General features: G+C 34.4%; 3 protein-coding genes and 1 pseudogene across 6 annotated transcripts; all 4 read left to right on the top strand.

The window, feature by feature from the left end:
* Positions 1–16,708: 16,708 nt before the first annotated feature.
* LOC139877654 (uncharacterized) lies at positions 16,709–31,690 on the top strand. Of its 4 annotated transcripts, XM_071865099.1 has the most exons (8): positions 16,709–16,888; positions 17,502–17,648; positions 18,063–18,142; positions 18,667–18,777; positions 24,979–25,106; positions 30,061–30,204; positions 31,055–31,130; positions 31,248–31,690. In XM_071865099.1, exons 2-5 carry the CDS (start codon positions 17,618–17,620, stop codon positions 24,985–24,987), a joined length of 231 nt encoding a protein of 76 aa, XP_071721200.1. In that variant the 5' UTR covers positions 16,709–16,888; positions 17,502–17,617; the 3' UTR covers positions 24,988–25,106; positions 30,061–30,204; positions 31,055–31,130; positions 31,248–31,690. The 4 variants fall into 4 exon arrangements, 3 of the variants coding, with proteins under 3 accessions (XP_071721200.1, XP_071721193.1, XP_071721186.1); XM_071865092.1 differs by lacking the exon at positions 24,979–25,106 and having other exon boundaries at positions 30,061–30,217; XM_071865085.1 differs by lacking the exon at positions 24,979–25,106.
* Positions 31,691–38,487: 6,797 nt separating this feature from the next.
* Positions 38,488–40,025, top strand: LOC139842418 (receptor-like protein 6). Its single transcript, XM_071832562.1, has 2 exons — positions 38,488–39,883; positions 39,973–40,025. The coding sequence occupies exons 1-2, from the start codon at positions 38,488–38,490 to the stop codon at positions 40,023–40,025; spliced, it is 1,449 nt and encodes a 482-aa protein (XP_071688663.1).
* A 13,598-nt stretch (positions 40,026–53,623) lies between these two features.
* Positions 53,624–54,799, top strand: LOC139842425 (receptor-like protein 7). Its single transcript, XM_071832568.1, has one exon. The coding sequence runs from the start codon at positions 53,624–53,626 to the stop codon at positions 54,797–54,799; it is 1,176 nt and encodes a 391-aa protein (XP_071688669.1).
* Positions 54,800–56,869: 2,070 nt separating this feature from the next.
* LOC139842435 (receptor-like protein 6) lies at positions 56,870–59,466 on the top strand (annotated as a pseudogene).
* The last annotated feature ends 1,482 nt before the right edge of the window (positions 59,467–60,948 follow it).

A 60,948-nucleotide genomic window follows, 5' to 3' on the forward strand; every position in this document is an offset into this window, starting at 1 on the left:
GCTATCTTATTCGAAGGTTTAAACTTGTAATCACTAGAACATAGTTTAGTTAATTCTAAACTTGTTCGCAAACAAAAGTTAATCCTTCTAACTTGACTTTTAAAATCAACTAAACACATGTTCTATATCTATATGATATGCTAACTTAATGATTTAAAACCTGGAAACACGAAAAACACCGTAAAACCGGATTTACGCCGTCGTAGTAACACCGCGGGCTGTTTTGGGTTAGTTAATTAAAAACTATGATAAACTTTGATTTAAAAGTTGTTATTCTGAGAAAATGATTTTTATTATGAACATGAAACTATATCCAAAAATTATGGTTAAACTCAAAGTGGAAGTATGTTTTCTAAAATGGTCATCTAGACGTCGTTCTTTCGACTGAAATGACTACCTTTACAAAAATGACTTGTAACTTATTTTTTCCGACTATAAACCTATACTTTTTCTGTTTAGATTCATAAAATAGAGTTCAATATGAAACCATAGCAATTTGATTCACTCAAAACGGATTTAAAATGAAGAAGTTATGGGTAAAACAAGATTGGATAATTTTTCTCATTTTAGCTACGTGAAAATTGGTAACAAATCTATTCCAACCATAACTTAATCAACTTGTATTGTATATTATGTAATCTTGAGATACCATAGACACGTATACAATGTTTCGACCTATCATGTCGACACATCTATATATATTTCGGAACAACCATAGACACTCTATATGTGAATGTTGGAGTTAGCTATACAGGGTTGAGGTTGATTCCAAAATATATATAGTTTGAGTTGTGATCAATACTGAGATACGTATACACTGGGTCGTGGATTGATTCAAGATAATATTTATCGATTTATTTCTGTACATCTAACTGTGGACAACTAGTTATAGGTTACTAACGAGGACAGCTGACTTAATAAACTTAAAACATCAAAATATATTAAAAGTGTTGTAAATATATTTTGAACATACTTTAATATATATGTATATATTGTTATAGGTTCGTGAATCAACAGTGGCCAAGTCTTACTTCCCGACGAAGTAAAAATCTGTGAAAGTGAGTTATAGTCCCACTTTTAAAATCTAATATTTTTGGGATGAGAATACATGCAGGATTTATAAATGATTTACAAAATAGACACAAGTACGTGAAACTACATTCTATGGTTGAATTATCGAAATCGAATATGCCCCTTTTTATTAAGTCTGGTAATCTAAGAATTAGGGAACAGACACCCTAATTGACGCGAATCCTAAAGATAGATCTATTGGGCCTAACAAACCCATCCAAAGTACCGGATGCTTTAGTACTTCGAAATTTATATCATATCCGAAGGGTGTCCCGGAATGATGGGGATATTCTTATATATGCATCTTGTTATTGTCGGTTACCAGGTGTTCACCATATGAATGATTTTTATCTCTATGTATGGGATGTGTATTGAAATATGAAATCTTGTGGTCTATTGTTACGATTTGATATATATAGGTTAAACCTATAACTCACCAACATTTTTGTTGACGTTTAAAGCATGTTTATTCTCAGGTGAATATTAAGAGCTTCCGCTGTTGCATACTAAAATAAGGACAAGATTTGGAGTCCATGTTTGTATGATATTGTGTAAAAACTGCATTCAAGAAACTGATTTCGATGTAACATATTTGTATTGTAAACCATTATGTAATGGTCGTGTGTAAACAGGATATTTTAGATTATCATTATTTGATAATCTACGTAAAGCTTTTTAAACCTTTATTTATGAAATAAAGGTTATGGTTTGTTTTAAAAATGAATGCAGTCTTTGAAAAACGTCTCATATAGAGGTCAAAACCTCGCAACGAAATCAATTAATATGAAACGTTTTTAATCAATAAGAACGGGACATTTCAACGACACCATTTGGGTGATTGTTGATCGTCTTACCAAATCTGCCCATTTCTTGCCTATAAAGGAAACGGATAGAATGGAGAAACTATTACGATTGTATATAAAGGAAATTGTTTCAAGGCATGGAATACCTATTTCCATTATATCCGATCGTGATAGTAGATTTACCTCAAAGTTCTGGCAATCACTGCAGGAGGCACTAGGAACTCGTTTAGATATGAGTACCGCATATCATCCGCAAACCGACGGGCAGAGTGAAAGAACGATTCAGACTCTTGAAGACATGCTCAGGGCATGTGTGATCGATTTTGGAAACGGATGGGATAAGTATCTACCGTTAGCAGAATTTTCGTATAATAATAGTTATCATGCAAGCATTAAAGCTGCACCATTCGAAGTATTGTATGGAAGGAAGTGTAGATCTCCTATCTGTTGGAATGAAGTAGGAGATCGACAATTAACTGGTCCCGAGATCATACACGAAACGACTGAGAAGATAGTACAAATCAAGGAGAGATTGAAAACAGCCCGAAGTCGCCAAAAGAGCTACGCCGATGTCCGAAGGAAACCATTAGAGTTTCAGATCGGTGACATGGTTATGCTAAAGGTGTCACCTTGGAAAGGTGTAATACGTTTCGGTAAAAGAGGTAAACTGAACCCAAGATATGTAGGCCCGTTCAAGATCATCGAACGCATTGGACCGGTAGCTTATCGACTCGAGTTACCGCAACAACTCGCCGGAGTACACAATACCTTTCACGTCTCAAACCTTAAGAAGTGTCTTGCAAAGGAAGACCTCACCATTCCTCTTGAAGAAATCCATGTCGATGAGAAACTACAATTCATCGAAGAACCAATCGAAATCATGGATCGTGAAGTTAAACAGCTCAAGCAGAGAAACATACCAATCGTTAAGGTTCGTTGGAATGCTCGAAGAGGTCCTGAGTTTACTTGGGAACGAGAGGATCAGATGAAACAAAAGTATCCACACTTGTTTCTCGATGACGCAAAATAGGTACAATTTTAAAATTTCGGGACGAAATTTATTTAACGGGTAGGTACTGTAATGACCCGCACTTTTTCGATCATTCTATATTTATAAGATTAATATTTACATAAATTAAACCTTACCAACATGACAAGCAATCCAAATTGTTGAGACTTATGTCTTCGAAAAGAGTTTTACACAACGTTTGACCGTTCAATTTGACCGATGATATCACGAACTATATAACATACGATAATTATACGTTTATGTATATATATGTATTTATATATATTTAACATGATCTAAGGATGTTTAACATCTCATTGGGTACTAATAACAATGAGTTATAAGTATATTTTGAAACTACTAACTTAAGTTTTCAAAACGATAACTATACGTAACGTTCTTCGACATAAATACTTATAACCTATAATACTTATACATGCATCGTATAGATATGTATTTTATCACTTTTAAAGGGCTTACATACATAAAACAATATAAGTATATTTACAAAAGATAGCTATATTCGAATCCTCGTTCCGTTTTCTCAAAGATTTCTACACGTATATCTAGGGTATATGTACCGTATCATACGCAGCTTCTAGATGTATTTACTATTGGTATATACCAATAAAAATCTGCTCCTTAGCAGCCTTAAATGATTAAGAAACATGTGGAACCAACTATTTGTCAAGTAGCATGAATTATTTAGCAAGAAAACAAAGTTAGGTATCTTTTTTTCCTTTATAACCTAAAAACGTTTTTATGCATGCACACCATTTCTTCACCCCATTTTCTCATACTTACACTTCCATTTCTCTCTCAAAATACTCTTAACTTCATACTTGATCATCTCCAAGCATTTTCCCCATCATTTAGCTTCAAAAACAACACTTAAACCTCATAAGAAAACCTTACAAAAACACTTCAAGAAATCCTTCCAAGAACACCAACTTACTTCCAATCTTTCATCCACTTCCATCACCCTTTTGGTTCTAGGTTCTTACTCCTATTTTACAACAACCTTGTCCAAGGAACTTGAGGTAGAATCTATGTTCATAACCTTATTCGATTCATATATATATAGCTATCTTATTTTGTGGTATAAAATTTTAACAACAAGAACATAGTTTGAATGTTTTCAAACTTGTTTGCAAACTAAATAGATCCTTCTAACTTAACTTTTAAAATACTCCAAGACCTGTAATATAACTTAAATATATGCTAATTTAACAAGGTATAACTTGGTTTTTCAAAGATTATCTTAAAAACTGTTTTTACGACGTCGGAGTGCCACCGGGGGCTGTTTTGGGTTGGATAATTAAAAACCATCTTAAACTTTGAATTGGAGGTTTATTTTCTGGAAAAATGATTTTTACTATGAATATGATAACACATAAAAATTTCATGATTTAACTCAAAGTATAAGTATTTCTAGAAAAATAATCATTTAAGGTTGTTTACATGATGGAAAATGATTAACTTCATAAGTTTCACTAAAGTTTGACCTATGCCGTGTGATTTTGAATACAAACTAAGGTATTTAAAGTTCATAGTCTTAAAGAGGGACTCGATCCAAGGAGATGGCAAGTTGAATCAACGAAAACGGAGTTGTAACGAAGAAACTATGACCGAAACAAAATCGGATATCCAAGACTAGTCTAGCCACGAAAATAATTGGGAAAAATTAAATAAATCACATCTTTTTAAGTTAACATGATATTTTATATATATGTACTTATAATTCAATTTTATATGGTTCAGGATCACCCGTAAACAACACGAGAAGATTAATCATAAGATCCCATGATTGTACGCAACACGTCATTTGACAACACCGGTACTTTATGTACGCAACACGTCATTTGACAACACCGGTACCGTGGGTCAAGATTAATCTCGACCAATACATATACGATGGGGTTTTATTTATTTCGTTGGGGGTTTTATTTATTTCATTGCGGGTATATTAAACATCTAAAAATGAACCATTAAAATTGAATTACTAACAACGAACTGCTAACTACGGACTAAGGAATTATTCAAAGTATTAAAAGTATAACAAGTATATATATGTGACGTTTGTTTAAAAAGAAAAGGTATTGATATATTATATATGGATAGGTTCGTGATATCAACCGGAGACCAAGTCAAATTATATATATATCTTCAAGACGAAAGTGAGTATATAGTCCCACTTTTAAACTCTAAATATTTCGGGATGAGAATACATGTATTTTATGTTTTACGTTATGGACACAAGTAACTGAAAAATATATTCTACGTTGAGTTGTACCACTGGCATACTTCCCTGTAGCTTGGTAACTGTTATTTACAGCGGTATTGTAAACGTGAATCCTGTTGATAGATCTATCGGGCCTGACAACCCCAACCGGACTGGACGACCAGTATTCAACGGTTGCACAGTACTTCGTTTCGTGACTACACTTGGTACGGTGTAGTAAGATTTCATAATAAAGGGAATATGCGACGTGATTAAATGTTAAGTATGGTTACCAAGTGCTCAACCACTTAGAATATTTTTATTAAACTGTTTATATACGAAATCTTGTGGTCTATATATATATATTGCTGCCGGCATTAAACCTATATCTCACCAACTTTATGTTGACCTTTTAAAACATGTCTATTCTCAGGTGATTACTAAAGCTTCCGCTGCATTATGTTGAATTTGAGCAGGATCTTGCGTACGCATATTTGTGTCAAAAATAAAACTGCATACCCAAGGATTTGTGTTGTAAAATATGCTCGAAATCGTGTTGTTATCATTATATGTAAAGTTTGTAAGTCGAAGATTATCACTAAACGATAATCATCTTTTTATTGTCTAAAGCTTGTAACAAAAATAATGGTTATGGTTTGTAATGTATAATATATGCAGTTTCTCTTTTAAAAAAATGTCGCATATAGAGGTCAATACCTCGCAATGAAATCATACGTTATCTAACACGTTCTTATGGTTAAGGACGGGTTATGACATAGAGGTTAAGTACCTCGCAATGAAATCAACTATTGTGAATCGTTTATAATGTATATGAACGGGTCCTTTCAGTTGGTATCAGAGCAGGTCGTCTTAGTGAACCAGGTCTTGCATTAGTGTGTCTAACTGATAGTTGTTATGATACATTAGTAAGTTTGGACTTCGACCGTGTCTGTATGTCAAAAGTTTTGCTTATCATTTCGTGTCAAGAATTACCCGTTTATCATTCTTAAGTCTAGACAAATTCTTATCTTAACGTATCTGTTATTTTAACGCTGCCTGACAGCTTTCGAAAGTTCCGTCGTAATCTACAGGATCTTCTGTACTACATAAAGGTATTCTATGTAATTAGAATATCATCCTATATCCAAAAATCATTTCATATCAAAATCATCTATCTGACCGTGTAAGATGAATTCTGCAACCAGTTCAAGTTCCTCGGATTCCGACAGCTATTCCGATATGGATTTCTGCACGAGCTCCGAAAGTAGCGTAACCGGAATGAATCAAACAATCAGCCATCATCAGTTCTGGATGAATTGAGGATGGGTTCGTAGCCGACTTAATCAATGGAGACAAGAAGAGGGTGATCCTTTTCATCAAACGAATTCACCTCTTGGCAAAGAACCTGAAGCACTTACCGGCGAACCAATCCGAACCATCATTTTCACTCTCATTTCCATGGTATCTCACCACAATCATATAATATTTCACATTCTAAACCTTATTCATTCCCTCATTCCAACCGTCAATCATCCCGGAATAACAGAAGAGGTCAACGAGCTTTGCGCTTGAGTAATCAATCTGAAGAATATGGTGCACAACTTACAAGCACCAGCAGCATCATTGGCACCGACTGTACCACCAGCATCAACATCTGTACCACCAACGACAACATCCGCATCACACGTCTCAACATCACAAACTATACCTCAAGTATAATCTTCGTTCTACCTATCGCTCTATCTATCGTTCTATATCATTTAACTTCATTCTACGTATCTTTCTATATCGATTATCTTCGTGCTACATATTATCCTACATCGTTTATCTTCGTTCTAAATAACGATTATGTAATATTTAATGTTTTAGAGATTATGTATTCTAGTTCTAATCGTAAATCAGATGAGTTAATATCATATTAACTCATTAAATCCATAATTGCATCTGAAGAAAATATATATGTATATATATTTTCATAAAGATTGTAATTGAAAATTCTTTCGTACAAACTGTTAATGATGAAAATATTTTAACGGGTAGGTAATACCCGAGAAATATTTAGATTTTACATTAATAAGTTACACTAGACATTCTTCGAATCTGATTGAACGGTCATTTACTATCCTGTTTACATCCACCGATATACGTATCCGTTCACCGCAGAATAACTATTTTCATTCAATTTCATATTTGGATTTTGATTTACCAGAATCCAACAAGTGGCATAATGAAGAAAACATTGGACAAAATAAAATTTGTTAGAAAACAAACTAATACTGTATAAGAATTTTATTAAGAATTCACGCTAACAATATCCTAGCTAACTATTCCTATATCCTTTATGACTATTTTTTTTTATAATTTACTAGTCTCGGTTAATACCGGGACAATATAATATAATCTTCGAATTAAATAAGTCGAATAAATCTTAAGACACATGTACACAATACGTCGAGATTACTTCAAAGACAACAGTTGTACAATGGATCGAGATTGAACCTTAGATAATACAATACGTCTTAATTAATTCGAAGATTATATATTAAACTATATATGGACTATTGGACTATATTTGGACTACTAATTGTGGACTACTAACATTGGACAATTAAAAGGTATTAAAATATTAATTTTAACATATGAAACTAAACATTTCTTCGAGTTTGCCACTTGACTTCATCGTAAACATCATATGAATCTTGACAAATACAATCAGCATTCAATCATCTAAAAACCAAATCTTCTTGAAACACCTCGAATTGATAACCACTGATTCATATATGGTAACATTAAATGCAGAGGAAACAGCAAAATTTTAGATGGTCTTAATGGCCAAAAGTTTGACGATAAAGAATGGAGTGTTAGGAACGCTCGACAGAAAATTTGGTACTGAAAAACGGATTGAGCAAACCATGAAGGAGATCAAGGACAAATACAAGGACCAAACCCTATATTCAAAGAATCCAGATAATTCTGTATCCGTTGAAATCTTTAGAGAATATCTTGCTCCTTACCCATGTTAAATCTTGCAGAATTTTTTTTTTTTCATCAACCTTCGATCTTAGAAATTCTGAAAATATCATCATAAATATCTTCGATATTTCTGAAGATATTCTCATAAATTTTCTTGTCCGAAATTATCTATCTCTTCGTGCTATCTGTATTACATCATATAGGAAACTGTTTTAGTTTCTGAATTTCTATAAAATTCAAATTTAAATTATGAATGATTTCTGGAGAAGTGTTGGGAATGAAAGCATGAGTTAGTATAATATAATGGCGCCTGGCTAACGTAATTATATTACAGTAAGTCATGCTGAATTCCTAATGAAACGTGATGATTCACAGACTATATCATCATTATGAGTCATGTTACACAACTCTTTCATTCTAATCAACCTCTGAACATATCAAGAAAATACATTCTCGATAGTTCTATCCTCAGTGACTCTGGTAATCTAACAAATCAAATCGTGCTATTACGTTTTCTTTCTGCGTGGTATATTATGATCATTCGAAACTCCATACCTATAAATTCTGGCCCATTACTCGCTTTAATAGAGTTTGAGAAGAGAATTAAAAAGGGAAAGAGCTCTGAAATGTAAGGGAAGATATAAAGCCCGATAACAACACGGAAATTACAAACCGTGTACATTAATACGAATAGCAATATAAAGACACGGGAGTATGATAAACACAATAATCCCTAGAGCATAGTAGAAGTAAACAGATTCCTCGGGTGGTAGTTGAAATAGAAGAATGACAGATACGATAGTTAAGAAAATATCAAGGATTAGAAATGGATTAAGCGTTTTCACAATCTTTTGGATGTATGAACTAAGAAAGAAAGTATAGGAATGGTGAGAAAAATGGAACGAAAGAGCTTAATTTATAATGGAAATATCAGACAGAGTAATCGAAGAAAATCACAGTATTTAATTATAGAGATCTTAATTTCTTTATTCGCCGAAGAATCAAATCTTATATAGATTTCGAAGATTTCCTCTAAATTCCTTGAATTTCGAAAATCCACCCTGACTACGTCAAAAGTTAAATCTCTATCTCAATCTTTTGTGACAGCTTCACTCGTACGCTTCATATAATCAAATCATTTAATCTATATTACTCCATAATGATAAAACTCTATTTATCAACTCATATACGTCATGAAAACATTTTTATGGTTAGCCATGACGACCTTGATCAAATTTTGGGACAAAATTTCTTTAACGGGTAGGTACTGTGACGACCCGGGAATTTCCGATCAAATTTAAACTTAATCTTTATATGTTTCCGACACGATGAGCAAAGTCTGTAATGTTGAGTAACAAAGTTTGTAAATTATATTCATAATATCATTTGACCTTCGACCGCTTCCGACGATTCACGAACTATTGTTTGTAAATAAATATGTATATATAAATGTAAGTATATGTATATTAACTTGAAATTATGAAATGTGATTTAACCATTAGAAATAAATATGTAAAATAAGATACATGATATTATATTTCAAGTAATAATTATTATTATATATAGATATATATATGAAACTACAATCTAATATAAGTTCGTACATAATATCAATTATAACGATAAGATGTATTATTAATATATTAAATTAATACAACCATAATATTACTCTCATTACTATAAGAAGTATTAGTAATAACATATATAGATATGAAGTGTGATAAATTAAATTATCATTATTACTGATATAAAACTTATAGATATTATTATTATCAATAATATAATTATTATTACCATTACATTATTATAAAGTGTTATCATTACTATTTATAATATTAAGAAGTATTATTATAGTTATATTTAATAGTTAATGAGACCAAATATAATAAATATATGTATACAAGTATATATATATAGAACTACAAGTTATACCATAATTGACATATTATTACCTTCACTATTATAAATATGTATATTAATATTAACACTATTATTATTTGTTATTAGAAATTACTATTAAGAATTATTATTATTATAAATTATTATCCTTATCAATATTTTAGTTATTAGAAAGCAATACATTTTATTATTAATTACATCAATAATAGGATTGTTATTTTTATCAAGATTTCATATTGTTATTATTATTATTATTATTATTATTATTATATAAGAGTATTATTATCATAGTTATTTATGATTACTAATTAATAAGATTAATTAATATACAAACAAATAAATATATACATGGTCCATAAAATCAGTTTTAATTATAAAATCAAATGTATATAATCGATATATATACAGTTAGATTCATGCATCTACTAGCAATCCTTTTCAATCTTATTAATTTTTCTGTACGAACGATTCTTTTCTCACAATAAAACAATCGTAATAAATTCTTGTTTGTCTCCTCAATCATTCGAAATCACCTTTAATTCTTTATAACCTTTCAAATTTATTTCACAGATGAAGAACAGAAGTTTTTTTTTTAAACTGACGGTTCCCCTGCAACATTCACTTTTTGGCCAAAATCAATAATCGAAGCAATTAACAAAATCTAAGAATGCAGTCGAGTTAGGAATCTTCTAATGAAACTATCTGCAAAATATCATATGCTAATTCTTTCTAAGGATTTCAAATTCTTGAGTCAAAGTTTGGGAAATAAAAAGTCAAAACTGCCTGTTCTTCGTGAAATTCAAACGCGTTTTAATGATTCAAGTTCAATTGATTACGGCAGAGGTTTATAGGAGGGATTTAAAGTGTATGTTGTGTAGAAAGTATTTTCTAAAACATTCGAACTTGTCCAATTGATGTTTGAGTTTTCACTTCGGTTCACGAACACAATTTTATTCTTTCTGTTATTTTTTTTTTTTTTTACTAATCGTGTCTGTTAAATTAGGTAACCTTTAATAGTCTATTAAGTTTCAATTTATAGGTTAAATCAAATATAATTCGAATTATAGGATTAGTTTTCTACTGTTCTGGTCGACTAGTTTTCATTGAAAAAGAAGAAACTTAGAACATATAGTCATACGGGTTATATTTAAATCGGGGGGTTTAATTCCAGAAAAACGAGAATGGTCCATTGGTTAAGTGTGTTAACGGTTGAGCAAGAGGTCTCGGGTTCGATCTCAACTTGGTGCAGTTTTTTTTTTAAAAGGGTTATAAAGGTAGATTTCATTTCTTTTAAATTGTTATTATTATGATTATTATTATTATATTATTAATTATTGTTGATATTGTAATTATCATAATTACTAGCATAAGTAGTAAGTATCATTATTGTTATTTTGATTTTAGTTACAAATATGGTTATTATTATTATTATTATTATTTTAGAATTATAATTATTAAAATTATTACTAATATCACATTTATATTACAAGTATTAAAGACGTTATTATCATTAAAATTTTTATAAGTAATATTAATCTTATCATTTAAGTATTATTCTTATTAGGATTATGGTTATTAATGTTATTATTATTTGAGTACCAAATTATAAATATTAGTATTGTTAATCTATTTATAATTAATATTATTAATAAACTTTTCATTTAAAAACTGTTATTATCATTATTATAAGATTTATTATTAAAACCATCATTAATATTATTAATAATAGAATAATTAATACTATTATTATTATTATTATTATTATTATTATTATTATTATTATTATTATTATTATTATTAATACTAGTATTATCATTATTGTCACTACTAAAATTATATTAGTATTATTATAATTACTACTTTTAACAAACAAATGATATATATATATATATATATATATATATATATATATATATATATATATTAAAAATATATTTAATACATATAACATAATGAAAATTAATATTTTTATTTAACAAAATGAATATAAGAAACATATATATATATATATATATATATATATATATATATATATATATATATATATATATATATTATTTAATATAAAAAGGATACAACTAATAAATTATATATATATTTGTTCGATTACAACTATGTATTAATGAATATACAAATGATCTAGGTTCGTGAATCCAAGGCCAACCCTGCATTGTTCAATGTCGTCATATGTATTTTTACTACAAAATACAGTATAGTGAGTTTCATTACTCCCTTTTTATATATATTTTGGGCTGAGAATACATGCGTTGTTTTATAAATGTTTTACGAAATAGGCATAAGTACTAAAACTAATTCTATGTGGGTTTAAACCAGAAATATACCCTTAGCTTGGTAACATTAAACTACTTGTCTATGTACGGTATGCGCGAATCCTAAAGATAGATCTATTGGGCCTGACAAACCCCATCCTGACTATGGGATGCTTTAGTACTTCGAGGTTATTTTAAACACGCCTGATCTGGTGTACTTCAGAGGGTAAAACATGAACGTTAAGGCTTGTTACCGGGTGCCTACAATTTATAGAATACTTTTATACACTTGCGAGTGTACATATATTTATAAACAGAAATCTTGTGGTCTATTAATATATTGAAATGATTATTTATGATAAACCTATGAACTCACCAACCTTTTGGTTGACACTTTTAAGCATGTTTATTCTCAGGTATGAAAGAAATCTTCCGTTGTGCATTTGCTCATATTAGAGATATTACTTGGAGTCATTCATGACATATTTCAAAAGACGTTGCATTCAAGTCGTTGAGTTCATCAATATTATTATTAAGTCAATTATAGTTGGATATATTATGAAATGGTATGCATGCCGTCAACTTTCGATGTAAATGAAAGTTTGTCTTTTAAAAACGAATGCAATGTTTGTAAAATGTATCATATAGAGGTCAAGTACCTCGCAATGAAATCAACTATTGTGAATCGTTTATAATGTATATGAACGGGTCCTTTCAATTTTATCTTTGTTCTTTTACTCCAAAAAGCTGTAAAAGTGCTGCCATTATTTTAGTGATGTCCCCTTTTGTACCCTGCTGTCCTTTTCTGGCCACTATGCAATGTCAGGATCGTGCCATCCTGCCACCAGTGTCCTTTCTGCTTTAATGTCGACATAGTACATCTCTTACTTTGTTCAAGACTATTTAGATGGTGCCATGTATAAACTGTACGACTAAATTGCAGGCATATTACTAAGGCGTAATTAGATGGCGCGTGGGCAAGCGTATGGACAAGGTCATGCGCGTTTATATAAGGCGATGTGCGCCATTCTGATGTTGCGCAATAGTTGTGCAGCTATGCGCATCATTACCTAACAAATAAAATAAAATCATTTCTATTATAATAAAAAAGTTTCAAATAATTAGCTTAGGCTATTGGCTATTGATCAAGCATAAAATGGTCCAAGGGGTTCGGTTCATGCAAGATCAACAATAAAGGGGGATTTAAGGGTTCTTTGAGTTTAACTCTCCGGTCCAGCGTACCGTGAATAACCCTTATACGAGATGATGATCTCAGAAAGGGTGGTTGAACATGACCCACCATCATTCGAGTTAGCCGGAATTGATGGCTCAAGGGCGATGTTAGGATTTACGTTGTATAAACATTACCTGAAATCGCAAAGTGTATCAAAGAGCTATTTTGGTCGCGCAGGTTAGCTAAAGTGGTAAATGTGATTGAGAGTAAACCTAGGTGTAATGGATATGATTCCCGATCGTTGTGTATTTTCTAGCTCAAGTTACATCTATTTATACATGTGAGCTTTTGTCCTTTAGTGCCACGTAGGGGGACAAAAGGACATGTTAATGCCACATCATTTTATCTTTGTCCTTTTACTCCAAAAAGCTGTAAAAGTGCTGCCATTATTTTAGTGTTGTCCCCTTTATACCCTGCTGTCATTTTCTAGCCGTTATGCCACCCTAGGATTGTACCGTCCTGCCACAGGTGCCCTTTCTTCTTTATTGTCGTCATAATACATCTCTAGCCTCGTTCATGTCACTTAAGTGGCGCGACGTTTAAACTGCGCGATCAACGTTGCGGGCATGTTATTAAGGCACAATCAGACGGCGCGTGAGCATGCGTCTGGACAGGGTCGTGCACGATTATGTAGGGCGATGCGCGCCATTTTGATGTTTCGTAATGGATGTGCAGCTATGCGCATCATTAGCTATGATACGTAAAAAGTATATGTAAATTAGACGAGAATAATATATATTTTAAATAGGAAGTCGTCACTAGTAACTTACGAATCAAAGACGAAAAATTATTTCCTTTACATTCTAGTAAAACGGACGGATGCAATAAGTAATCAAGTAAAATCAAATGCAGTCGTCTAAACGAACGGATTCAATTATTTTAAATGAACGGATGCAATTGAGTAAAACAGGATGCGACCGAGTAAAATGAACGGATGCAATAATCTAAAACGAAAGAATGAGAATTAGTAAAATTGGGATGCAATCAAGTAAGACGAATGGATACAATCACGTAAAACATATGGATGCAATAGTGTAAAATCAAAATTGCATCTGTCTATTTTAGACGATTACATCCCGATTTTGCTTAATTACTTGATTGCATCCGTCCGGTTTACTAGAAGTAGTGAATTTTTCCCCGTAATACTCGTATACTAGTGACGATTTGGTATTTTAAAATATGAATATTATATTATATATTTTCCCTTAAAAAATATTCATATATACTTTTTACATATGATGGACTAATGTAAAACCGTTAGATCAAAAACCGACGATGGTCTCCTTGTAAGCCACTACGCTCCACCACAGTCCGTGCAAGTTCTACTCCTCCATAACTGTCAACGTCAACGCAGAAAACACATTCAGATCAACATACATTTCGTGCGTGACAAGGTTGCTACAGGCGTTGTTCGTGTGTTTCACGTCCCTTTTTCTTCTCAGTATGAAGATATTTTTATCAAGGGACTTCCTACACGATTATTTACCGAATTCAAATCCAGTTTGAATGTTCGTTTTTAACTCTCGTTTCAACTGCGAGGGTGTATTAGATTGCATATATTTAGCATGTGTATCATATAGATAGCTGTCATATCAATTGTATTATTATGTATAGTTTCCAAATTTATAGGAAGTCAAAGTCTTTATATTGTACATATATGCTTCTCATATAAATGAAATGCTCATTAAAGCGAATATTAATCTTTACATTCCTACTCTTGTATTTATAGAATAAATTTTTTCACTAGATTGTTGTTGATCCCACGGAAACACATATATTTTATTTTATCTTTTCAAAAAGGAAAAAAAAGCTATATTCAATTATATTACAACTATGATAAGTTGATAATTTTTTTTTTTTCTCTTTAAGGAGATATTTACATTTATTTTAATTTGTAAATGAGGTAATAAGACCAATTAAATAAAGAGAAAAAAAAGAGTGACACAACATAATTCAATTTATTAAAAAAAAAAAAATTAAGCATGACATGACACTAGTCTTTAAATTATGGTTTAACGGTAATGTTCTCATTTTTGTAATCACCAAGTAGATATCATGTTAACAAGTTCCAGAGTAATAATTAATTAACTAGTGAAATGACCCGTGGAATAACGAGTTTAGTTAAACGAAACAGTTTAATGATATGTTTTAGGAATTAAGTGAATGTAAATGTTAAAGTCGTTTAGTTTAATGACCCGTAAAACTACGGATTCTGACTAAGAAACTTGTCATTGTTTTTACAAACATATAGAGACATGTATTTTCGCATACGTATGTAACGTAATTAATTCCGTAAAGAGAATCCATATTTGAATATTAATATTACAATAATAATTATACTCCGTAATAATAATAATAATAATAATAATAATAATAATGATAATAATAATAATAATAATAATAATAATAATATAATAATAATAATAATAATAATAATAAAGTTTGCTTAAAAATTAAGTATTTATATTTTTAATAATAATTATTACTAATAACAAATGTCTTTTGAAATCTTTTTAAAAATTGTAAAGATTAAATTATATCTTAATCATAATAATTAAATTATAATTAATTGTAAAGATTAAATTTTAATTATAAATTAAATTGATTTATGATGTCATCGTGGGTTAGATTTTTTTCTATTTTTTTTCTGATTTTTTTAATGAAAAAAAAATGATTATTTATGATGTCCTTATTATAGTATTTTAATTTAATTTAATATTATCTATAGATTAACTATAGATATAGATATGACTGTGTTTGGATGAAAGTAGCTGGAGCTGGAGCTTGTAGCTAGAGCTGGAGCTTATGAGATTGAGATGGAGCTGGAGCTTATTTTTTAAGCTGGTAGCTAGAGCTTATTATTCTTTATAAGTGTTTGGTAAACTAGCTGGAGCTTATTTTCCAGTTCATAAGCTCTACTTTTTTTCATAAGCTACTAAAAGTAGCTTATTTTTTCAGAGCTTATGATTTTCATAAGCTCTACTTTTTTTCTCTACCAAACGAAGCTTATGACTTGGAGCTTATTAAAATCATAAGCTCAAGCTACTATAAGCTCCCATAAGCTCCAACAAGCTCGTCACCCAAACACACCCATAGATATAGATATAGATTAGGGCAAATATTTAGTTAACGGTAATAAATACGCGTTAATAACTCAACTCGCTTTAACAAAACTATAAATAAAAACACCCCAAACTTAACCCCAAAACCCTCCTCCGATTAAATTAAAACTGGCGATGGTCTCCTCACCATACATAGTCCACGCAGCAGCTTCTACTCCGATCAATATAACCAGCGTTGGTCTCCTGTAAACAACTACTCTCCACCATACATAGTCCGCGCAACAGCTTCTACTCCTTCAAAATTGTTCTATTCGATCAAAATTAGGGCAAATATCCACTCTTCACGGTACTAATTTCCAATGTATATGTTTATATTTGTTCCATCTTTATTTAATTTTGATTCTGTCATGTTTCAATTCCGAATTTCTTGAATGTTTGATTATTTCGAATTTGTTGAATGCGTGATTGAATTTCTTTTGAATGTTTGAGTCTGAATTTCTTGAATATTCGATGATGACCTTTTTGGATGTTTGATTTTTACTTTCTTAAATGTTAGATTATGACTGACTTTAGTCAAAGTAGGATTAGTTTAGATGTTGAATTTGTATTAGTTTTTGTATTTAATTAATTGTTACTACTCGATTATTATTATTATGAGTATAAATTTAGGTAGGTATATTGTTGTTGTATTGGAATGGAAAAGAGTAATAATTTGAATGCAACACATATGTATTGTATGGTTAGATTAAAGGGCATTGAATAATCAAACTGGTTATGTTTTGAATTTAATTTCTATTTTTACAAGCAGATGCATACATGAATAGTACTGATGATATTCTTGAATGCTCCATCCATTATCACACAGCTCTAAGTTTCTTCATCTATTATGAAGTTTTTTTTTTATGTTGTTTTGAGTTTGAGCTAACGGTGATAATATATGGTCATGTTCTTTTTTGCAGGTGTATGTTGATGATTATGTACTAGAGAGAGACTGAAAGGGAGCGAATGAATGAATTAGTGTTGTTGTAGCATTGAGTGAGTATATATATGCAAGCAGCTTCTTAAAGTCTCATTTATGTCGTCCGTCATCTTCCTTGCAGCATCAGGTAATTTCTTCTTAAATTCACCTGCAATATTATTAATATTCATGACTCAGATGCAACCAAACTTACTTAGTCCACAACTTGTGATCATTCATTCATACTACAAGGTTTGTATATGTTTTGTGCATAGTGCCTACATTTTTTCTCGTGTCTGTCTGTCCATCCCTTTACGAAAGGAAGCTCAGATCCTAGAAGACCACCACACACACACACACGTACAAATCAAAATTTAGCTCGAATTAGGAACTATCGATGATGCGGTGATTTAATTAAGTGCTTACAACCAAGGAAGCATGATAGAAATAGCACTATATAGTTGCCAATGTTAATAATAATAAGTGTTTATTGTTTTTAGTGCATGGGTAACGATTAATTCATGGCGATTTGTTTGATAAGAGCAGATCTTTTTGGTCACAGGGAGTCGCAAAGAGGCTAGCCAGTACGAAAATTATATGGTGGGATCGTGCTCTCTGAAATATCTCGATACGCTGTCAGAGGTTATTTGATTCCACATTATTGTTACATTACATACGTAGTAGTTAGTATCTTTTATCTCTATCTATTTACATATTTTGCTTAATTTTGTCCGCGATTGATTCTATGAATCTCATTTTTCCTACTTATTGGCCGGAGATCCACTCGGAAACAATCTCTGTATCCGTTGAATAGAGAGAGGGATGACTTTCTCTACTTTTGAGAGTGTTTTCACTCTGGGTGGTGAAATGACTTGTGTTTATTTTCGGATAGGGGAATGATTGTCTACATCTCACCTTCCTTATACACCACTTATGTGATATTGGGTTTTGTTCTTGTTGTTGTTGATATGATATGATATGATTGTGTATGTGGTCCATTTTCTTATCCTTTAATGATGGTCTCTGTGTGTGTGCAGCTGCTTGCTTGTTTATGCTATTAAAGAGTTAAACTTTTTGTGATCATTAGTTCAATATGTATTGCTTGTGTTAAATTTCATATCTGAATGTTATAAATGCATTACTTATATTTGGTGGTAATTACTTAGGTGAGGCCCGTTGGTCAAAGAAACCAAGGAGAAGGCTCAATCGCTCTTAGACAATACAAAATGTCCAGCCCACCTGAATATGCTCCCGATAGTCAAAACGAAGTTTATGAGGTAAGTCTAATTTCCCATTGTGCCTTCTATTGAAGATTCACATGATTAAATTTTGAGTTCATTTATTTTGCTGCATTGCAAGTTACTGTTATTCTTGATTATTCTTCCGCAAATATCAAGCATGAATTTTTCTTTGAATTACCCTTGATTATTCTCATAACCAGAAACAAGTAGTACCAAACCAAATAAAGCAAATCCGAAAAAACTTTCCTGAATTTATTTGCATTACTCATTTTTGATTTAATACTAATCAATTGATTTAATAATAAAAAGAAGTAAGGACAAATTAAAATCTAGCAACAGATATCCAAGCCCATCAATTAAAATACCAAACAATAAAATGGGCCGATAAACTCTGAAGTCCAACAAAGCTATCTCAACAATCCAGAGTAAATCAAAACAGAGACATCACGATATTAGCAATCAGCGAATAAAACCTGATGCACAAAACTGATTCGAAATATCAAAATATCCAAACAGACCAAAACTCACCGGGGTTTTGGTCGGAATAACAAAACGAGTGTACCAGAAATTTAAACGACGGCTGGTGGTAACTCACGCACTCTCACGCGCCGGCGCGTGGGCGGCTGGTGGCGGAACTCGACGGCGCGTGGGGTGGCTGCGGTGGTCGGTATTCCAATTAAATCTCAGGTCATGCAATTCGATGTCTTCGAAGCGCAGAAGTTCACTTTTTCTCATAAGTGTACCAACCAACACCTGCCGCTGCCAATCGAAGTGTTGCCCTAAAAACCTTTACAAGGCAAGGCAACATCTGTCCTTGGAAGAACATGTCAAAGATGATTAACTTTTGGTAACCTTAGGATGTAATTGTGAAAAACCAACTTGATAATGCTTTATAATGGCGTTTTACATGTCGAAGAACAGTACGTACAAAGTACTTAAAAATGTGCACTTTGGCTTTTGTCTTAAGATACGCTGTGACGTGGCGTAACGGTTTATTGCCTGGTCAAGTATAAGATACTCTACCTCGTGTCCAGGAATATCACTCCACGTAGCCATGACTGCCAATCAACGATCACCATTCTTTCACTGAAACATCCCCTTTTTCTTCGGCTTTATAATATTTATGTATATGTGTATATATATATATATTTAGGTAAGAAGATGTATCTTTTTATGTTCTTGCAAATAGGTATGGCTCCATATATGATTTGATTTGGTATCTAATGCAAATCGTGTTGATGTTGAGGTGCTACGTCGATATTATTCTTGGGTTTATTTGCTTTTCTACGATGTTTTTTGGTTTGATGCAAGTAATGGTGGTTGTTTTTTTAGGTATTTCATTTAAAATTTGAAGTTACTGATAAGGCTTTATTCCAATGTGGTTTCTATAGCAAGCGTTTATCTTCTTTGTTAATAGTACTAATCTTCCGTTTATTATTACTTATCGTTATCACTAGTGATTGGGGGCGCGCGTTGCCGCGCCGTTTTGTAGACATTTTTTGGCAATGTGATGGAGTCTTCGTTGACGAAAGTGTAGGAAAAATTGTAGGGGAAAAAAAGGGGAAAAAAGTCTTTTATTGTCTTGTTTTTTTTGAAGAAAATTAGTTATAAAAGAAACGGGCCAACGTCCTTATGCAGTCCTTTAGGAAAAATTTTAGGGGAGAATGAGAGGGACAATAAAAAATATATTTTTTTTTACTATTGATGAATAGTGTAGTACTCCTTGTGGGTACAACTTCCCACTGCGCAACGTACAAGTCATTAAAGCGCGAATTTTGTCGTCGTCGATGAATAGCAACTGAATAGTATCCCATTATGGGAATTGGTATGTGTAGATAATTTATCATTATAATTATATTAGTATTCATTTTTGTTAACATGTCATTTTATGCCAATCTGATTTTTATGTAAGATATAGATATACCTCTTATGTTCATTATAGTAAAGATCACTGACTATTTTTTAGAGTATCCTTAGCATTATAAACAAAAAACAATACAAAATAGACTTTTTTTCAAGTAAAATAAAATTAAGTAATATCTTCCCTATAAAATGAATGTAGTTGACAATGTTCTGAGTTTGTTTATTTGGGTCACGTTTACTCATCTTTAAGTGTAAAGACTAACAAGAGATTAAAATACTTGATATGGATGTTGTTAGTACAACTAAAGAATGTAGATGAATGGAAGTGCTACATTATATAACTTTAAATAATTAATCGTAACAAACTAAATTTATATTATGTTGTAACGCTAATAAACGTTTTATATAATCATTTTTTAATATTTTTTATTTTTTCTTTTAACAAACCCGTGATTTCACGGGTCTTTAAAACTAGTATATTTAATTTGTTTAAAAAGGAAAAAAAACAATTATATTTTTAGTATGGTGACTTATCTATTTAGATTTAGATATTTACATTTATTTTAATTTGTAAAATGAAAATGATGAAATGAGGTAACACACCTATTAAATAAAGAGAAAAAGGACAAAATTGCTGAAATAGTCCCTGTGGTTTGTACTAAAATGCTAGTTTCGTCCCTGTGCTTTTTTTTGATGGATTTGGTCCCGGTGGTTTGTAAAAGTTGCTGATTTAGTCCCTCTAACCGACGGCCGTCAAAAAAGGCCGTTAACTCCAGTCATGTGCCAGACATGTGAGGGTATTTTCGTCAGTTTCTTTCATTTATTAGCAAAATTGCTGAAATGGTCCCTGTAGTTTGTTCCAAAATTGCTGAATTGGTCCCTGTGGTTTGTTCAAAAATGCTGGGTACACACTGTCAATTATTCAAACTCAGATCCAATACACTTATTCATATTTCACAAAACACAAACTCAATTCCTATCATTATCATTTATCATTCAGAATAAATATCACAAATACAACAACAAATCAACTTCAACAGATTCATATTCATGCTATTTGCTATAGTACTCGATTATGAATTTCATCATCATGCTTAAATCTCAGATTTCTCAAGTGATGTTCATTTACATGAATTAGATACATAATCATAATCATTATCAAAACCTGCATCTCGTTGATCACTATAAGCAACAAACAGATTCAAAATCCAGTTAATTCATCTCGAGTTTATCATGACCTTCATCTGAAGATGATTTTGATTTTGGTGTTCATATGATGAAAAATTACTCGATTCATGGTGATTTCTAAGATTTGATGCTGTTTTAGTTATAGACTCTTCACAAATCTTGTTAGACGCTGCTATTGGAATTAAGTTCCATTGATTTTCAGTTTTAATTTGATCAATCAATAAACGAGGATGAATCAGAAGCAGGTTGAAGACGAAGAACACTCGATGAAGATGAAGGCTATTACAAGATGAAATTGCTGGGTACAAATCACAGGGACCACTTCAGCAATTTTGGTACAAACCACAGGGACCATTTCAGCAATTTTGCTAATAAATGAAAGAAACTGACGAAAATACCCTCACATGTCTGGCACATGACTAGAGTTAACGGTCTTTTTTGACGGCCGTCAGTCAGAGGGACTAAATCAGCAACTTTTACAAACTACCGGGACCAAATCCATAAAAAAAAAGCACAGTGACGAAACTAGCATTTTGGTACAAACCACAGGACTATATCAGCAATTTTGTCGAGAAAAAGAGTGCAAACGTAATTCAAAATTTTAATGAAAATTATAAGCATGACATGACATGACACTAGTCTTTAAATTATGCTTTAACGGTAAGATTAAGATATTAGGATTTGCGTAATCACCAAGCAGATGATTATTCCGGAGTGAAAATTAGGGCAAATATTTAATTAACGGTAATAGATAAATAAATACGCGGTGAGGTAATAACACGCTTTAACAAAACTATAAAAACACCCCAAACACCAAAACCCTCCGATCAAAAACCGGCGATGGTCTCCACCATACATAGTCCACGCAGCAGGTTCTACTCCGATCGAATAACCGGTGATGGTCTCCTGTAAACAACTACTCTCCACCATACATACTCCACGCAGGTTCTACACCACCATACTCAAAACCCTCGATCAAAATTAGGGCAAATATCCACTCTTCCCGGAACTAATTTCCAATATATATGTTTTTATATCTTTATTTTTGCAACATTTTGTTCCATATTTATTGAATTTTGATTCTGTCATGTTTCAATTCCGAATTTCTTCAATGTTTGATTATGAATTTGTTGAATGCGTGATTGAATTCCTGAATGTTTGAGTCTGACTTTCTTGAATATTCGATTATAACGTTCTTGAATTTTTGATTTTTTACTTTCTTGTTTGTTCGATTCTGACTGACTTTAGTCAAAGTCGGTATATGTTTTATCTACATTTAGATTTAGTATATTTTGTTCCGTCTTTCTTGAATTTTGATTCTGTCAAGATTCAATTCCGAATTTCTTCAATTTATGATTTCGAATTTGTTGAATGTCTGATTGAATTTCTTGAATGTTTGAGTCTGACTTACTTGAATGTTTGATTATGACCTTCTTGAATGTTTGATTTTTACTTTCTTGAATGTTCGATTTTGACTGACTTTAGTCAAAGTTGGTATATGTTCGATCTACATTTAGATTTAGTATATTTTGTATGTGTATTAACTAACTGACCGCGTTTCAATGAAATACTTGCTTCATTGTACAGTGTGTAAGAAGTGATATAGATGGAAATTAACATATAGATGTTGAATTTGTATTTACTTTTTACTATGAGTATAAATTTAGGTATATTGTTGTATTTACTTAGTCCACAACTTCTGATCATATATACTGGTTTTTGTATATGTTTTGTGCGTAGTGCCTACATTTTTCTCGTGTCTGTCTATCTCTTTACGTGTACAAATCAAAATATTGATCTCGAATTAGGAACTATCGATGATGCGGTGATTTAACAAGTGGTTGGAGGGAGCATCTAAATATGAATCGGTGAGTGATGCGGTTTCACCCATATCTTTATGGTCTTCTTAGTATGTGGTTCTTTGTTGATTTAAATTTGTTGTACTAAACTGGTTAGTTTGAGGTACAACCAAGGAAGCATGATAGAAATAGCACTATATTTATAGTTGCCAATGTTAATAATAATATTAAGTGTTAGTTTATTGTTGTACATGACATGGATAAATTAATTAATGGTTATTGTTGGAGTAATTGGTTTATGCTAAGTTTGAGATTAAATAATAATATATATATTATTCAATATGTTAAATTAATTAATCTGTTTTGTACTCTATTCGTGTGATACACTTTGGGTGTAAAATTACTTGGTTTTTGTGTTGGTAGAATGTGGTGAACATGTACCAATTAATTAGGAAATCGTTTGTTAGTTTTTTTCTTTAGTAGTAGTATACTAGAAGTTGGGTTTTGCACGTGGGGTATAGGTACCATGTAATGCATGCATTTTATTAGGAGATTTAGTTGTGTAAGTGGGATTCACTTTGTAACTTATAAGACTATAAATATAGTCACTATGATATGAATATAATTGTGGCAAGAGTTTACTCTCCTCTTCATTTGTCATCCTGAAGTTATTTATTTTCTTCTGTTTTTATTTGATAATTCATATATATTGGGCCTGTGATTCTAACAGTTATTTGTTTGATAAGAGCAGATCTTTTTGTTTCCACATTATTGTATCTTTAATAGCTATTTATATATTTTGCTTTGTCCGTGATTGATTCTATGAATCTCATATTGACACTGACGAAGATTATATATGTTCTAGGATTAGTAATTCCACAATTCAACATAAATAAATTATGATTTGTTAAATGCTGCTTGCTAGTTTTATTCATATTGCTGTTAACCAAAACCGTTAGTGTCAAACTACTGTTGAAGTTTTTGAGATAAGTTAACAATAACCAATAAGATTGTTGGAGCATTATATTATATTATATTATATTTGGGATGATTACTTAGACTGCTTAAATATTTTGATATTAGGTGTTGTTTTTACAAGTGTATGTAAGTGGTACATTTTCCTGATTTTGGGCCAATTCCACTTGACGCTCAGGATGTTCAAATTGTTAGCTCACATGTTTAAGCTTTTATCTTCAGTTGGCTTTATATTATTTGTCTCATTTCATGATTTTTATTCTAAGATTTCAGTCTGACTTTGTATTATTTCTCATTTCGTGTATACTGATTGTACATTTTTCTTTCTGTCAACTTAACTTGGAGAAAAGTTTATTACCATCTTTTCATTAATATATGATTGTGTATGTGGTCCATTATCTTATCATTGAAGGCTCGATAGCTTTTAGACAATACAAAATGTCCGGCCCACTTGATTATGCTCCGGATGGCAATATGCATCTTCAGCAAGCAGCTGCGAATCAGCCCCTAAATTCTTATTTTGTTAACGGAGTTTATGAGGTAAGTCTAATTTCTCATTTTGCCTTCTATTAAAGATTCACATGATTCAATTTTGAGTTCATTTGTCTTTCTACAGTGCAAGTCACTATTACTCACAAGTTGCCGGTAGCCATTTTCTCCGAAATGAAAAATCTAAGACCGCCCCTCCTACCACACAACACCCTACACGAAAATAACATTTTATGTCCATTCCGAATCTGTTGTTAGGTTGCTAAACATGCGTTTTCCATTCCAAATGTTCTTCAAATAGCTTAGATTAAAATTATGTTTTTTGGAAGACCCTCGCCACTGCTAGTCCCCAATGATGTTGCTTAGGTTAAAATTATGTTTTTTGGAATTTATAATTGGCCGACTCACCAAAGCGCCGCTTTGAAGAAAGCAAGCGGCGCTTTCGTCACAACATGCGCCGCCTTCCCCAGAAGAACATAGCGCATGGCTTCAAACATTTCCAGAAATCACAATAACAATGCGACTCTTTCCTTAGCGCTTTCAGATGTACACGCCGTTTTCTTAGCAAAGCGGCACCCTCTATTCTCCCTTAAAACCTTCGACAACAGTGCGCTTCTGATTAAAGCAGCTCTTTCGAGCTTTAACTAGTTCTTTCTATATAAAGCGGCTCTTTTGACCCAATTGTTGAAACACCAATTGTAATGATTGCGAAGACGAGGTAAACACGATTTGGTTTTTAAGCTGGAGTTATATTGAGATCGGGATGGACATGGTCGCAACCGAGATGGCTTGCGAAATCGAAATCAATAGCTAGAAACATGGCCATCGAGACTGGGATGGATCCTATCGTAACCGAGATGCATGCCATTGCAACCGGATGGATGCCATCGCAACTGAGATGCGTCTGCGGCTAGAATTGGATTTGGACGAGGAGTTCGTGTTTGCTTTGAATTCGTTGTTCTTTTTGCACTATAAATAACCTCATATGTAACCTAAATAAATGTATTCCTACGAAAATTGATAAAAGAATACCCTTTAGTTGGTCGAGGATTAAAGTAATCAAGTTTGATTACATATAACCTCCTTATATTCTCGTGTTTTTACATTCTTGCTAGTTTTCTTTGTATTCATCATATTTTTGTTTATTGTCTTGTGAGTTTGATAACCAAGAGGTTGTCAAGTCTTGTTAGGTATCTCCTAATCGTTCCTAACAAGTGGTATCAGAGCTTAGACTCCCTTGTTTGAGGGAATAATGGCGGATAAGAGTGATGTGAAGATTGATCGTTTTGATGGGACTGATTTTAGCTTTTTGAAAGATGCAAATTGAAGACCTTCTTTATCAAAAGAAGCTTTACCAACCTTAACGGGTGTTAAACCGGAAGAGATGGGGAAGGTGAGTTGCATTTGTTGGATAGGCAAGCCCTAGGGGTTGTTATACTTTCTCTGGCTAAGAACGTTGCTTACAACATTTGGGGTGAAACCACGGCCTCGGGATTGATTGCGACTTTGTTATGAAAACCCATCCGCTTTGAACGAAGTTTTCTTGATTCGGCAATTAGTAAATGCTAGGATGATGGAGAGTTCCTCCGCAACGTATCATGTTAATGAATTTAATTTAATTTTAACTCGGTTGAAATTGGTTGAAATTAAATTTGATGATGAGCTCGAGGCGTGGCGTTGTTTTTGTTATCATCATCCAATTTCCCATTCGAGATCAATCTACTCTTGAGCTTGAGGATGAACTTCACGTTCCTCAAGATCCAAAGCATAATCCAAGTGTCTAACCACGAGATCACCAATACCCGTAACATCAAGAATACTCCCATTCGCAACTCGAACTCTGCCGGAATAACCCTTGAAATTCACCATCTAGTTCATGTACGGGGTAGCATGATACGAGGCCCCCTAATCTAAAACCCAAGATTCGTCAAGAACCTCTTCTTGGCACATCAACGCATTCTCGATCACCGTTGTCACCACGATCCCACCCGACTTAAGACTCGGGCGCTTTGACTTATAGTGACCAACTTGTTGACAATTCCAACACACCACGTTCTTGCTCCTTGATGGATTTTTTGACCTAGCTCTTCCCCGTCTAACACTTAGAACCGACCCCGAACTCCCACTGGAATCTTTCCTACGAATACCTTCGCTAAAAATCAAATCACGGATTCCTTCAATAGTGAGCTTAGTAGTTCCGGATGAACCACTAACCGCCGTAACCGTACCGGCCCAACTATAGGGTAACGAAGATAGCAAAAACGTCTGAAGCTTATCATCAACTCTAATACTAACCGATTTCAACCGAGTTAACATCGAATTAAACTCGTTAACATGATCCGCTGCCGAGGAACCCTCCATCATCCTAGCATTCACCAATATCTGAATCAAGAAAATTGTTCAAAGTGGATGGCTTTTCATCTTTTCATAAATGTTGGATAAAGTCGCAAGCAATCTCGCGGTTGTGGTTTCACTCACAATGTTGTAAGCTAACGTTCTTGGCCAGAGAAAGTCGAACAACCCTTAGGGCTTGCCTATCCAATAAACCCCACTAGCCTTGCCCCATCGCTTCCTGTTTAACTCCCTTTAAGGGTAGATGAACCTTCTTTTGATAGAGAAGGTCTTCCAATTGCATCTTTTAAAAGCTAAAATGGAAACGATCAATCTCTAAATCACTCTTTTCCACCATTGTTTCCATAAACATGCGAGCCTAAGCTCTGATACCACTTGTTAGGAACGATTAGGTGAGTCATCACAAGACTTGAGAACCCCCTAGTTATCAAACCCACAAGACAATAACAAAGAAGATGATGAACAAGAAGAAACTAACAAAAATGTAAAAAAAAGCACGAGAATATAAGGAGGTTATATGTAATCAAACTTGATTACTTTAATCCTCGGCCAACAAAAAGTATTCTTTTATTAAATTATCTAGGTGTACATTATAGGTTACATACGCGGGTATTTATAGTGCATAAAGAACAACGAATTCGATGCAAACACGAATCCCTGGTCTAAATTCAATTCTGGCCGCAAACGCATCTCAGTTGTGATGGCGATGGGATCCATCCCGGTTGCGATGACACGCATCTCGGTTGCGATAGGATCTATCCCAGTCTCGATGGCCATGTTTCCAGGTGCTGATCTCGATTTCGCAAGCCATTTGGTGGCGACCATGTCCATCCCAGTCTCGATAGGACTCCATGTTTCATGGAGTTTAACGCATCCATGATATTGGAGCTAAAATGTCATCCTCTGCTCCATGCATGGTTGCACATACACCCTCCTGGCGAGATTTTCAGTCAGGTCGCTGATCTGCTCATCTAGATTACTAGGAATGCTACCTTTCAGCCAGGCGTATCGAGAGATAGTATTTGAATGGTTGTCGTTCACGACGACCTCCAAGTTGTTGAACGTCGACTTTTTGAGGACAAGCCGAGTGTTAGTGGATTGTCCACATGTTCTGTTCTGTTGCTTTGCCTGAAGCGGAACTGGTGGCAGAACGTTTCCGCTGGTTCTGAAGTGAGGTTGTCTCCTTGAGTCTGGCCGGCCGACCCATTTGCAGGGGGCACTTCGTGAAAGTTTTTGAGATTGCTTTCGGCAATCTTAGGAACCGTCTTCTTCTTTTTCTTCGCCATGTCATCCGAAAGGGCGGAAGAGGCAGGACGCTTCTCTGTCGTTTGAGAGACGGAGATAGTGTTTGCGTCTATTAGAAAGTCTCCTCTCAAGCCCGGGCTTCTTAAATTGGAAACCGCCAATCTTGGGAGACACCTCAATGTGGTAACAAAGTCCATCTCTGCAAAACAACACAACGGATAAATTATTAAAAGTGCAAAGATAGAATATTCGCCAGTTGGACATGTGTATTTCCATAGGAGTACTTGGGCGTATTCGCGAGTTTGGTTAATAAAGAAAAAGTCATTCCTTCAATCATGGAGTGATGACAATTTCTTCGAAGCGCAGAAGTTCACTTTTTCTCATAAGTGTACTGTAATCAGATAAAATACAGATGAAAAATAAACTTACGTGTTTTTGTACCAACCAACAGCTGCCGCTGCCAATCTAAATGTTGCCCTAAAAACCTTTATATACAAGGCAAGGCAACATCGTCCTTAGAAGAACATGTCAAAGATGATTAACTTTTGGTAACCTTAGGATGTAATTGTGAAAAACCAACTTGATAATGCTTTATAATGGCGTTTTACATATCAAAGAACAGTACATAAAAAGTACTTAAAAATGTGCACTTTGGCTTTTGTCTTAAGATACGCTGTGACGTGGTGTAACGGTATATTGCCTGGTCAAGTATAAGATACTCTACCTCGTGTCCAGGAATATCACTCCACATAGCCATGACTGCCAATCAACGATCATCATTCTTTCACCGAAACATCCCCTTTTTCTTCGGCTTTATAATATTTATGTATGTATATATTTAGAAGTCAAAGGGTGAAAGTATTGCTACATGATCATTTCACGAATAACTCCTATAATAGTATAGTATTTGATGCGAGTTCTTTGAAGCAAGAACTTCTTCCTCTGGTTCCACTCTTTTTTAAGATGATGCTGTATAAACAAATTGTATAGTTTTTTTGGGATATGAGTTATGATCGAACATTATGCGACATGTATTGACATAAAGTTACAGGAACTGTGACTATAAAACGGATATTTGGCCCTAATGTTGTAAATTTTTTTAGGTTTCTAACATTAAAGTAGCCTACATTGTTTACTTCTTCAAGGTCATGGTCATGCTACTCCTTGTTCCACCCCATCCCACCTAATGTATGACTGAATTTGTTAGGTTCTAACATTATATACGGTTGCAGCTGTATTCATCGTATTGTTATTTGTACTAATCACATGCATAAAATGGAGAGAATAATGTGGAACTTAGATGATTAAATAATCAAGCAAAGTACATATGCATATGTTATTTTCCTTTTTTTCTTAGCACTCAATCAATCGTATTACGCTTATACTTGTGTCACATATTACTCAACAGTCAATCGTTACTGGATATGGAAGCAAAAGATCTGGACTTTGTGCAGCTAAACAGGCAGGGTCTGACACTCACTCCTGTCAGTCATATTATTGTTCGAGGAAAAGCCATGTTAGAACTCACTGAGGATCTTTGTATTCATATATGGTACGTTAGATAGGTATGGCCCATTATGTACGTTAGATAGGCATGGCCCATTATGGCCTTTGATACATTATATATTTTATGTAATGTCAATCTTCATATTCATGGGAAAATACTATTGCCTTAGTACTTTAAATTCTAGGGGTGAATATAGAAACATTTATGTAACTGAAATCAAAGCTTAAGGCTTGATCATAGGTTCACAATGCGCATTCTTGATTCACTTTCAAACTTTTTCCCCTTATAAGTAAGCCATTGAGTTTTAACTCTCTTCATATTCATGGGAAAATACTATAGCCTTAATACTTTAAATGCTATCCGTTACTTGACTTTTTTCTCTTCAAGCAAAGCTAGAATGGAGGTATTGATACGGTAATTTCTCTATCTAGAATCGGTTTGAAGGGTAGTGGTCATGGCAGTGCAGCTGCAAGGTGGATCTGTGAACAAATGGGTGGGTCAGGCTGGTTAGCGATCGGAAGTTCAGGTCAAAACGGGTTGACGGTTACCAGTTATCACGTCTTTACTCATGTACAATTTTAATAGATTGAAAACGTGCTAAATATGATTGCAAAACAATATATGTATTACAATGGTAATCTATTTGGGATCCGTTTGGAGCTGCTAGACCCGTTTGGCCAGCTCGAGTCATTTGTCTTGTTTTCTATTTTAGATACATCTTGTAGCACAATCCGATATCACCCAGTAGAGATAAAACATAACCCAAATAGATAAAATTTGGTACATAAGTGGGCCTAACCACCTCTACTTCCACTCCAAAAGCTTTTTAACGCCTTATATTTTGTATTCGGATAGCTTGAGGGATCTTTTACTGATAAATACTGATGTTTTGCAGATTATTATGATCGATACTTGTTGGGAATTACCGGGGAAGAAAGACAAGTAATACGCGAAGAGCTACTATCTACAAGGTACAATTTGAATAATAACCTTTGATAGTTTATGCTGTGGGCCATTATTGTGGCAGGCTGTATACTTTTTAAGATTATATATTTATTCAGTCTATTATAATAATGTTTTTCTTTAAGATTATGTGACTTCCAAGACTTTGCAAACGCAATTGACGCTATCAAGGATAAAAGGTGTTGTGGTACGGCAGCATCCCCTGTTAGAATATGAAAAATGAGAAAAATTACATGGAATGGATCATAACAGAACTCTTAGTTTCATCATTTCCTATTCAAGACCAACCAAATACTACTACATCAAGGGTCAACCAACGGGCTAGCAAGGACCAACGGCTACTACCATAAATACCATCATCACATCATTTCCAAAAAAAACAGTGACGGCTTTAGTTAGTTTTAGACCATTTTACCTTTATATTATACTCGGTAAATAGTAGCTCAAGAGCATTGTAAATAATTATCAATTCAAGCCTTGTTAAAGGGTAAGTCGGTTGTCGGGTATCAAGTTTTCCCTCTTTTTGGGATTCGGTTAGTTTGTCCTTGGTCTGTTGTTTTGTGTGTTGTTTTGTGTGCCGTTTTCTTTCGTCTTCGTCTGTTTACATGTACATTGATCTAGGTTAGTTCGTCAGGATGGTTTGGTTTGTATGTTAGGTTTGGTTTGCTTGTTGTTCTAGTGCGACTGGTCAGTTATAATTATTAGCGTGTATATTCCCCCTTCTATAATTAGTCCATATATATATGTATTTTAGTATAGGATTTGATTGCTTGTATTTTAGAATGAAGCGTAAATCCCTCCTTAACATATGGGATGATTGTTGTAATCCTGTACTATTTATTGATTGTTCATGTAATGAGAAAAGGCATCCAAAGATCATTTGATTTTATGGTATCAGATACGCTAGGTAGCTTCTCTTCTTTACGTTCTCTCCTATTCGTATTTTTTTCCTAAACCCTAAATCACCTCCTGCTATTTTTTCTCTTATCTTCTATTCTAATTGACAATCGGCCGTGTATTTTAAACCACCAATTAACCCACCGATTGATGGTTTCTCACCTTCTCGGTTGTTTGCTAGCATTAATACAATCTTGTTGATTGTTTGACTTTGGTCATAAATACTTTGAATACAGCCGTGGCATTCTTTGCATCTCATATCAAATATTATATTGTTTGAATATAATATTTTCTTTTTTTTTCTAGCTTCTAATATATTAATTTAGCTGCTCCTATCCTTTGTTCTATTAAAAAAAAAAAAAGAAGGCCAAACGTCCCTCAATTCTTTTTTTTCTTTTTTCTTTTTCTATCCATCGTGTTCATCCATGAATAATCCGACCAATTTTTACGCTGATGGCAATCCTGCAAACAACCGCTCAAATAATCGATCTTCGAATAATAAGAATCGTTGTCATCAACATAACGGAATTAATAGTAGACACGCTACTGTTAGAGAAATTAGTTACGGAAATTTTGCTGGAGTAAATGGTAAAAACGGTATTGTCGAGCATCATGGAGCAAATTACGGTTTTCATACTGGAGGAAATAATGGTATTGGCGGTGGTGGTCAAGAGATTAATGGAGGAAACAACCAACCTGCTGTTACACAATTATTAATTATTAATCCTATATACTAATTGCCCATATACTAATTGCCACTTAAAATTTGGTCGCCCCATCTCCTAAAAAAATGTCGCTCCCCTCCAAACGATGTCGCTATGCCCATATACTAATTGCCACTTAAAATTTGGTCGCCCCATCTCCTAAAAAAATGTCGCTCCCCTCCAAACGATGTCGCTACCTTTTCGTGATTCCTAACTTCCTTAATTAATCTTTCTTTCTCTTTACTTCCAGACCATTCCACTTCGCCTTCTTTAATATTTCCAAACAGGAGTTTCTATCCTCCTTAAATCAATCGATAAAACCGCTCAAGAAATCTTGACTAGAGATCTGCTACTATGGCCGCAACAGAGGAAGGTAGGTGGCTGACGGTATCTACACAATATGTCGTCTTCACAATCATCAATTTTAACTAGAGCCCTAGCTCACCGTTTTGTAAGTTTTTTTCATGAAATTTAACGCTTGCACTCTTATGCGAAATCTCACTATTTGAAGCCGCCAGGTTTGTTTTCATCTGTTGCAGTTTCTTCGTCTGGATGTTGGGATTGGTAATGTCGCTTTGCAATTTCCATTGTTGCTTGATTAGTTTGTTCGTAATTGATTCTTAATGCGGCTTTCGGTTAATTAAACATGTGTATCTGATTGTAATTTCTATTGTTTTTTTTTTTTACATTTGGGTAAAATCAGTTTTTTCAATATGTTTATTTTCAGGTTCTATTGACAGCTTTAGATTAGATCTTTCTCCATTCTCAAAGGCTTTATAGTTTTCTGTTCTACAGTCTCTAGGAAAAGTATCTTAGAATCATTAAGTTTCTTAATTCTTTTTCAGCGTTGTTAACTTTTTCCGTGAGAACTGCATTCCTCAGTTTAAAATCTGTCCTTTCTATCCGTAGGGGTTTCACACTACTTTCTAGCTCTCTCAATTCAGTTACTTTGTCAGCTAGATCTTGTTTTATTTTTAAATAAGTATGATTTGACACTTTTGTTTTCAATTCTGATTTCAACCTAGAGTTATCATTTTTTAGTTCGCTAATTTGACTAGCAAATGATCTAAATTGATTTCAACCTAGAGTTATCATTTTTTAGTTCGCTAATTTGACTAGCAAATGATCTAAGGTCTCTATTCATCTTGGCAAAGTTGTCTACATACATATCAGGTAGTATAGGAAACACACATTCGTCATTAAAAGGCACAGATTCAGTTTTAATGGGCAATTTCATTTGGACAGGTGGGAGTGGGGAATGACAAGCAGAGCTACATGCAATTGTATCATTTTGATCAAGAGGTGTTTCAGGACAAGTTTGCAATACATCAGATATAGACACAAAATTATTATGCACAGAGTTGTAATATTCATGAGTAATATCGGTGTATAATTGTACCTCTTCCTCAATATTAGAGGACACATGATCATCACGATTTTCCATGTTAACAGGCACGAGTGTTTAACAAAGGGCTTAAGACAGCCAAGGTTTACGAGCAAACCACGAAACAATCAAATAAACTTAAGAAATATCACTTTTCTCCCCTTCAAAATGTGATTCACATGAATCAAATTTTGAAAATGCGGTTTCGGTGGTTTTCGTTAACTTTCTGTTAAGTGTCCGTTAAGTATCAGTTAAGTGCACGTTTTGGTTTTCCCTCCAAAATTTTTCGACAAAAATTTATGTCGTAAAGTTTTGAGATATGAGCTAATATGTGATCGAGGGGTTGAGGAAAATTTTTGACTTTTTCCAAAATTTTCTGGCAAATTTCGTTCAAAATCGTGCGTTTTCGGGTGGTTTTTGAGGCCGAAACATTTCCTGTCGTGAAAATTTAAATCTCGCGTATAAATGATCCTTTGAGTCCAAGAAAAATTTAAATTTTACTCGAGTTTAAAATTTAAATCGTGCGTTTACGGGTGGTTTTTTTTTTTTTTTTTTTTAACTTTATAAAGTTTTGAGGCAGGAGGTTTTCGGGCAGGAGGTTTTCGGGTAAAGTTTTCGAGCAGATGATTTCAAACAAGTTTTCGAGCAGGAAGGTTTTCGAGTAGGATTTTGGTCAGGTTTTCGAGCACAAGGTTGAAAGTTTTCGTGCAGAGTTTAACTAAGTTTTCGAGCACTGTTTAACTAAGTTTTCGAGCACTAATTTTCGAGCACTATGTTTTCGAGCAGTTAAACACAGAAGGTTCAAAGTCAAGATTTTCGAGCAGTAATTTTTCGGGCAGGGGTTTTTGGTCCAATTTTTCGAGCACATGTCTGTCAGCCTTTTTGTACTTTAGTCCTTTTGTCCCTTGTACTTTTTATGACACAACAAGTTCAAAGATGCTTTTCGGTGGGTAATATCCACAAAATAAATGATTTTCGGTGGTATTATTCAAGGGACAAAATTATGGAGCCAACATAAAGTCAAATTTGGAGCCAAAGGTTCAAGGTTTTCGGGCACAAACACAAATTCTCGAGCAGTAATATGGACAGATCCAGGTTTTCGAGCACTTAATTTCGAAAGAAAACTCGCTAAACTGAGTTCAAACAGGTTATTTTGGCACGTTTTATGTCCTAAAACCTTTAATCAGTGGGTTTAGTGGGTTAATGGGTTGAACGAATGTGTTGAATGAATCAGTGGGTTTTATGAAATTAACTTCAAGATTCAAACATAGAGTTCGAGCACATATAAATACACACAAATTTTAACTTCAAACAGTGGGTTATATGCATGTATATAGGTTCGATTATAAGCACAAAATCAAGTAGTTTAAGTGGTTTATCAACAAGTATGTTATGAAACAAGTATTAAACCAACAAAAATAACAAGATGAATTGAGTTATGTACACTTTAAAAACGCGATGGAGACCTTTGAGCAACGGATCTTCTATGCAAAGAGCTTAGACCCGCTCTAATACCAATTGTTGCAAGTGGTGAAATGGGAAATAACTCAACTACTGATAAAATTGGTGGGAGGTTGCTTTATATACTAGCAACCTCCTTTAGTTACAATGGTGGTAATTAAACATAATTACCATGGTAAACTAGCTAGTTAACTATTACATAGTTACTATTACATTAAAGCTAACTAAAACCGCATGCCACATATAATAGTAGACAATATTCATTGTCAACAAACCGGTTCCGAAAGTCCGAAACCGGTTTCTTAAAAAAACTTGTTTGCAAAGTGTACTTTTGAAATCGTTTTTTTTTTGTAAAAACCGGTTCCCCGTTTCCTTCTTTTTTTAAACCGGTTCCAATTCACATTCCAAACCTGTTTTTAGGGGTCTCTCAAAATAAGAGGTTTGCAACGGGGGTTTGCATTCTCATTTGTGTAGTAGTGATGATTTTATTGATTTATTTATCGTAGATTTGATTTATATAAATATCATCATTATAGATGACTACCGACCAGATGATGTTTTGAAGAATTTGAAAATGATCGATTGTTTTCTTGACATAATAATTTGTTATCGAGTATCGTTAACAATTACAATAATTGTGACATCTGTAGAAATAAATTTTTCAGAATTTAAGTTGTTGAAGTTTTATTTACGGTCTATGATGTTACAAGAAACACTTAATGATTTGATGTTGATAGTTATTAGAAACTGATATATTTAAGAGTATTGACTATATTGGACAATTTTATTTAATAACCAATTTTAGGATAATAAGTTGGCGAATCTTTGAGAATAAACAATTTATTATGTTTTTTTCAGAAACTTTCTATTGATAACTTTTGAAGTATTATTATTTTTTAAATGTATTAAAAATTTTGTCGTTGATGACTCTAGAAAACCTTCGAAGCAAGTGGTCACCACTCACCATAACATTAGCCGATTCGCAAAACGGATCAGATACCCAAGTTAACCCAAAAAATAATTAACGCTTACAAGGATCATTTTTGTGTGTCGAACAAAGTCTTCTAAATCAATGAGACGAATTAACCTGCCAAAGTACCATGTTTTTTTGAACGACGGTATTAAGGTCACTGACGGAAGTCATTAGCCACCCACTCAATCATATTCAGGAAGTCACAGGTCCTTACTTTCTACACCCGTTAGAAGAAAACTTCAGGATATTGCACTCAAAGAAAACCCCCCGAGGGGAGGAAATTGCATTATAAAATTCCCAACTGAGGCTCGAACTCGAGACCTCTCGACACCAAAAAAAGAAAAAAAAAGAAAACCCCCCGAGGGGAGGAAATTGCATTATAAAATTCCCAACTGTGGCTCGAACTCGAGACCTCTCGACACCAAAAAAAAAGAAAAGAAAAAGAAAAAAATAATAACTACTTAGCTAATTGGAAACGGTTGCTAAAGTACCATGTTCACTTGGAATATTTCTACATTAGAAGACAATAACATGACTTCAAAGTCTCCCATGGAATTTCTGCAACTTACTACCCTCCTGTTTATTTCCTTTTACATTTGATATTTTCTACGTAACATGACAATTAAGTAGACACAAGCGAGTTGACGTCAAATATCGCTATATATATATATATTTTTTTGAACGGCGATTTTTTGGCATCAGTATATCATTTTTTTCAACGACTCTCATCATTTGCACGTAACACACACGTTCGGGTGGAAACCCGAACCCGATAGACGGTACCCGGGAACACATCCACTCGGGCAGTGGTTCCGGGTAGGGGTCCGTGAACGAATCCGGTAAAACCTCCCTATAGGGTCAATATATACCACCATTATTGGTGTTCAATTGGTTTAAAGAAAATCATGTCATCCTTAGGGATCGAACCCATGACATCTCCCTATCCCATGACACAAAGCACATTTGGAGAACCGTTGGGCTATGCCCGCAAGTTCCAAATATCGCTATATTAAAAAAACAATTAGATGTCACTGAAGTCTCCTAGATTTTCTGCAACTTGTATCGTGTTTTTTCCGCTTTAACGTTTGATATTTCTACGTAACAAGTCAAATAGAATACTCTGTGAAGTCTTCCATATATAGCTCCATGCATCGCAACTTGCCACGTACGCTGTTTTCCTCTAAGGCTCTAAATATTGTATGGTCAACCATTACTTTCCATTTATTTTTTCGTGGCTTCAAATTATGTTATCTATATGACAAAATTACATGGTTGGTCCCTAAAGTTTATATATAATTGCATGTATGGATCTAAAAATTTTTTATGCACATGACTGAAGTTTATATTAAGCGGCTGGGTTTCCGACCCGCTTTGCGAGCCAAATAATTTCAGAAGACTACTCGTTTTTCCGCCAGCCCTGAGTTATTGCAGGTGAACCTCCATGATCACGAAGGGATTATGTTTAAAAACGTATAAACGACCGGGATATAAAAAATATATATATATATATATAAATTGCTGAATATACCCATGTGAATAGTAACTGTGCCTTTCATAAATAGTACATGTATATATAAAACTAGGAAGTGGCCGTTAGCCCACTTCGTTGGGCCGAACAAACAGTGTTTCGTAAAAAAAAAAAAAAAAAAAAACAGAAAAAACTGGAAAAAGCTAAATGACAAAATAGCCGATGTCAGCATGGTGCAATCCAAGTTACTATTCATAGGTGGTGGCTAATATACATATTATAAATATAAATATAAATATAAATAAATATAAATATAAATATATATAGTATATTTTTGTGAATACTTAACTAACAGTTAATATTATCCTCATTTTTTACTTGGTTACAATTGAATGTCAAGTATACGCTTGGGCTCTTATATAAGGAATTGCACCTTTAGAAACAAATCAACAATTAAATTAAAACACATCATCTCTTCATGGCTTTAAACTCAGAGCCTATGATATCCTTTGTATTATTATTACTAGTCCTCATCACATCGAGTTCATCATCATCATTAAGCCATGATCAAGAGTGTCTAGCTTTGTTTGAATTCAAACAAACTATTCTTCATCAAGATTACACTGCTACATCTTTTAATGGCGGGTTTCAAAAGTTAGATTCTTGGAGAAGACCCACAATAAGCAATATGTCAGATAACAAAACAGGTTCTGATTGTTGTTTGTGGGATGGTGTGAGGTGCAGCAAATATGAGGGTCATGTGATTGAACTTGACTTGAGCGAAAGCTCGATCCATGGATTTCTCACGTCTAACAGTACTCTATTCAACCTTGTTCATCTTCTTAAACTCAACCTCTCGATGAATGATTTCACTGGATCTCAAATCCCGTCTGAAATTGCTCGTCTAAAGCAGTTAAGAAGCCTTGACCTTTCTGAATCAGGATTCAGTGGCGAAGTCCCAAATGAAATCTCACATTTAATACATTTGTCTAAGTTGGATTTGTCATTCAATTCCCTAAAGCTTCAAACTCTTAGCTTGTTGCAAAACTTGACTAGACTGGAAGAACTCTATCTTAGAGAGGTGAACATCAATTCTTCCGTACCACGTTTTCTGGCCAATTTTACTTCCTTAAGGTCAATCAGTTTTCTAGAATGTCAGCTTCAAGGCGAATTTCCAGCAGCAATACTTCACTTACCTAAGCTAAAACATCTTAGCTTGGCACAGAACCCCGACCTCACCGGTTCCTTGCCAGAGTTTCATAACAACACCTTGATCGAGGATCTGAGTCTGCATGACACAGGTTTTTATGGGATAATACCTCAAACCATAAGCAACCTAAACCATTTGTTATTATTGGATCTTTCTGTTTCCTTCTTCTCGGGTAGCATTCCACGTTCACTCTCTAACTTGACACAACTCACACTCTTGAGTCTTCGACAAAGCAATTTCACAGGCCCAGTTCCTTCATTGGTAAGTTTGTCGAAACTCACGATTTTGGAACTTGGTGACAACAATTTTGAGACGTCATGGGAGTACGACTGGATTGGCAAACTAACCAACCTTGAAGAGCTGGATCTAGATGGTATGAATATATACCAAGAGATCCTTCCTTCTTTTGCAAACTTAACCAAACTTAGTGTTGTCTCAATGTCAAGAAATTTTATACCCGGTCGTATCCCATCTTCATTTATGAACCTCACCCAACTAATAATTTTAAATCTTCCACATAATCGATTGAACGGTCCCATTCCCAGTTCCTTTTCCAACTTCAAAAAGTTAAACTTTGTTGATCTAAGTGGTAACAAATTTAACGGCAGTGTAGACCTAGACACGTTCATAGGACTCGAAAACCTCGAAGGTTTGAGTTTAGAAGGTATATCAGTTGTCACCACTGACAACTACACCGATGGCACCCGGCTACCTCAACTGAAACTTTTGACACTGACATCATGCGACTTGAAGGAATTCCCTGCCTTCCTCCGTTTCCGAAAGGAAATGACAAAATTAAAGCTTAACATGAACAAAATTGGTGGTCTGATACTGTTAGGAAGAGGGGATCGCCTGGACGTTGGGAGATATAAATTTGAGAGAAAAACAACTCTATTACTCACAAGAATAGATTTACAGAGTATTACAAAACTCTTACAAAAAAAAACTCTCAAAACTCACACACACACTCTAGGTTGTGATTACACTTCTCTGAGTGATTTAGGATGATTTACAACTGAGGTTTGCACCTCTATTTATAGTAAAAATTCTATGGCGGTGGAATGGTGTGAACGGAGAAGGTTGGCGGCCGTCATCGTCATCAACTTTGCTACTTCCATATGAGTTGTCAAGGTTGCCTACTTTGAATATCTAGAAGGTGGGCTTCTAGATTGTAGGCTGGAAATCTTCAATTCTCCCCCTCCAGCCGAATCCACAAACATTCCAGTTATGTCTCTGCATAACTCCAACTTCTCTCGAGTCACCACCTTTGTTAACATATCCGCAGGATTCTCCTTTGTATGGATCTTCACTAGTCTCAACAGTTGTCGATCAATTACCTCGCGTATCCAATGATAGCGAATATCAATATGTTTTGTACGGGAATGGTACATGGAGTTCTTGTTCAAATCTAGAGCACTTTGACTGTCACAATATACCTTGTACTCCTTTTGCTTGATTCCAAATTCTTGAAGATAACGCTTTAACCACAACATTTCTTTTCCAGCTTCTGCGGCAGCAATATACTCTGCTTCAGTTGTGGATAATGCAACACACCTCTGTAGTCTTGACTGCCATGAAACAGCTCCCCCTGCAAAAGTGTAAATGAATCCTGAAGTAGATTTCCTACTATCAGGATCTCCGACCATATCCGCATCTGTATAGCCTTCCAAGATTGGATCAGCTCCCCCGTAACAAAGACATAGATTCTTTGTACCTTTAAGATATCTGAGAATCCATTTTACCGCCTCCCATTGCTCTTTCCAGGGGTTCGAGAGAAAACGACTCACTGTTCCCACTGCATGAGCAATATCGGGCCTTGTACACACCATCGCATACATCAAACTTCCAACTGCTGAAGAATATGGCACTGAAGACATCTCCCCGATCTCTTCCTTGGATGGGGGACAAGAACTCTTGCTTAACTTGAAATGGTTGGCTAATGGAATGCTAACAGGTTTGGCATTGTTCATATTGAAACGTGAAAGCACTCGTTCAATATACTTCTCTTGAGATAGCCATAACCTTTTATTCTTCCTGTCTCGGGTTATTTGCATTCCCAAAATCTGTTGAGCCTGTCCTAAGTCTTTCATGTCAAAAGACTTAGAGAGTTCCTTCTTCAGCTGGTTGATCTTCGTTGCGTCTTTCTCTACGATCAAAATATCGTCTACATAAAGTAGAAGAGCAACGAAATCTCCTTCAGAAAACTTCTGAATGTAGACACACTCATCTGCTGCAGTTTTCTTGTACCCGTGACTCACCATGCACGAGTCAAATTTCTTGTACCACTGCCTAGGTGCCTGCTTCAAACTGTACAAACTTTTCTTCAGCCTGCATACGAGGTTATCTCCTGAAACCTCAAAACCTTCTGGCTGCTCCATGTAAATTTCTTCATGTAAATCTCCATGAAGAAAAGCTGTCTTTACATCCATCTGTTCAAGCTCCAAGTTCATACTTGCGACCAATCCAAGTATGACTCTAATTGAAGTCATCTTGACTACTGGTGAAAATATCTCGTCAAAATCAATCCCTTTCTTCTGTTGGAATCCTTTGACTACAAGTCGTGCTTTGTATTTCACCACTTTTCCACTACCATCCTTTTTCAGTTTGAACACCCATTTATTTTTCAGTGCCTTCTTCCCGCGTGGAAGTTCTACAATCTCATAAGTTCAGAGAATCCATCTCATCCTGCATTGCGAGCAACCATTTTTCTTTATCCTTATGAGTTACTGCTTCATGAAAAACTCTCCGGTTCTCCATCTTCAGTAAGTAGAAGGTACTCGGATTCTGGATATCTACTCGATGGAATCCGACCTCGTTCAGATCTACGAACTTCTGGAACATTTTGAGGAGATCCACCATCATCTTGACCTTGTGATGGTGCTGGAACGTCTGGCATATGGGGTTGTGGCTCCCCCTGCTCAGCACCATCATTTTCCTCATTATCTTCTACTTCTGGCATTTCTTCTTGCACTGAAAATTCATTTCTCATGAATGATTCCGTTGTTGCCTCTGGCACCTGAGCAGCAACATTTGACTTCTGAGATATTGTGGGCTTTTCAATATCTTCTATTGTCTGGCTTTCATGGAACACCACGTCCCTACTTCTGATCACCTTTTTCTCCTTTGGATCCCATAATCTGTATCCAAATTCTTCATCTCCATAGCCTATGAATATGCATGGAGTGGTCCTTGCATCCAGCTTCTGCCTGAGCTCCTTGGATACATGTGCGTACGCCAAACATCCAAATACTCTTAAGTGAGAGTATGATGGATCCTTTCCAGACCAAAGTTTCTCTGGAACTTCAAAATTCAGTGGTACTGATGGAGATCGGTTGATCAAATAACAAGCGGCTCTGACTGCTTCTCCCCAGAATGGCTTTGGCAGATTAGCCATACTGAGCATGCTCCGAACACGTTCCATGATTGTTCGGTTCATTCTTTCTGCTATACCATTATGTTGAGGGGTACGTGGGACCGTCTTCTCATGTCGGATGCCATATGATCTGCAATAGGCATCGAACTGCCTGGAAGAGTATTCACCGCCGTTGTCGGATCGAAGACACTTTAACTTCTTTCCTGTCTCACGTTCTACCATGACATGGAACTGTTTGAAGTAATCGAACACCTGGTCCTTCGTCCGCAAGAAATATACCCACATCTTTCGAGAAGCATCATCGATAAACGTTAGAAAGTATCGGTTGCCGCCAATTGATTCAACTGATAAGGCTAAAAAGGAACATATATTTCATAGCAATATCCCTCCTAAATAATAGGTTTTCATATGTAATTGTATTATATTTTCATTGTAATTGTTTAAATAAATAAGTGCGAAGACAAAAGGCGAAAACGAAGATTTGAAGACACAAACGTCCAAAAAGCTCAAATGTTCAAGATACAATCCAAGTGGTTCAAATTATTGATGAAGAACGTCTAAAAAAGATAAGAGTACAAGTTACAAAACGCAAAGTACAAGATATTAAATTGTACGCAAGGACGTTCGAAAATCCGGAACCAGGACATGAGTCAACTATCAACGCCCGACGCAACGGACTAAAAATTACAAGTCTACTATATACAAGAATATAATATAATATATAAATAATTATATTAATTATTTATATTTTATATTTATATATATAAAACGTCGGCAAAGAAGATCCAAAGGGGTGTGAGCTGTATTCCATTTCCCCGCGACTCGCGGAGTTCACAGGCACAAAGTGCCGCGACTCGCGGAGCACAGAAATTTCAGAATCCCTATAAAAGGTCGCGAATTCTGCCGAGTTAAAAAAATAACATAATAATAATAATACTCCCTAGTATAATATAAATATATATATATATATATATATATATATATATATATATATATATATATATATATATATATATATATATATATATATATATATATAATATAGATTACTGTTATATTAGATTAGTTTGGGTTATGTAAAGGTTATTTTACGGGTTTTTGAAGTCGAAATTCTGTCCGTGTAACACTACGCGATAAATACTCAATGTAAGTTATGTTCTCCTTTTTAAATTAATGTCTCGTAACTAAGTTATTATTATGCTTATTTGAGCCGAAGTAATTATGATGTTGGGCTAAATATTAAAGATGGGGTTATTGGGCTTTGTACCATAATTGGGGTTTGGACAAAAGAACGACACTTGTGAAAATTAGACTATGGGCTATTAATGGGATTTATATTAACTAAATGATACCTCATTAAATTAATATAGAGATTTACAATTTGACGTAGATATAAATAACCATATACGCTCGATCGGACACGATGGGCGGGATATCTATAAATACTAATAATTGTTCATTTGACCGGACACGGGGATGGATTAATAGTCAATGGACTCATTAAAACAGGGGTGTATTACATTCAAGGGTAGTTGGTGTAATTGTTAACAAAGTATTAAAACCTTGGATTACACACAGTCGATAACCTGGTGTATTCATTAAATAAAGTATTAAGACCTTGTTACAGTTCGAATCCCCAGTTAGTTGGAATATTTGACTTCGGGCATAAGGTTAAATTTGCCGAGCATTTTATAATTATGATCGATGAACTATTGTGGACAAAAACCAGATAGGTTTCAAATACATCCAGGACAAAGGGCAATTAACCCAGGACAATAAATTAAAATCAAAACGTCAAACATCATAGTTACGGAAGTTTAAATAAGCATAATATATTTTATTTCATATTTCCTCGTACTTTTATTTATTGTCATTTTAATTATTGTTATTTATTTTATATTGGTTAAATATCGTCATTTACTTTACGCTTCGCTTAAAATATAAAATCGACAAACCGGTCATTAAACGGTAAACCCCCTTTTATATATTATTATATATAATTATATATATTTTGTACAAATATAGTTGTTTAAAAATATAGTGTGCAATAAGCCCGCTCCCTGTGGAACGAACCGGACTTACTAAAAACTATACTACTCTACGATTAGGTACACTGCCTATAGTGTTGTAGCAAGGTTTAGGTATATCCCATTTGTAAATAAATAATTAAATATCTTGTGTAAAATTGTATCGTATTTAATAGTATTTTCGTATAAAATTTAATAGTATTTTATACCCCTTAGCTTTGACATCAAGTTTTTGGCGCCGCTGCCGGGGACTTGGCGAAACGCTATATTTTTAATATATATTTGTATAAATATATTTTTAGAAAAACAATATCAAATAAAAAATAAAAAAAAACCGAAAAAAAAAATAAAAAATAAAAAATATATATATATAAATCTAGTTTTACGATTTTTATTTATAAAATTATAAAGTAGTTCTATTTTTATTTTAGTTTTTAAATATAAGTTTTTATTATATAAATATTTAGATTTTAAAACAGAAAAATATAAAAAAAAAAACACGTCGAATTAAAAACTGTACCAGAGTTGAATTTTGGAACCCCGCGACTCGCGGGGTTTGCTGCTTGAAATACCGCGACTCGCGGAGACACTCTGACACACGTGACAGAACCCTAATTTTACATTAATTACGGATTTTATTATTATTATTATTAATAAACCCTAATTAGTTTAATTATTATAATTAGTTTAAGTTTTTTTTAATTAAATTGTATTTTAAATTTTAATTAGTTTTATTATATGTAAAATTAATAGTTTTAATAAATAAATAATATAAAAATAATATTTTTATAAAAATTGTACGTTTTACAACTTTTTGTATATTTTTATATTTTGTCCCTTTTTAATCGTTTTAGCGTAATATTTGTATTTTTAGCTCATATTTAGTTTTAAACTTAGTTTTTGCCATAGTTATTTTTACTTCTAGATTTTTAGGCTTTACCGTAAAATCCCTTAAGTGCTTTTTCTTTAGACTAAGATTTAGGTGCTTTAGAATTTTGCGACGCCGTTTTTATATTTTAGTACCTTTTTAAGTTATTACCATTTGGGATATAGTTTTTCTTTTAAGCTTTAATATTTTTAGACGCAACTTTTAATTCTTAGTTTTTAATTCCTTTTTAAGTTACGACGCGCTATTTTCTTATTTTTATTTTTCGACGTTTTTCGACGCGCATTCTTTTTCTTTCTTATTTCTCGACGCTTTAGTTTTTAGGACTTAGAAATTTTCTCTATTTCTTATCTAATATCTCAAACAGAAAGAAAAATTATTTAAGTGGTTAAATTAATGGACGTTGACAATTTTCTGCTTCGTAGTAATAGTTGGATTTGTTAGTGGCTGAGTTGTGAGCTTCCGATTTAAAGGGTTCTGGCTCCCTGCTGCATCTTTTGGCTATTCGAAACGTGGGCAAAAGCAGAAAAGTCTATTAATTGGACAACTTATATAAGTTTTTCTATTTTTATAACTAATAGGATAATTAGTAAATGCACCACATTGTAGCTAAAATTTGGCCATCGCAATAAAATGGAAAATTTTGAAAACAAGGCTATGGAAACTCTTTTTGATATCCAAAATCAATTAAATCAATACTCTCAAACGAGTGTTGATGACAATTCGTTCGGTCAATCTTGGATCACGAATGACGAAACAATAACTGGTTGTGAAATCTGTGGAGATTATCACTCAACATGGGAATGTTATTATTACGTTCCTATGGAAAATTACGCACCCACGGAACCTGAATGGAATGATTATGAAGAATACAATTCAAATTGGGATTATTCCCAAGAATATATCCAAACTCAACAACCAGTAGACGAGGAAAATTACGTGTCTGAAAATTTATTAGACAATATGAAAATCAAACTCGAAGAACTCAATGCTCAAAATGAACAAATGAGAGAGTTTGTAAACTGGCAAGCTGAAACTCTATCAGACTACACACCTGTTGATCTAAGGAGTATTGTGCAAGAAAATCTCATATCATCGAATTTTAATGAATTCGAGAGCTCCGAAATCACCAACTATCCCGATGATACTTTTTATTCAGTCTTACCAATTTCACAACATATCGACACATTAGCCTCTACCGACGAAATCATCGATCCATCAATGGATAAAGAAGGAGTAAGGGTAACAAATTTGTACTCTTGGGAAAACGATAACGTTGAAAATTTTACCCCCGAGACCAAAATGGAGGGACTGATAAGTACCGTTAATGAAGAAGAATCTACTCCAATCCCGAAATTCACCATTCCACAACATTCCAACCCAATATTCTCAATAGACGAGTCATCTACCGAAGATGAACTACGAGCTGTAATAGATAATGACACCTCGGATTTCACCCAATTGGGTAATAGAGGAGAAAACTTTGATCTTGAGAATAAAAGGAAGGAAACGTTAGAAATTGTCCACCCTATAATATGTATGTCGGTGTATATCGATCCATTTGACCAAGAACCAGAAAAGAGACATATCCATTTACTAAAAGCTACACTTAAAAAAGAATTAAGTAGTGACGATCGGGTGGGTCTAAACTTTAAACCCATTAATATATTTTATACCACCCGAGATGTGAATAACTGGCTCACTATTTTAATTCGTGGAACTTATTCTACCGACTTCACATGTCGTCAGCTAAGTGTGGGGAAGTTTAACCCCACTTAACGTTAAATTAGGGGTTCGGGTTAGTGCATAACTCGTTAATAAAAATGCATGATAAGTTAGGGTAAAAGACGCATTTTCAAAAATTATCAAACAGTTCAGAAAAGCAACCATTTTTGAAGAAAAACATGTGTGATAAAACAAAAAGGAATGACGATGAGGCGCGCCATCTATCATTCAACGAGCTTTGAAATTACAAACTGGGTATTTTCAATCACTTTTCTACACTAATCACCTCATGAATTTATAATTAGAGTCTGATTTCATGCAAATGAGGGCATTGCATGATCTCAAGTGTGGGGAAGGGTTATAAATTCTCTCGGGTTTATACCTGGTTTATTTGCCAAATTTTATGAAAATTTGAAAAAATTTTCAATTAAATGAAGTCAAAATCATGTTTATACATATTTATGAACGATGAAAACTAGGTGTTAATACCGAAATTATCGTTACCTCGAAAAGGACATAAATTGAGAAACAACTTAAAACGCTTGAATTCATTTAAAATGGAATAAAGGAGAATAAAAAGGCAAAGAAAGAAACTAAGTGTGGGGAGAATGTACCAAGTTATTCAATTAAAAACTATCTATCACATGTTTCTGTAAAGTTATTGCAGGTACTTTTGTTTTGAATAATAGTAATCAGTTTTACCCGATTTATTGTAATACTTTTGAAAGAAGAGATGGATCTACACGATGAATCAATTCCATCATTAAAAGGAAGTAAAGTCTTTCGAAAAAGACACGCGCTTCTTGATTTAGGTCAGGAAGTTGTCGTCCAGACCAGCTGTAGGTTGACGAAAAATCTAGAAAAGTCATCTCTAAAATCAGCAGGAAATCCACGGACCTCAGCATCAAACAGGGTCGCCAAGTGGTCAGACTTATCCTAACCATGAGAGGATCTGTCTCGTAAAATGGGGAGGGCGCCGTGCAAATTAGCTTGATAAGACTAATGAATCAGACCCCCAGAAAGGATAATCTCATTTTAAAGATTAAAAATCAGCTTTTAAGACTGATATTACTCAATCCTTGAGATTGACTTTAAAGATTGAGAATTACAAACTCATGGAATTCGATGATATCTAAACTCGAGCTTGAACGAGAAAATATTTTGATCAAATTAAAACCGATTTGTTTTCTGAAAACCCGTTTTCAATGCGTTCATTACCATTGAACGTAAAATCCTAGGAATTCACCTGGAATTCATTAGGTCACCTGAACCAAATCGGGTGTCAACCGTAAGAACGGTGGTTGCATAGCATGGTCGAAGACAGGACCTTGTGCCAGACTGAAAAACTATAGGGTGATCTTTACTATTGCTCCTACAAAGGATAGTAACTGCATCCGACACGTTTTTGACCATAATTAAAAGCATGTCAGGGGACATTGCCTTAACAGTTGCTTGTTCAACGCTTTCCTTTACAACCGGACGGTAGTTTACTGAAAGGTAATATACGGAGCAAGTATACTGGATGTGTGCTTTCCTAAATACAAGGTTAGCAAGTGGGTGACACAAAACCGCAAGTTTTGAGCTAAAATTTTAAATCTGAAACCCACAAAACCCACAAAAATATTTTGCAAACACCGGTGAAGGGTTATTCCGGAAAACTTGTCTAGGGTAAAATCTAGCTTGAATTTTTAAAAAGATCAAATGTTTTCATAAAGATCCAATTTTCTTAAGGATCTACATTTTCATAGTCATGTGGGACTGTAAACCGCCTTTCAAATATGCACTTTGCTTTGGAAACCGAAAGTAAATCGGCTATTTGATTGCAAGTGTCGTTGCCCTAAACCCGAGGCAACTGTGGATGACACACCCACCTTTAACCATGGTTCTATCGTTACTATCATTGTTTATACCACCATATCAAAATCACTGATGTACAAAGTGTGATGAATAAAAAAGTGATTCATGTATGTTTTTATTTCAAGTTCTGTATTGCTTGAGGACAAGCAACGCTCAAGTGTGGGAATGTTTGATAAGGCTAAAAAGGAACATATATTTCATAGCAATATCCCTCCTAAATAATAGGTTTTCATATGTAATTGTATTATATTTTCATTGTAATTGTTTAAATAAATAAGTGCGATGACAAAAGGCGAAAACGAAGATTTGAAGACACAAACGTCCAAAAAGCTCAAATGTTCAAGATACAATCCAAGTGGTTCAAATTATTGATGAAGAACGTCTAAAAAAGATAAGAGTACAAGTTACAAAACGCAAAGTCAAGATATTAAATTGTACGCAAGGACGTTCGAAAATCCGGAACCAGGACATGAGTCAACTATCAACGCCCGACGCAACGGACTAAAAATTACAAGTCTACTATATACAAGAATATAATATAATATATAAATAATTATATTAATTATTTATATTTTATATTTATATATATAAAACGTCGACAAAGAAGATCCAAAGGGGTGTGAACTGTATTCCATTTCCCCGCGACTCGCGGAGTTCACAGGCACAAAGTGCCGCGACTCGCGGAGCACAGAAATTTCAGAATCCCTATAAAAGGTCGCGAATTCTGCCGAGTTAAAAAAATAACATAATAATAATAATACTCCCTAGTATAATATAAATAAATATATATAATATATATATATATATATATATATATATAATATATATATATATATATATATATATATATATATATATATATATATATATATAATATAGATTAGTGTTATATTAGATTAGTTTGGGTTATGTAAAGGTTATTTTACGGGTTTTTGAAGTCGAAATTCTGTCCGTGTAACACTACGCGATAAATACTCAATGTAAGTTATGTTCTCCTTTTTAAATTAATGTCTCGTAACTAAGTTATTATTATGCTTATTTGAGCCGAAGTAATTATGATGTTGGGCTAAATATTAAAGATGGGGTTATTGGGCTTTGTACCATAATTGGGGTTTGGACAAAAGAACGACACTTGTGGAAATTAGACTATGGGCTATTAATGGGATTTATATTAACTAAATGATACCTCATTAAATTAATATAGAGATTTACAATTTGACGTAGATATAAATAACCATATACGCTCGATCGGACACGATGGGCGGGATATCTATAAATACTAATAATTGTTCATTTGACCGGACACGGGGATGGATTAATAGTCAATGGACTCATTAAAACAGGGGTGGATTACATTCAAGGGTAGTTGGTGTAATTGTTAACAAAGTATTAAAACCTTGGATTACACACAGTCGATAACCTGGTGTATTCATTAAATAAAGTATTAAGACCTTGTTACAGTTCGAATCCCCAGTTAGTTGGAATATTTGACTTCGGGCATAAGGTTAAATTTGCCGAGCATTTTATAATTATGATCGATGAACTATTGTGGACAAAAACCAGATAGGTTTCAAATACATCCAGGACAAAGGGCAATTAACCCAGGACAATAAATTAAAATCAAAACGTCAAACATCATAGTTACGGAAGTTTAAATAAGCATAATATATTTTATTTCATATTTCCTCGTACTTTTATTTATTGTCATTTTAATTATTGTTATTTATTTTATATTGGTTAAATATCGTCATTTACTTTACGCTTCGCTTAAAATATAAAATCGACAAACCGGTCATTAAACGGTAAACCCCCTTTTATATATTATTATATATAATTATATATATTTTGTACAAATATAGTTGTTTAAAAATATAGTGTGCAATAAGCCCGCTCCCTGTGGAACGAACCGGACTTACTAAAAACTATACTACTCTACGATTAGGTATACTGCCTATAGTGTTGTAGCAAGGTTTAGGTATATCCCATTTGTAAATAAATAATTAAATATCTTGTGTAAAATTGTATAGTATTTAATAGTATTTGCGTATAAAATTTAATAGTATTTTATACCCCTTAGCTTTGACATCATCAACCTCTAAGGGACCGCAAACATCAGAGTGTACCAGACTGAGTAACTCTGATCTTCTCGTTGAAAAGGAATTAAACGAGACTCTATGTTGCTTACCAAACAGACAATGATTGCAAGAATCTAGTGCAGCATCCTTGTCTACATTGATAAGCTCCTTCTTTATTAGGGTAGACAACCCTTTCTCACTCATGTGACCGAGTCTCTGGTGTCATAAATTTTGTGAAGCCTCCTTTTCTGCAACATTAATACTGTCTGTGCAGATCTTCACATGAGTCTTGTACAGTGTGCCACAAATGTGTCCTCGAGCGACTATCATAGCGCCTCTTGACAATTTCCATGTGCCTTTACTGAAATGACTATCATAGCCCTGTTTGTCGAGAGCTATCCCAGAAAGTAAATTCAGCCGAAGATCTGGCACATGGCGGACATCCTTCAGAGTGATTGTGCTCCCAGAACTTGTCTTTATCCTGACATCTCCAATTCTGACAATCTCAGCGGAACTGGAATTTCCCATCTTCACAACTCCAAAGTCACCAGCTTTGTATGTTGTGAAGTATTCCTTGTATGGAGTCACGTGGTAGGAAGCTGCAGTATCTACCACCCATTCTGTTTCTTCTCGTGAGACGTGAAGGCATGTCTCATCATGGGTTGAACAATAAGCTACATCACCAGAGATAGTCACTAATGTTTCTCCACCCTTATTCTTCGGCTGTGAACTACTTTGACATTGTTCCTCTTTCAATCTATAGCAGTTCTTCTTCATATGTCCCTCTAATCCACAATGATGGCATTTATATGTTGGTTTTCTGCCATCAGCTGACCTGCCCCTACTCTTGCTTCTGCCTCTACATTTATTTTTGCTACTCATTCGCTGTCTCCCCCGATTCTCTGTGACAAAGGCATGGGTCTGATCTGTGCCCATGTCCTTTCTCCTTGCCTCTTCACTGAATAGGGCATCCTTGACCATTGACATGGTAAGTTTGTCATTCGGTGCTGAGTTGCTGAGTGTTACTACCAGCGTTTCCCAACTATCGGGAAGGGAACTAAGTAGCAGTAGCGCCTGAACTTCATCGCCAAGCGGCATCTCTACAGACGATAACTGGTTGACCAAGTTCTGAAACTCACTGGTATGCTCGGCAACTGAAGTTCCACTTTTGAGCTTCATGTTGACTAAACGCCTCATTAGCAGGGCTTTATTCCGAGCAGTCTTGGCCTGGTACATGTCCTCCAACTTTTTCCAGAGGACATATGCGTCTGTCTCTTGTGCAACATGGTGGAAGACACTATGATCAATCCATTGACGGATCTGACCAATAGTTTTTCGGTTTGATTTCTTCCACTCTTTCTCTTTGGCAGAATCAGGGTTTATACCCTTCAATTCAATAGGATCGAACAAATCCTTACAGCTGAGGAGATCTTCCATCCGAGGTTTCCACAGCGTGTAGTTTGTGGCTGTGAGCATAATCATAGCTCCGGAAGATGATGTTGACTCTTCTGTGGACATTATCACCTTAGAAATAATTTTTTAACACAAACGGGGTTGAATTGTAGAAAACAGAGATCACCGTTACGTCCGGAATGGTTGAAAATGGTGGAATAGACACTTCGCGACTTAAATTCCACTTACGAGGCAAAATTATAATTTTTATAAACTTCAGGGACCAAAAATGAAATTCTGAAAATTTCTGGGACCAAATTGTAAAATTTCAGAATTGCTACAGTACCGCCACCTGCTACAGTGACTTGCTACAGTGCCGCCACCTGCTACAGTGAATTGCTACAGTGCCGCCACCTGCTACAGTGAATTGCTACAGTGATCGTCTTGTTAGACGAAAATTCCGGCACCGGTCGTCTTCTCCGGCGAGATTCCGGCGAGTTGACCAAACTTTGACCGCGTTTTCTGGGCTCGTTATAACTCCGTTTAAGTCGCCGTTTTTTGCGTTGGACTCGGTTCGACGAGACGAATCCAATGGTACACTCAAAATAGGATTTTGAGAAAACTTCAGAAAACCCAAAACTCGACCAACGTCTCTAACCAAGCTCTTGATACCACTTGTTAGGAAGAGGGGATCGCCTGGACGTTGGGAGATATAAATTTGAGAGAAAAACAACTCTATTACTCACAAGAATAGATTTACAGAGTATTACAAAACTCTTACAAAAAAAACTCTCAAAACTCACACACACTCTCTAGGTTGTGATTACACTTCTCTGAGTGATTTAGGATGATTTACAACTGAGGTTTGCACCTCTATTTATAGTAAAAATTCTATGGCGGTGGAATGGTGTGAACGGAGAAGGTTGGCGGCCGTCATCGTCATCAACTTTGCTACTTCCATATGAGTTGTCAAGGTTGCCTACTTTGAATATCTAGAAGGTGGGCTTCTAGATTGTAGGCTGGAAATCTTCAGATACCTCCGTGGATTTTCAACAACAGTCAAAAAACAATGGATTTTATTGATCTTTCAGACAACTTTATCACTGGAGAGATACCACCATTGATATGCCAAGCTGAATCACTTGGCATCCTTGATTTGTCTTCTAACAGCTTCACTGGAACACTTCCTACATGTCTTTTTGGCAAATCAATATTTTTTATTGATCTTTCTCAAAATAACTTTGGTGGCACAATATCAAATACATTTACGCATGAATGCCAGTTGAAGATGTTGGATTTGAGTGGAAATCGATTTGTGGGCCAGTTACCAAAATCATTAGCTAACTGTACTAACTTGATGTCTCTCGACGTTAGAGATAACTATTTTGATGGTGTCTTCCCATTTTGGTTGGGATCTCTTACTGAGCTTCAAGAGCTTGACTTAAGTTTCAACAGATTTTCCGGTGCAATTCATGATCCATCTACTTTTATACCAGAGTCCTTCCCCAAGTTACAGATGTTGATCCTTGCAAATAATGACTTCAGTGGTCACCTACCTGACAAGTACTTCAAGATTTGGAAGGCAATGAAGTCATCTAATATGGGATTCGATAACAGTTTTACAACAGTCGAAAATATCAAACCCTCAAAGGCCATAAACACATTTGCTCAAATTGACCTCTCTTGTAACAGTTTTGACGGAGAGATCCCACAGTCACTCACTGATCTTCAAGGCCTTGGATCACTTAATCTTTCCAACAACCGTCTTACCGGTTATGTGTTACCATCATTTGGGAATCTAACGAACCTCGAATCTTTGGATCTCTCCCATAACGAGCTATCGGGAGAAATTCCTCATGAATTGGTACAACTTAACTTCCTAGCGAAGTTCAACGTGTCGTTCAACAATCTTGCAGGCCGTGTACCAACTGGGAAACAGTTCAATACATTTGAGAACTATTCTTACGTGGGTAATCCTTTGCTGTGTGGAAAACCATTATCCAATGATTGTCGAGGTTCAACGACATCAACACTTCCACAAACAAGCGATGATTACGACAAGTCTCTCCTCCCAAGTGACATAATCGATTGGATTGTTGTATTCACAGGCTTTGGAAGTGGGTTAGTAGTTGGAATTATTTTGTGGAACTTTGTATATGGAAGGTATCGGGATTGGTTCATTGAGCGATTTGGGATGAGAAGAGACACGTGGGTAAGGCCACTATGTAACAAGAGGAGAAACTAAGTACTCATTATATATGTTTTATGTTTATGAGATGAATAATTGCATATCTTGCTTTATGTAATTTACAGTTGTTTGCTATGGTTTCTATTAAGTACTAGAGTATGTAGTATGAGTGTTTTTTATTTACAAAACTCAATTAACCCATACTAAAACACTACAAGTGTATACCTATTGTTTAGTATAACAAAGATAAGTTTAACAAGGACCTATTACAAAAATAGCAAAACGATTATTAGAGGACAGAACATGATTATTAGAGAACAGAACATAAATAAAGTTTTTGTTTCTTTGCCAAAAAAAAAAAAAAAGAAAAAAAAAAGAGAGAGAACAGAACGTGATGTAGTACAAATCAATATTAGATATGTTCAAATGCCTCTACAACATAAGTTCAAGCTGAATATGGTCTCAACCACATCTGCTAAAAGAGTGGTTGAGATGCGAATAACTGTAGACTACTTGTTTTATGGTTAACTACAAAGGAAAAACTTTATTTAGGTTAGGTAAACTGAAAACTAACAAGTACAGACACGAAACACTATGTGCGATCTCAAATTTTTTGGTTTGTTTTTCCCTCTTGATAGATTTAAAATTGAAATTGTATCTCGGATGTATACCCCAGAGCATCTAGATGACCAGCCATTGCCTTGTTCATTGATGGTGGACCACAATTAAGAACCTGCATGTTTGACAGAATTATATTATATCTTATATAATTTTTTAAACCATACCTTAATATCGGAGGCAGGTGCAGGGAAATGGGTCCGGATCATTTCTTTTGATACGAAACCAACACCACTGGTCCATTTCTCTGGTGGCTTCAAAAGTATAAAAAGAACAAATAAACTAATTGTACATAAGTGAAATTTCTGCCCAAATGACCAATCTTTGTATTAATACCTGCAATACATAATCATACACTTTGAAACGATCAGGGTAGTTAGATGCAAGTCCGCCAATTTCTTCCTGAAATTTTTTGATGAATAATTTACATTAACAAACAATCAAGCATCAACACATTTTCAATTGTCATACTCAATATGGACAACACTTCCATTTATTGGATGCGACGCAGCTACAGTTCAACAAACAATACGGGCTTATAACATAGTTATATCTAGTAAACGGGTCAGCTAGGTCGGTTTTGGTAGCGGGTGGAAAATTTTTTAAACGGGTCCAAATGGATCAGGTTGGGTTGGGTAACAGGTCGAAACAGGTCACGGGTCAAATGGGTCCAAGCAGGTCATATACTTTTACATTGATTTTTACACTTATTATACTATTGTAGTTATTATTATTTATTTATTATATGCAAGAAAATATTAATACACATAACCATGAACGCTTTTATAACCGTATGGGGGATGAAAATTATTATGCTCGACCCATTTAAGCCATTCACAAGACCCATTAAACATATCTCTATTTATTGAGCTTTGAAAATTGATACCCATTAGACATGCTCCTTTATATTTTGTATATGACTCAATAGACTAGAGGTAAGCATATTGGACATTTTTTAAGTTTTGATTCACATTTCTAGACTTTATTCTTCTCGAGACCCAATTGACCCAAAAGCTTGACCCAATTGACCCAAATTTAAGAGTATGGGTCTCAATTGGCTTGGCTGGTATAAACATAGTTAAACATAAATACTTACCTTAAGAAGGATGTCATCATATGTGCCATTACAATTAAACAAGAAACAAATTATTCTATTACAAACTACTAACAAATTTGATATTATCCTTTTTTCACTACAAAGGATAATTGGAGGTAATGCGATGACAAATTTATAAATAGGACTCAAGGCAGTGAAAAAAGGATAATATCTGATAGAAATTGTAGTTAAATATTTAAAATTTAGTTCAAGTTAACTTCAAGATTTAAGTTTCCCATATGAAAGTTTACCTATCCTATTGGGCTATTGGCTCAAACAAATTTGTACAACATTTAACTATTAGATTTCACTTTATCCATCAAACTAAAAAAATACTCCGTATGTCATTCGTTAATTCGTGTTGGGTTTAAGAAGATGAACAAGGTTGAATAGAGTACTATTACACTGCTACATCTTTTAATGGCGGGTTTCAAAAGTTAGATTCTTGGAGAAGACCCACAATAAGCAATATGTCAGATAACAAAACAGGTTCTGATTGTTGTTTGTGGGATGGTGTGAGGTGCAGCAAATATGAGGGTCATGTGATTGAACTTGACTTGAGCGAAAGCTCGATCCATGGATTTCTCACGTCTAACAGTACTCTATTCAACCTTGTTAATCTTCTTAAACTCAACCTCTCGATGAACGATTTCACTGGATCTCAAATCCTGTCTGAAATTGCTCGTCTAAAGCAGTTACGAAGCCTTGATCTTTCTGATTCAGGATTCAGTGACAAAGTGCCAAACGAAATCTCACATTTAAACCAATTGTCTAAGTTGGATTTGTCATTCAATTCGCTAAAGCTTCAAAATCCTAGCATGTTGCAAAACTTGACTAGACTCGAAGAACTCTATCTCAGAGAGGTGAACATCAATTCTTCCGTACCACGTTTTCTGGCCAATTTTACTTCCTTAAGGTCAATCAGTTTTCTAGAATGTCAGCTTCAAGGCGAATTTCCAGCAGCAATACTTCACTTACCGAAGCTGAAACATCTTAACTTTGCACTGAATCCCGACCTCACCGGTTCCTTGCCCGAGTTTCGTAACAACACCTTACTCGAGCATCTGGATCTGTATACAACAGGTTTTATTGGGATAATACCAGATTCCATAAGTAACCTAAACCACCTAGATTTATTGAATCTTTATAATTCCTTCTTCTCGGGTAGCATTCCTGGTTCACTTTCTAACTTAACACAACTCACACTCTTGAGTAACAATTTTACAGGTCCAATTCCTTCTTTAGAAAGTTTGTCAAAACTCAGAGGTTTATATCTTAGTGAAAATAATTTCGAGAAGTCATGGGAGTCCAACTGGATTGGCAAACTGACCAACCTTGAAGAGCTGTATCTAGATGGTATGAATATATACCAAGAGATCCTTCCTTCTTTTGCAAACTTAACCAAACTTAGTGTTGTCTCAATGTCAAGAAATTTTATACCCGGTCGTATCCCATCTTCATTTATGAACCTCACCCAACTAACATCTGTAGATCTTCATGATAATCAATTAGATGGTCCCATTCCGAGTGCGTTTTCCAACTTTAAAAACTTAGAATTGGTTGGGCTAAGTGGTAACAACTTTAACGGCAGTGTAGACCTAGACACGTTCCTAGGACTCGAAAAAATCGAAGGTTTGCTTTTAGAAGGAATATCAGTTTTCACCACTAACAACTACACAGATAGTACCCTGTTACCTCAACTGAAAGATCTGCAACTGTCATCTTGCGAATTGAAGGAATTTCCCACCTTCCTCCGTTTCCAAAAAGAAATGATAACTTTACAGCTTAACAACAACAAAATTAGTGGCCTCATACCGACCTGGTTTTTGAACAACAATAAATTAACATTGTCTTTTATTGATCTTTCAGAAAACTTTATCACTGGAGAGATACCACCGTTGATATGTCAAACTGAATCCCTTCACTTGACAGGAACACTTCCTGCATGTTTTTTTTTGGCAACTTTACAAAGTCCATGTTTTTAATTGATCTTTCTCAAAATAACTTTCATGGCACATTATTGAATACCTTTGTGCATGAAAGCCAGCTGAAGAAACTGTTTTTAAATGAAAATCAATTTTCGGGACGGTTGCCGAAATCATTAGCTAATTGTACTAACTTGATGGTTCTCAACGTTGGAGGTAACTATTTTGATGCTATCTTCCCGTTTTGGTTAGGAACTCTTACTGAGCTTCAAGTGCTTGTCTTAAGGTCCAACCGATTTTCCGGTGCAATTCGTGATCCACCTGCTTTTATCCCCAAGTTTCCCAAGTTACAAGTTGTGGACCTTTCGAATAATGGCTTCAGTGGTCACCTACCTGACAGGTACTTCAAGATTTGGAAGGCAATGAAGTCATCTACCGTAGGATTCGATAATTCATTTATAACATCTTTACCTAAATGTGTCAACCCCCCAAAGTTCACAGATAAATTTGCGGAAATTGACCTCTCTTGTAACAGTTTTGAAGGAGAGATCCCTCGGTCACTCACAAATCTTCAAGGCCTTGGATCACTTAATCTTTCCAATAACCATCTTACCGGTTATGTGTTACCATCATTTGGGAACCTAAAAAATCTCGAATCTTTGGATCTCTCCCATAACAACCTATCAGGAGAAATTCCTCAAGAATTGTTACAACTTGGCTTCCTAGCAAAGTTCAACGTGTCGTTCAACCATCTTGAAGGGAGCATACCAACTGGGAAACAATTTAATACATTTGAGAACTATTCTTACGTGGGTAATCCTCTGCTCTGCGGACCACCATTATCCAATGATTGTCAAAGTTCAACGACATCAACGGATTCACAAACAAGCGATGAGTACGAGTCTCTCCTCCCAGATGACGTAATCGACTGGGTTTTCGTATTCACAGGCTTTGGAAGTGGGTTGGTAATTGGAATTCTTTTATGGAAGTTTATATATGCAAGATATAGTGATTGGTTCAACGAGCGATTTGGTATGAGGAGAGACACATGGGTAAGACCACTTGGTTACCGGAGGAGAAACTAATGCATGGTAAATCTAGTGAAGATGATTAAAAACATTATATGTACTTCTTTGTATCTATAGTTTTGGAATAATGTAGTTATAATTCGTTGTTACAAAAAGTTTCCTGATACTTGATGCCAACCATTTTAATGATTTTTTAGAAAGCATGTTCAAATATAAACATAAACATATACATATACATAATAAACATAAAACCATAGTATCAATACATAAACATAAATAAACTAAACTATATACATAATAAAACCATAGTATCAATATCAAATATCGTCCCATTGTTCCATAAACCAAAATAAGTGGCATTATGACAACACAGGACGCCTGCACAAATATAATACTTACTTGAAACACAATCTTTGGCCTGCCTACAATCCATCTTGATGAATAAATATGATTTGTTGTTGTAATAAGGAAGTATAAATTCCTAGTTGCTAGCTTAGAACACAAGCTTTTCCCTCACTTTACACATACACAAACACCTTGAACACGCACACTTTTCTCTCTAAACCCTCACCTTTGTAATAATCCTTACACCTAATGAATTTCAACACTTTGTGATCTATTGCTACTGATTTGTATCTGTTAATTCACTTCATCATCATCATTATCACAGTTCACACACATACACACATATACAATAAAGTTACATTGAACAAAACACAGAAATAATCTTCCAATCACAGGAAAAAAAAATCTTCCAATCACAGAAAGCCAACTAAAATAGATTCACAATCAAAAACGATTGTAAACCTCAAATCCAGTTCACACATTATGATTCTCACAAGATAAGTTCAACAGATTTGAACTTATCAATCACTCACAGTTTACAACAAAACAAGATGATGATCACAACCCTAAATCGGGTAGAGAGAAAAATAGATGAAAAATACACGACTGAATGAATGAATAAAATAAATAAAATAGCTTAATATATAAATTAAAATTGCAGTTTGGTCCCTCATGTTCCTTTTTTCTTCTTTTCAGCAACAACACCAAAGAATCATCTTTTATACTTTAGCCACAACTTTAACTTTGACAAAATGACTCCAAGGTCCCTGCACATCTTAACCCCGAAATTAGAACAGGAAGAATACAACATAGTTAGATTGTTGTACAATTTAACATCCCCCTCAATCTAACTATGGAAAGATTAGACAAAGTTAATCTTTCACACAACAAGCCATGTTGTGTACCATTTAACCCTTTAGTAAAAATTTCTGAAAGATTTTCATTTGAAGTTATAAGAGATGTTTCAATAATACCATTGCAAATTTTTTCTCTTACAAAATGTAAATCAACTTCAAAGTGTTTTGTTCTTTCATGAAAAACAGGGTTTTTTGCAATTTGTAAAGCAGACTTGTTATCACAAAAAACTTTTACAGGTAAAATAGTATTAAATTTTAAATATGTTAAAATTTTTAAAACCCAAATAATTTTACAAGTCATAGAAGCAAGAGCTCTGTACTCTGCTTCTGCAGATGA

This window comes from Rutidosis leptorrhynchoides, chromosome 1, assembly GCF_046630445.1.
Source record: "Rutidosis leptorrhynchoides isolate AG116_Rl617_1_P2 chromosome 1, CSIRO_AGI_Rlap_v1, whole genome shotgun sequence".
Classification (NCBI taxonomy): Eukaryota; Viridiplantae; Streptophyta; class Magnoliopsida; order Asterales; family Asteraceae; genus Rutidosis; species Rutidosis leptorrhynchoides.

Excerpts from the sequence above, each read along its gene's own strand:
- LOC139877654 (XM_071865092.1), top strand. The coding sequence starts at position 17,618 with ATGTCGTCCGTCATCTTCCTTGCAGCATCAG. Across the intron at positions 17,649-18,062 it reads CATCTTCCTTGCAGCATCAG|GGAGTCGCAAAGAGGCTAGC; the intron begins GTAATTTCTTCT and ends TTTTGGTCACAG. Across the intron at positions 18,778-30,060 it reads GTCAAAACGAAGTTTATGAG|TCAATCGTTACTGGATATGG; the intron begins GTAAGTCTAATT and ends ATTACTCAACAG.
- LOC139842425 (XM_071832568.1), top strand. The coding sequence starts at position 53,624 with ATGGATTTTATTGATCTTTCAGACAACTTTATCACTGGAGAGATACCA.
- LOC139842418 (XM_071832562.1), top strand. The coding sequence starts at position 38,488 with ATGGCTTTAAACTCAGAGCCTATGATATCCTTTGTATTATTATTACTA. Across the intron at positions 39,884-39,972 it reads CGAAGGTTTGAGTTTAGAAG|GAATTCCCTGCCTTCCTCCG; the intron begins GTATATCAGTTG and ends TGCGACTTGAAG.